At 40.7% G+C, this 72,089-nt stretch overlaps 1 non-coding gene across 1 annotated transcript; it reads right to left on the bottom strand.

Annotated features, from left to right (window-relative positions):
- Window positions 1-11,223: 11,223 nt before the first annotated feature.
- Window positions 11,224-11,353, bottom strand: LOC118757630 (U6atac minor spliceosomal RNA). Its single transcript, XR_004995300.1, has one exon. It is a non-coding gene; the product is annotated as a U6atac minor spliceosomal RNA (small nuclear RNA).
- Between the last annotated feature and the right edge of the window lie 60,736 nt (window positions 11,354-72,089).

Raw genomic sequence — 72,089 nt, forward strand, 5'->3', positions numbered from 1 at the left:
GCTTATTTAAGCAATAAAGTAATTTTGTATAAATTATGAGCTATGCTGGAGAGCTGGGATAGTTTATTTTTCCATCATATTTATGTTATGTTGCTGCTGTACAGTCTTATGGCCATGACAGTCAATAGCATCAGCTGCATTTGCCTGGGATAGGTGGTAAGAACAGCAAGACAAGGTGGGTACATGACATGGTAGGCTATGCAAAGTAACTTCCAACACTACTAACCAAGTCAGTATGTTGAATTCTTGGAAGACAAAGTTCACAAGCAAGTGATTATAATGCTAGGATTAAAAGTTCAGTAAGGTGTGGTGAGTGGAACTAGAAATATTTAACCTGGAAAGCAGAGGAGGATGTAAGATTATATTCAAATATTTGGAGAGCTAACAAGTAAAAGAGGAACTGTGGAGTTGTATGGTCTCACGGCCCTAAGTGGAAGCTGTAAGGAGTCTCCTTGTTCCAAAACAAGGAGGAAACCACAAAGGTGTTCAAAGATATATTGGGAAGTTTTACTCAAGATGGCAGAGAGGGAGACATTCATCTCTGTTCTGTTCCCAAAACCATAGAGATTTTGAAATAAAAGATAAAAGGCAATAAATGAAAACTGCTATCGTAAGAGGAAGGACATTAAGGAACTACAGATAAGGACACACATATTAAAAGTGGAAAACACTTAGAATTATATTCACAGATTAAATCACATTTGCAGGAGAAGACTGCAAGCGAGGGCCAGAACTATTTTTCCTGGCAGCAGACACAGAGAGAGGCTCAAAACTTGGAGTATGAAAGGAGAGTTGGAAAGATATCATAGTGGAGTAACTGTGAGTCATAGCCCCATTCTCCCTCCCTGGATCACATGCTCAGGCTGAAACCAGAGTGTCATCTATTTTTTTTTTTTTATTTCAGTTTTGCTTGAATTGTTTGTTTGAAAGGGAGAGAAAGAGGTCTCTCCTGTCAAAGGGGCCACTCTTCAAATGCTAGAACCAGCCAGGGATGCACCAAAATGAGGTGTCTGGAACCCCATCCAAGTTGCTCATATGGGTGGCAACTACTTGAGCCATTACTGCTGCCTCCCAGAGGACACACAGGCAAGAAGTTGGAATCAGGAGCAGAGCCAGCATTGTACCCAGGCGCTCTGAGATGGGATGTCGGTGCCCCAAGCAGTGTCCTAATGACTATTCCAGATGTCTACTCCAGGGCTGGTCTTTAAAATACTTGAAATAATGGAAGAGTCGTGGTGAGCAGGAGCCCTACAAGAGGCAATGTTACAACTGAGTATCATTTTCTTCAGTTTTGTTAGGAAAGAAAGAGGTAGGACTAAAGAGCAGGGCTACCTGCCCCAAGCCAGCTGACTGTGGCTGAAACTGTGGCATAGCAGTGAAAACCATCACTTGCATGTTGAAACACCGTGTCGAGCCTCTGCTGCTCTGCTTTTGATCTGGCTCTGCTACTGTGCCTGGGATGCAGTGGATGGATCATGGCTCGATTACTTAGACCCACGCCATCCACATGGAATATCCAAATGGCGTTCAGAGCCTCTGGAGAGAGATCCAGAGCCACTTGGGAAGTGACCCAGCAAACAGAAGATTCTCTTCATGTCTTTTTGTTAGTGTACCTTTCAAATAAAATAAATGAATGAATCTTTGAACAAGTTAATTTGTCTCAGATAGCCAAGAATCATTAAAATCTGCAGAAGAATAAAGAGCAGATTGCAAAGGAATTCACTGACTCCGGAGGAAATAGGTGATATCTTCAAAGCAATTCTATTTAGTATCCTTATAAAAGAGAAATACAAGCAGGAGAATTTTTAGAGCAAAATTAGGTTGCAAAGGAAAACAATCAAAATTCAAAAATGTCCTGAAAATAGATTTAAAAGTAATTGCCCAGGTTAATAGTTCCAGGGAAGGTTTCAAAGAAAAAAATGGAATACATTCCTCTGAAAATAATGCAAAAACTAAAATGATAGCGAATCTGGGCCATAATGAAGAGATTAGAGAATAGTCCCAAAGTCCTAATATCATAATGATTTAGAAATGAGAAGGTAAACAAAACAGAGAGAAATTTTATAGTGTGAAGATATAGTTTTAAATCATATGATGCCAGAAAATGCAAAATAAGATGAATGAACAAACATATTAGTCAATATATTAGTTCTCAAATGGCTGCAACTTCCAGAGCGGAAGCCAGGAGCCAGGAACTCCATCCACATCTCCCACATTGGTGGCAGGGGCCTTCATGGCACTGTGTGATTCTGTAGTGAATTGTCATTAAAATATTATTGTGAATACTGCTTTCCCATTTTCAGTTAAAATCAATTTGTATTCAATACATTAAGACTTTATTGTAATTACAGGCAAATGTGAAAAAATAGTTTAAAGTTTGGAGGGGGAAGACAGAAGAAGATGTGATGTTGAATTTTTTCATTAAACATAAAGTTAAGAGATGCTATATATATAATCAAAAGGTCAAATTAGAGTTTTAAGCATATTACTTTAATTTATTAATTATAAGATGGTACACTGAGCTAGGATGCACAGGTGTTGAGACCAAGGCTTCTGGAGCCAGTTACCTGGTTGTGAATACATTTTCCACACTTTACCTTGGGCAGATGGCTTATTTGTGCCTTGATTTTCTTATCAAAACAAGAGGAACAACAGTAGTTAATATCTAAGTTGAACTGACAATTAAAGAAATTGATATATACGAGTGTTCAGAATCATGTCTGTCACATTGAAAGCTCTATGGAGGTGCTTTTAATGATGATAAAATAAAGCAACAAAAAAACCCTAAATATTAAATTTCAGTGCGCAGAGATTGGAAAGTGGTGGTGGGAGTTTGAGGAAATGCCCTTTTTCACAATTACAAAAGTGAGGAGTAGCAGATACTGTTTGAAATGGGACAAATCAAGGAACATAGGCATAATCATATCCAGAGTTGTGAGACAATTGCCAGAAAAATTTTAAAAAGACATATGATTAAAAGCAGCCCTCAGTGAGCAGTGAACTCCTGGGGAAGTCAGGCAGAGCGTCCTTTCTGTCCTTGCTTGAGAATTTTTTTTAACTACATGTATTACTGTTATTTCTTTTTAAACAATTTAGTACAGGTATAATTGATCTACAATAAATGACATATATGTAAGGTGTACAGTTTGATAAACTCTGAAATAAGCACACACCTGCAACTGTCATGTAATTAAGATGCTGAAATTAATCGTCATGTCCCAAAGCTTCCTGTGCAGCCTGGTAATCTTCCTACTCCTGGCCAACTGATCAGTCAGCAGTTGCATGCAACCACTGTTTTGACCTTTTGGATCATAACTTAGTTTGAATTTTTAGAATTTTGTATGCATAGAGACATAAACAGGTACTTCTCTGTCTGACAGCTTTCATTTACCTTACTCATTTTGAGGTAAATCCATGTAATTGTATTGATACATTTTTCATATGAATAAACCACAATTAACAAATTTAACTTTTTTTTAACTCTATTCCCTTCCTTTTTGGAGCTGCAGTGAACATTCCTATGCAAGTCATTGTATGGACATGAAATTTCTCTTCTGTTGATCAAATTCTTTCAAATGGAATGATTGAATCATGTTAGACATATGGCCAAACTTGAAAGAAACTGCCCAACTGTTCTCTCCAAAGTGTTTCACATTCCCACCAGCCCCAAATTAAAATTCCTGGTCTCTGCATGTTTGTCTCAACATAGACAGTCTTATTTGGCACCTTCTAATAAGTGCATAGTAGTATTTCACTGTGTCTTAAATTTTATTTTCAATATTGTTTACATAGTTGAGAGGGATACATGCACGTGTGAGTCTCTGATTAGGGTGGGGAGGGTCCAGGCATAGAAGAAGGTGGATGGGACAAATGTTTCCATTTTTTCCCTGTATTCATACGGAAGGAATAGAGGGGGCCACTCCTTGCTGTGAAACCACATCAACACCCAGGAATGGAATACAGTCATCTGAAGAAGACTTAGAGATCCTGATGTTAGGAGGAATGCTGCAATGGTGTTGCTTGAGTGGCTTTGACAGCTCTGAGACATTGTCATTGGCCTCACTACGCAAGGATGGAGAAAATCTTTCCAAGGTCTATTGGCTGACCAAGTCCACCTTAGTGCATCACAGGCTCACGAACGTGTGGTAAGCTTGGCCAGGAGAGTGGTCCAGCCTGTTCTGCTTTCCGTCTTCTGATGAGGTAGTCAACATCCTGTGCTGGCCTAGATGAGCTAACTGTCATATTCCCTGTATGTATCTGGGCATGCCGTTCACAGCACAGACATTGGCAACTAATGAGGTTTAGTCCTCTTTTCATAATTTATCAAATTGTATACCTTAAATTTACATAGTTTCTGTAGTTATGTAGAGATATTCACTCCAAGATCAAACTACGCATATTATGATTTTTCCCTGTGGCTGGGATTTAAGTCCTGTGCTCTACTTGGGGTCTAGTTAAGTCTAGAGGTCTAGAAACCTTGTTTGGGGTGAACTCAGACTGGACTATTCTATGTGCCAGCCAGTACAGGGTCATGTTCAGTCTGTCACCTGCACCGGCCAATGAACATGCTGGTGACAAATGTTGTGGCCCAGGCTAATGGCCCACCCCTTGCTCCGACACTCAAAGGCAGGTACTGAGGCATAGCCCAGCCAGGCATTCCCCTAAGCCTCAGCTTTTGCATGTGCCAATATATGGAGGGTAATGCTATTTAGTCCAGCACAAGTCTCCCACATGTGCACGTTCCTTGGCCTGATCCAGATATGATATCTGGTTTCCATCTTCTTACCACCCCCAAACCACCTGGTCTCAGCTCCCTCAACTGCCTACAAGTGCAGTAACCTAGTCCATAAAAGGCTCCAGAAGTCAGATCTCCTCTGTCAAACATGTCTTCAGCTCCTCCCACCCTTCAGTGTTCCCCTATGCGCCCCCCGACACTGGAGGCCAGGATGGTGTGTCCTGGCCTGGCATTTCCTGCCTTTCTCACATATCTTAAAAACAAAAAGGTAACTATGATGGCATACTGGTATACTTAGCACATATTTGGCATTAACGAGGCCCAGAATATCTGCCAGCTATTGGCTGCTTTTCTTCCAACAGTGTAACATTTGCCAAGGTACAAGGCAATCTAAACAGTTGCCTATAGCTGGAGGGGGTGTATTTTTCCTTACAGATATACTTATTGATTATTGATTCATTTTAAAGGCAGAAGGGGAGAAAAAAATAAAATATATAGAGAGAAACAAGAATTTCCATCAGCTGCTTCACCTTCTTCAAATGGCCACAATAGCCAGGTTGTTGTGGATCAGGCCAAAAATTAGGTGCCAGAAATCAGGAATTCCATCCTGGTCTCCCATGTGAGAGTAGGGGCCTAAGTATTCAGGCCATCTTCTGCTGCCTTCCCAAGCACATAGAAAGGGAAATAAAATTAGAAGCTGAGAAGCTGGGATTTGCAACCCAATTTTGGATGTGGCACTCCATTATGGGACGCTACTAGTGTTGCAAACTACAGTTTAACTTGCACACACAGTGGCTTTAACGTGAATCACCCTGGTGGACTATTTATATTGAGTGTCTTCTGATGCTTTTGCTTGTGATCTATCTTAATGTAAAAATGTGTAAGAATTTTGACCATTTAAAAGATGGGTGATTGTTTCATTATTTTTGAGACTTAAGTGCTGTTTATATATTCAGAATATAGAGCCTTTATCAAATGTTTTCAAATATTTTTCCAAATCTGTGGCTTGCCATTTTTAGTCTTTTACAGGGCATGCTGAAGAACAGACATGAGTTTCGGTTATTTTAAATCTTTATCTTTTCTTCTTTTATAGAATATGCTTTGGTGTTGTTAACATAAAATCTTTGCATAGCATATGGTCACAGAGAGTTTTTCATATGCTTTTGGTTTTATATTTAGGTCCATGATCAATTTTAACTTCATCCTGAAATATGATCAGGTATATGGAATAAAACTAACTTTTTTGACATAGAGACATACAATTGTTCCCATTACCATTGGTTGAAAAATTATCCTATGTCCACTGAATTACCTTTGAATATTTGTTAAATACCAATGTTCCAAATATGTGTGAATCTATTTGTAGATTACCTACTATGGCCCACTGATCAATGTGTTTGTCTTGATTTTTAATACTACAGTCTTCGTAAGTCTTAAAAACAAGGTGGTGCTTGCCCATTTTTGTTCCTCTTTCTCAGTTGTTTCAGCTATTATAGGTCTTTGGCATTTCCACATGAATTTTAAAAGCAATTTGTCAATTCTACAAAATGCCTCATGAGATTTCAGTGCGGATTGCATTAGATGTGTGAATCGTACTCTTTCCAGTATATTGATCATCAACATCAATTTTCAGGGAGGTGATGGCAGTTCTTGCCCAAATTTTGAATGCCTAATTGGAAGTGATCAATGGTTATTGTTCTGAGAAACACCACTGTTGAAGTGGAGGTGTTTCTTTTCTTGTATTTCATTGATTCATCTCTCAACTGAGTTTTGGGAACAAATATATTTTGCTTTTATATTAGAACTGTTTTAAAGAAAATAAGAACAAAACTATACACAAGAACATTATCATTTAACATCAATACTCCATTTCTGACTGTCCATGGCCAGACACAAGAGCAACATCAGAACTTGGGAAGCATGTACTTTCCTGGACAGTGAGCTCCCCAGGTCGAGCCCACTGCCCCTTCCATCCAGCAAGACCAGGTGTCTGTGACAGCACCATGCGTCTGCCTGCTTCTCCAGATGGGTATGAAGAGCCCAACCTTGGTTCTTTGGAAGAAGAAATCCTGGAGCTCAGCTTGTGTTTTGTGTGTCAACTCCTTTCCAAATTTTGTTTTCCGAATTCCACAGACTGAGCCCTTCCGATTTTTTTTTCTCTTCTTGTTATTTGTACTGCCTGTTCCTACTTGATACTGTGTTGTACCCATATTTGAATTATTTCAATCAGTCTTGTAAGACTCTTTGAATTCCTCACTACCAGCTTTATTTTTTTGGTGGTGAAATTCTGCCTTTCTTTTCCACTGCTCTCAGGGTCTTACACGCCAACCCCCCTTTCTCCTTTTTGTGACTGGAGTCTATTATGATCAAATCTGCTAACATTATTGCCATATGATTTTGTCTTTTCCTTTGTTTTTAATGATATCTTAAGATTTTTTGACTTCTTATTTCCCATGCTTGCTGGCAGCAAGCAAAGTGGACTTTGAGATAAGACAACCTGGTCCTTCCTCTATCAAGGCAATTTTCTGCAGGGTTTCTCTTTCATTCCTAATTGCTTCATCCACTCTTTTTGCCCTTGTCACGTTCAGTTTACAATGTGTCTTTCGATTTTTATTACCCACATCTCAGAATTGCTGAGCTTGACAAGTGTTCCATGTTCAGTAAAAGTCTGTGGAATGACTGAATGGTTCCTTGCTTTCATTTTAGTCCTGGTGGCTTGATTGGCTGGTTCATCATTATGTATGCTAATATATGTTTAAATACTTTTTATCGTATAAGGACCACACATCTCTCACTTTTTACAGAGAGTGCTATTACGTTCAGTGCTTTTGTATCTAGTGTGATTTTACTTTTCTTATTTTTAAAAAATGTATTAATTACAACAGCAGACTAAATCAATGAACAACCTGTTGCTAAAATGACAGAACCAAATTACCACATATTTGTATTAACCCCAATGTAAAAGGCTTAAACTCATCAATCAAATGTCATAGATTAGTAAACTGGATTAAAAAACAAAACCCATTTATTTGTTGCCTACAGGAGACACATTTCACCAACAAAAATCAGTGGAAACTATATCTCACAGATTTTGATTTTTTTGTTAGTTTCATCCCTTCAAAACACTTTCTTTTGATCAAATTCTTCACTGACTCATAGATCATACAGAAGCCATCATTTTCTTCAAGAAGGTCTTGATTTTCTTTTTCATTTCTCCAGCAAAACATTAGTCATTCAGTAGCATGGTATTTAACTTCATGGCATTGCTAATTTCTTTTTTTCTTCCTGTTGTTGTTTTGTTTTGTGGCTTCATTTAAGGGGATGTATAGTAATTGTCTAATGCAGACTATAATATCCAGATGTTAGGATACAATGCAATATGCATCTCTACTTCCAGACAAAGATGGACTCCCAATGAAACTGTTTACTTTATCTTGACAATAGGATGCTGGACTCTCTGCCATTGTCCATGCCCGCAATGATGGACATATAACTGTGTCTGAAGAACCATATTATAGTAATGATATAGAGGAACTCAGTGATAAGGGGAATTGGGGAGGGCATAAGGGAAATCTCAGGGTCTATGGAACTGTATCATAAAATGATAATAATTTAAAAAGGAAAAAATGTATTTGAGAGACAGAGGGATAGAGAGGTAGACAATGGGAGATCATCCTTTTGACTCACTCCCCAAATGCTCACAGCAGGCAGGAATGGACAAGCACATGGAGATTGTAGCTCATTCTGGGTCTCTCTCCCATGTGGGTGGCAAAGACCCAGTCATTTGAGCTGCCCTGTCTTGCAGAAAAAGACGATTGGAATCAGCAATGGATCTGGAATTCAAAGTTAGTTACTCCAGGACAAAATGTGACATAAGTGATGTCTGAACTACTGCTGCAAACATCTGTCCTGAAATTTTTTCTCACTATGTGTGTTGTGTTTTTTAGTGTTTGGGAAATAGGATACTTAAATATCAAACAGTATAATTTTTTCTTAAGACTTTAAGGTTACTTTGTGATTTTGATTTTACTTACAACCTGTAACACACAATTTGAAACTTGTCTTTCACTATTTGATTATTTCAATTTTAGCACATCAAAGTTCTCTATACAATTGGCTATAGTAGTAAACCATCAGTTAAATTCTTTAACTGGTAAAAAACCTTACAATTCAGTATACCAAGCTACTTTGATGCCTAAAAGCCTGACTTAAATCTTAACAAGAATTTTATAATCTAAAAATTTGCACTTAATGCAGTGATTAATCAAAACACTCAAATACTTTCTGTTAACATCAAATATTTAAACCTTGAAGAGAATAAGACTATAACTTTAAAATTGGAATAATGAGGCTGGAATTATCAGATGCTCTAACATGTTATTTTTCTTAAATATTACTAAGATTTCAAACACACTAATTATGACTTCTGTTCCCAGTCTTGTTAAACAGCATTAATATTGAGTCCAATTTACTGTATGTTAAATTCTAAGCCTTTCTACAGTTGTGAAATCATTTCTCAATGGAGTAGAATAGTTCAACATAGATTACTAGCTTAAAAAACTGCAGACTAGATACTCAGTTTTAGAGTGCAGCAATTTAATGCACTATTTGTGGTGCTGGCATTCATATCAAAGTTCAAGTTCAAATCACAGACATTTGGCTTCTGATCCAGCTTCCTGCTGATGTTCCTTGGAGGGCACTAGAATATGGCCTAAGTGCCTGGTCCCTGGCTACCCATGTTTGACTAAGATGGAGCTTCTGGATCCCAGCTTCATCCTGGCCTTACCCTGGCTATTGGGAACATTGTGAAACGATCCAGCAGATGGAAGTACTCTGTCTCACCTTCTCTCTCTGTCACCATACTTCTCACATAAACAGGTAAGTGCAAAAATAAATCTTTAAAAGAAAAGATGGGGGGCTGTAGATAGTTACTTACCTGTTATTCAGAATTAGTGCATGAGTCAGAGAGCTACAAACTTCCATTATGATTCTCCTCAAGTCACACCTAGACACATAGAGTATTACTCCATTTGTTCCATCCCTACTTTATCCTGGGTTGCCTTGGCAGACCTTGTTTCCTGATCACCTAGCTCCATGTTACCCTTTACTCACATCTTACAATTAGTACCTGTTGGTAACATCTCCCAGTTATTGCCTGTTGGGGGTTAGGTTGTGCTACATAATCTGCTCAGATTGTTATAAATTGCTTTAACCGTTTGGTTTCTCTCTCTCTGTCTCTCTGCATATTCTTAACTAACACTTTTGATGGTGTATGAAAAGCTGGTTCAAATGAAAAGTACCGGATCTGATCAAGTAAGTCATTGAAAAGCTCATAGGCGTGGGCAAATTCAGAGGTTTATACATGGCTGAACTGAGGAACCGAAGGGAGTAAGCAAGGTTGATCTCCCTTTTTGTCTTTCTCCCTTCCTCCTTCCTTTCCTCTCTATTCTCCTTCTTCCCTCCTTTACTTCTTTTTTCTTTTCTTTCCCAGTTTCAGTTTAATCTGTAGTGTTCCAGGGCACATGGATGGCACCAAGAGCAAGACATTTCAAAAAAGAGAGGCTTACTTTTACAGTCTGTAACAATCGTTTCAGAGAATCCTTATTGGACATGTCTAGGTTATAGGTTTTCCTCTGGATAATCACTGTGGCCCAGGAAATGGGGTATTCAGATTGAACAAACTTGTTTGCAAATCAGCTCTTCTCATGGGTAAGCCAGGAATTCTGTTTGTGTCTCAAGAGAATTACATAGGATTGAGCAACAGCACATCTCTGAAGACAAAGCATATCTCCAGATGAACAAAAACTTGCTGATGATGACTACAGTACAGAATATATTTGTATAAATTTATGAAATTTATGTTTATCACATCTTCCACTGTTCCTGTTGCCAGCTCTAAACCTTGTTTGTCCCAAATGGAAAGGCACTTGGCAGCTAGTTAACTCCATCCCTTCGCCTTGGCAAAGCGTCTTTCATTTTTGTATTGCTCAGTTCCAAATCTGTCTTCTACTTTTCCTGGAACTGTTAATACATTACAGTCTTTATCCAAGTCTCACAAGGTCTCTTGTATTTGTTTTTAGATGTGGAATCCTCACCAAGCTTTCCCAGAATTTTATCCCCTTTCAAATTCTGTATTCTGTATATATTCTGTAGTTTAAATCCCACTTCCCAGCTGGGACCAATTCTATGGGAATTGAACTGCTAAGAGAATATCCTTTTAGCCTCGTCCCAATTCAGGCAAGAAATTGAGGTACAGCGCAATATTCACAGTTAGTTGCTTTTAAAATAGATCTTTCTTTCAAGTTTTCTCTTCATGAAGCCATTTTCAATTTCATCTTTGCTTGTCAGCAGGTGCAGAGCTGCTTTTAGTTTGCTGTCCTTCCAGCGTGCCAATAAGGATGAAAACAATGATGACACTGACGTGATTAGAATGATCACAGCGTAATGACTTACTAAGCAAATTGATGCTGATATTGTGATAGGGGATGATGTAATCCTGACAATGTGCTGTGAGTCAAATGTCAAAACCTTCTTTTTCCGTATGCGTGTTGTCAGGCCCGAGGGCCTCTTCCATCCTTGTTAAGGGGAGTGCTAACCTTCTCTTGTTTCATACAACACAAAACCTTCTTTTTCATGGAGGAAAAAATGTCAGATGCTGACTTACTCAAGGTCACACCCTGTGAGGGGAATCAGATTTGAATTCAGCTTGACTCAGCTTGTGGTGCCCTACTCTTTATCTCTGTGGTTAGAAACTGGACACTAACCCCTTTATTTCCCTTTTCTTAGTCCTCCTCCCCTACGCTGCCTTTCTTCTCAATCCCCTCCAATTCATCAACCTTTCCTCCCTTTATCCCCTTCACTGCCTTCCCCGGAATAGGTAAGCTGCTATTGACAAAATCATTACCTTCCCAGGTTATTGAACCATCTAAACTTGTGCCACCATAGTTGCTGTCATTTGATCCTTTCAACAATCCCTATGAGTGAAGGCTAGTGTCATTCCCATTTCACATAGAAGAAAACCATTTCTTATAAAATATTTATTTGTTTGACAGCAAAGTGGCCTACAAAGAGGGAGAGAAACAGAGATAAAAAGTTCTTCCATTTATTGGTCGGCTCCTCAAATGGCCAAGATAGTCAGGGCTGGGCCAGGCTACCGTCAGCAACTTGGAACCCCTTCAAGAGCTTCCATGTGGGTGGCAGTGGCCCAAGTACTTGGATCATGTTTTGTTGCCTTCCCAGCTGCATTACCAAAGAATTGGATTAGAGGTGCAGCAGTCAGGGCACAAAGTAACACTGTTACAAGATGCTAGCAACACAGGTGGCAGCTTAATGCAATGTGCCACATCATCAGCCCTCCCCAACCAAGAAAAATTATAAGGTTTTCAATTGTTTAAAACACACACACACACACACACACACACACACACACACACACACACACCACAGAGCAAATGAGCAAATGAGGGAGATAGAGACAGAGATCTTCTATCTGCCAGTTTATTGTACAAATGACTACAATAGCCAAGGCTGGGCTCCGCCAAAATGAGGAGCCCTAAACTTCAACCAGGTTTCCCATATGTGAGTCGCAGGGATGTTCTTGAGTCATGTTTTACTGCCTTCCAGGATGTGAATTATTACAAAGCTGGATCAGAAGTAAAGGAGCCAGGACTCAAGCCAGGCATACTGATATAGGATTTGGTGGCGTAACTAGCTATATCAAATGCCTTCCCTAGAAATTTCAGAAAATGAAACACACAAAAAGTGAAATAATCAAATGAAATAATCATCAGACATCTATGGGAAAGAGGTAAAGTCACTGACAGGTCATGCCCAGGGGGACTTTGAAAACTCAAGGAAGCAAGTCATTGTTCTGTCTCCAGTCACAGGCTGTCCCTCTGTTGTCTTCAGCAAGGACCTTGCCTTTGCTGTTGTATCTTTCCAGAAGATTTTCTTCCAGAAATGGAGGAAGCATCTTCCCCTGTCCTGCAGGCTCCCTTGGATGTCTCCTTGTCAGAGAGGCCTTCTTTGCTGTTGTATTGAAACTTGTATCCACTCTTTCACTGGGCGTCCCTTTTCCCCTTTCTCGTTTTATTTTTCTCCACAGAACTTTCCACTTGCTAAAGTAGTACCATTACTTTTACTGTTCTGTCTCCCTCCACTAGAATGTATGTGCCAGAAGAAGAGCAGAGTTGCTTGTGTTGTTACTAGTAAACAGTAAGCACTCAATAAATGTTCAGGGAATGAAGACTCATTCATTCAATTATTCAAGAGACATTGATCACCCGGAAGATGAGTCTTATGTCTGTCCTGTGTATGAACACCTCCATGGGGAAGGGCGAGAGAAACCCAAAGCCAGATATGAAGATGAGTGTCACAGCCATTGTGTAGAGCCTAATAAGTGGCATAAAATAAGTGTGCTGATCGCCACGTCACTGTGGGACCTGTTCCAGTTAAGGAAAGAGCTATAAGCCAGGTTAGTCAGAGAAAGAAAGGGAAGGAATTTCAAAAATGCAATCCTTCCCTCTGCTGCAGCCCCAAATGCTGCCTCCACCTCCTGAGAAAGCAGAGTAACCTACCACACAGTTAAGGATGCAACAACAGGCCATCTTTCAATTTACACACAACTGACTTGCATATCGTGGAATACTTTGTATTAGTATTCAAGCAGTGGTATTCAAACACAATGACTGAAACAACCGCTGGAGTTTTATATGGAGGCTGGCGGCTCCATGCTTGTAGAGGGTGGTAGTTTAGGGAATAACCCTGTTCCTCCTAATGCTCAATGATGTGCTGCTTCACATGCTTTTCAACCCACTTGTTCACTTGAAATTGGAAACAAGTCCTGACTGTGAAAATGTCTGTGCAACATCTTAGGAAAGCATCCAATAAAGGACCATTCACCATGAACATCAAATTGGAACTTAAGTAATTTTTTAATGACTTGAAAAAAATCATACTGATTCGCTAGAGGCCTGACACTTTGCTCTGACAACAGTATAGCCAGTGCAAAGTCCAACAGTGCTGCCAAGAATAAGGAGGAGCTACGCCTGGTCCGTATGTTGTGACTGTGTGTTAACTTAGGGGGCAAAGCTGCAAGATGAATGGCAATGTGCTCAAGGCTTTGTGGGTGTGTGTGGGCTTTCCAATACCCTATTTTAAATGAGCCTTTCAGTAATGGCAAAAATAATGAATTTTGGTTTTCAGTCTGCGGCTTGTGTCAGGTTTCTTCTGCCCAGCATTGGAAGGAGACTCACAGTTTGCTATTTAGCGGTGATCTGGGGTATGTCACTTCTCCTTTTGCAGGGGAGGGGAGTCGCTTGTCTCCAGATTCTTACATGGGAGGAGCAACTGCGATTGAATCTTGAAGAGGCCCTTGAGAGATCGGAAGAAACTGAACTAAGAGGATCTTAAACTGCTAAGCCTAAGTGGATTGTGTCACCACTGTCCTCTGCCTTGCTATGGAAACCGGTGCCAGAGGCCTGGGAGGGTGCAGGAAGGACATGTCAAACTTTTCTGTTACTCTTGAGAAGTCTGCTCTAGGAAGAAGCCTGCAGGTGAAGACGTGTGGGTTGCAGGGATTCCAATGACCCAGGGGCTACCCTGCTGTCTCCCCACCCCTCCTCACCCCAGCAGCTGGGAGTTGGCAGAAGGTAAAACCCTGCTGTGCATCTTGGAGCCCCTTGAGCATTAGTTAGAGCTTCTCTGAAGTCAAAGTGCCTGACTTGTTTTGTTTATTAAAAAATATTCCTGGTGTGGTAACTAGGGAAGAAATGCCAAGCCAGGGTTATGAACACTATGCTGTATTTTTAATGCTTATGTTTAAGCAAGTAGTAATTACCACATGCACTTAGGTAAGCACACTGTCACCACTTTGCTTCCCAAAGGTGTATATATTTACATGGGATGCACTGTGGGCTGTGGGACTTAAGAGTGAGGGACAGCTCCTCCCTGTCCTTCGAGGGAGTGTTATGCACAGATAATGTCATATGCAGATAATGTCAACTGTTTACATCTGAGGCCCTGTCTAAACTGGGAGAGTGGGCTACAAGGCTTTCCTGTCATTCCCCTTCTAGATCTCTCACACACACCCCAGTGCACATGCACACACACACACACACACACACACACTCAGACAGGACTGAGGAAGTAGGAGGGAACAACAAGTGTGGTGAGTTTAGGCGAGGCTCACCATGAACTTCTATTGTTTCTTTTTATTGAGAAGGCAGATCAGATTTTCAGAGAGAAGGAGAGAGAGAAAGAGAGAGATCTTCCATCAGCTCGTCTACTCTTCAAGTGGCTGCAATGGCCGGAGCTGAGCCAATCTGAAGGTAAGACCGAGCAGCTTCTTCCAGGTCTTCCACACGGGTGCAGGGTCTCAAGGCTGTGGGCCCTCTTCCACTGCTTTTCCAGGCCACAAGCAGGGATCTTGTACTTCTTCCATGAATATTTTTCAATTGCCCAAAGAAAGAAGCCCAAACTTGGTCGAACTCATAGTTTGGACTTGCTCATTACCGTTATCTACTGGAGTTCTAGAACTCTCCAAGCCTCAAGTTCTCCCCAGGTAGCTCATTCATGAGGATCCTCCTTAGCTGTTAGGAGGGCTGGAGGACTTAAATGTGTGAAGTTCCCAGAACAGTACTTTGCATGATGAATAACCAGTGCCAAGTCATCATCCCCAGGCAGCTTCAACTCCAGCTCCTTCATTGCCTTTCTGCCCTCTGTTTCCACCTGTCCAAGCTGGGCTACCTGAAGCAGTCTTGCAATCTCTGAAGATATTTGCTAAAACACGGTCAAATGTGACTTAACTAATAAGGACAAAACAGGCTGATGTACTAAGGGAATTCTCTTAAAAACTTACAAATCAACCATCTAATAAACAAGAACGTGAAAAATTTTAAACCCAAATGCATGTGAGAAGGATTTCTAAATTATTCATGGAAAATATTTAATGAAAAAACTTTGTACAGATTCCACATTTTTGCATCTAAGTCATCTTTCTTTCAGCTTTTTGAAGCTTCCTCCTGTGTGTTAGGTACTGAATACCAGATGTGCTGTGGCTTCTGCATTATAATTTTTAACTTGCATTTTCCCCATGACAAATGAAGTTAAATGCTTTCTCCTATGTTTATTCCCTGTTTGGATATCATCTCTCGTGGGATATCTGTTCTGACAGTTGTCCATTTTATTGTTGGGCTCCCTTCTTTTTCTTACTGCTTTCGAGGAGTGCTTTACATTTTCAACATGAGAGTCCTTTATCAGATACATGTGTGGAAAAGCTCCTTTTTCCCTAGGCAATGGTTTCCCTTTTTGCTCTTACTGGTTTTGAAGAACTGAAGTTTTTCATTTTGATGTAGTTGAACTCATCAGTATTTTCTCCCTTTATGGTTATTCCTTTTTGTGTATTTGGAAATCTTTGCCTGAGGCAATTCTTGGGGAAGCAGCTAGTGCCAGGCTGGGAAATCGTTAGGCTCTATGTTGCTGGAGTTAGCTAACATACAGTTAGGAAAGATGACATGGGAAACCAAAGGCAGGATGTCTACTTACTTATTCTCAGTGAAGAGGTGCTGAGAGAACATAAGAAATACCCAGAGACTCAAACAAACTCAAATTTCCAGGGAGTGCTCTGAGAGGTGGAATACACTGTGTAGAAAACAGAAATTCAAAGTTGATCAAATGTCACTTTACTCTATGACCAGGAAATGAAGAATTAAAGAGTAGCTTAGAGAGGCGAGAAGAAAGATGCGAACATCCCAAATATCTAGGTATTGGTTCTTCCTTTCTATTTCAACCTCTGCCTAATATCAATCCCCAAACCCAGGTATTTCCACTAGTAATGTGGTCAGAAAAGTTGGATGTCATGTTACATATAAAGAACCCCTAAGGTGGCCACATAAATATATTTTGTTCTAATCCTGAAAACTTCTGAATAGGCTGAGACGTCACCAACAGAAATTATTACATTCTTTTTGATGAAAGAATTGCTTTAAAGAGGAGACCACCTGATTCAATCATAAAGCTTTCTTCAAAGTAAGTAAAGATATTTTTCTTGTTTAAAGGCAGAGAGAGAGAGAGAGAGAGAGAGAGAGGAGAGAGAGAGAGAGAGAGAGAGAGAGAGAGAGAGAGAGGGAGAGAGATCCTCCGCCCACTGGTTCACTCCCCAAATACCTACAATCAGCTGGTTAGGTGAAAGCAGGGAGCCAAGAATCAGGAACTCAATCTGGGTTGGTGACAAGAACCCAGCTATCTGAGCCATCACCTGCTGCTCGCGGGGTGCACACTGGCAGGCAACTGGAATCCAGAGCTGAGACTTAACTCGAATCTAGCCATCCTGACATGGGATGTAGGCATCCCTTGCACAGCGTCTTCACCACCACACCAGATTCCCACTACCGTATGAAACCTTTTAAGCTGGTTGTGGAAATCACAGATATTTGAACAGCAAAGTGGATTTTATTTGAAGATATAGAAGGCTTTCTAAGGATTCCAGGCAACCGTAAGCAGCTGAGAAAGGTAGTCGGCTGACAGCCATCGAGGAAATGGGGCTCTCAGTCCAACAGCCTCCAGGAACTCAATGCTTGGTATTGTGATACTATGGGAGGTGGCACTTTTTGAAGGTGACTATAACTCTGAGGATGAGACTGAAGCTGTTGAGATTGCGTCTGTGCGTATTGTCTCTTCATGTGCACTGTGGATAGTCCTAGCTGTGGAAGAGGAGCATCAGATGGCACAGGAACTGTTCGGAGTGTTATTCATTAAATCTAGAAGCTTAGAACCAACCTATAGAGGTATTTGATGTCAGAAAAAAGGAACAAGCATTGTTTGAAGGAAGGTGCATACGCTTCTGGAGCTTAAGCACCAAGTTTCATCATTCTGTCATTTTTGTATAGTTGGAAAAGGAGTCTGGGTGGTCATCCTTATTCTTAGACAAAGGAGTGGAGGGGCTGTGCTTCCTGCTAGCTGTCCTCCAGCTTGGGGGAGTTGGGAATAGTGTAAGACAGTCCCTGCTGTTCTTAGAAAATCCGAGCAATCACTCCCTTGGGATAAAAAAAATGCATAAATACTTCATTGAACTTCCCTTTTTAAAATAATGTCAGAAGAAAATGAAAGCCGTCTAGATGCGAGTCAACACTGAGCGATAACCTCCTCTAACAGAGGATGTGATGGTTCAGACGATAAACAGAAAGAGTGTAGGAGAACTATAAGAAAAACAAATAGAAGGGTGTAGGAACACAGAATGGGGGGGGGGTGGGAAACCCCCTGGGAACAAGCCAGGGAAACAAATACTAGGGGGAAAAAAAGAGCTAGGAAAAAAATCTAACCACAAGGCATTGTGTGACCACTAGCCTGGAGCAGGTAACATAAGAATGAACTAGAAATCACTTTTTGCAAAGGTTTTGCCTTGTCTTACTTGTTGAATGAAAGGGACTATCCAAAGAGATTTCTTTCTGGAGGAAAGGTTCAGGAGCAATCAAACAGCGAAGAGGAGAGCCTCAGTCAGGAGTGGGAAAGCTCTCAGAGCAAGTCTCCTCCCTCTGTCTATCCTTGAGCTCTCATCCACATCCTTTAAAATCTTCTCAGCTGATTGCTTGCATGCAATTCTCTTTTTAAGGCAGATTTTCCAACATCTCACTTTGATAGTCTTCAGTTCTTATCTGGTTATAATCTACTGTCTTTGTTATAATTCATGCCATTCTATGCTCTGTATTTAATGTGTATCAACATCAGATTAACAGCTGAGACAAGGCATCTGCCATTACCAAGTTCCTTCTGTCTTCTATAGTATGATGAATTGGATCTTGAGTTTGAGTTCGTTGTTGCTTGAAGGTTCACAGTATTTTTAAAGGTGTTCTAACTCTTGAAGAATCTCATAATATCCATTCCCAAACCTGCCCGACTTTTTTTTTTTACCATTATTTTGATATACACACTTCCTATGTAATAACATGATGAAGTTGTGAAGCACTCTAGCCTAGTCATTTTATAGCCTAGAAATGTAAAATATAGAGAAGTTTCTTTGAGCCAGTGTCTTACAGAAAGTCACAAATAAAGCTGGAATTTGAGGGCAATGTCTTTCACATGACATTGAACTTCCTGTATGAGAAACATTATGCAGTCAGAAGAGAAAACTATAAACTAGAATTGAGGAAGTATTTGTCACATTTATGCATGTTTACTGATTAAAACTTAATATTTCCTAAGTAATGCCATGTCCAAGTAGTACTAATTAAGATCAGTGAGGATTTTGTTTAAAAGTCTGCTTCTTGATTATTCACAGCTAAAATTTATGACAAAAAATAATCCTTCATGAATTTAGTTTAAGAGTGGAGAAAATGGAATGAGCCTAGGAGACTAATCATGCTTTTTATGTTGTCCAAATGCAGAGTTAGGCCAGTGAGTTTCACATATAACTTTTAGGGAAGGGTGCGCCATCAGTTAGCTTGGCATTGGATAAAACTCTGATGAAGAAAGAATGACCCATTTTCTGATGGCTGCTCACTAATTCATGCTTGTTTTAAAGCAAAAGCCCTTTCAAGAGTTGAACATTCATTAGCCATTCAGTGAGTCTCTGAATATTTAAAAATATAAATATATATATATTTAAAATCAACTCAATGGAAGGAAGTGGAAAGATAACATCTTTATATGTTCCCAAGTGTCTTTAGTTGCTATTAAAGATAAACCATGTGTTTAATACTGTAAAAGATTTTGTGGGCAAACTTAGGAAATTCAGGTCCTTGGTGGTTACAACACTGTAAGAACAATCTTAGCAGGAGGATACTAGGCAGAGGGGAGCTCTACTTGTCCAATCCAGAAATGGACAGAGAATTGAATATGAAACTGTGTGCTGGGCAGGGATGCGCAGTGACAGGCATAACAGCCAGACTCACAAATGTGAAAACAGTTGGTTAGTGTAGTTGATCAATGTTATCTGTCACCCTTCACTAGCAAATGACTGGACTATAGACAGGAGGCCTGTTGGTAAACCGTAACTCTAGCACCTGGCTGTGTTGATTTTATGGAAAGAAGACGAATTGAGGTCGCATGACTTGCGTTTAGGTCTTTTCTGGTCTTCATTGCATCACCTGACTCCTTGGGCAGCAGATACATCCTACATGGGGGGGACAATGTTAAACTCACATAGAGTGATTGCTCCAGTTAAGTGAGATGCTGGATTTGGCAGAAATGCTTTGTAAACTAAGTACAAAAAATACTATTTACTCTCAAACGAATGGTTCTTGGTTCCCCTCAGCTTTTACATTTGTGCCTTCTGGCCCTACTAATGTTTTGTTTCCAGCCCATAACTTTGTAGAGAGCACTGCCAGAATCCAGGAGATACATCCAGGCCCGTGGGCCTGTATCGTGAACATTCTCAGGGAAAGCATTGTAGCTAGTTTAAGGCTCATTGTCATCTTGATATTCTTTATGAGCTTTGAAAAGAGTTTGCATTTTTTTTTCCATTGGAAAGGCATATTTACAGAGAGAAAGGGAGATATAGAAAGATCTTCCATCTGCTGGTTCACTCCCCAAATGCCTGAGCTGAGCTGATCTGAAACCAGGAGCCAGGAACCTCTTTTGGGTCTTTAGAACATCCTCCATTGCCCTCCTAGGCCAAAAGCAGTAAGCTGGATGAGGAGTGGAGCAGCGGGAACACAACGCAGTGCTTGTATGGGATGCTGCTACTTGCAGGCAGGGGCTTGTGTTTTCATTTTGCACTGGGCCATACAAGTTAGGTAACTGATACTACCTGCTGTTTCTTTCTAGCTTATAGTAAAATGCCTGATTTTACATTTTTCAAAATTTGCTTTCTTTAGTGAATAGTTACAAATTAACATTTCTGAGTTAAAACACATATTGCCTATTTATTACATAGACATAGCATGTGTGTGAATGTGCATTTTCTAGATAAAGTGGATTGCAAAACAGTGACACAAGGATTGGAAATACTATTTTTTTCTCTCTAGACTGTCCAGTTTCTGGGAAATATGTTTTATATCCTTAACATGAGTTCCTGGCACACCGTGGATAGTTAATAGAAGGCAGTGGAGTGTGTGGACTACATCACACACTGTATTCACCACAGGAGAAACGTTTTAAAAATATATTTATTTCCTTATTCTATGGTATAGTTCTATAGGCTCTGGGATTTCTCTTTTCTGCTCCCCAAATTCCCGCTCCCCCACTGATTTTCCCCATATCATCACAATAGCAAAGTCTTTCGCAATCAGTCGTAAGTCCATCGTTCTGCTATTTAAGTGTATCCTGACATTGGTGATATGGACAATGGCAGCAAGTCCAGAATTCTGTTGTCAAGATACATTAAACAGTTTTTTGGGGGGTCCATCTTTGATTTGGAAGTAGAGATGCATTCTATCTTCACATCTGCATGAGAACATGATATTTGTCCTTTTGGGATTGACTTGTTTCATTGAGCATAATGGTCTCTAATTGGGATCATTTGGTTGCAAATGGCAGAATTTCATCATTTTTCGTGACTGAGTAGTATTCCGTGGAATTGGTTCACCGGTTTCTTCATTCACTCCTCTTTTGACGGGCATCTAGATTGTTACCATGTCTTTGCCAGTGTAGATTGTGCTGTTGTAAATAAAGCATTACAGATCCCTTTCTCATATGCAGACTTCATTTCTTTCGGATGTATTCCTAGGAGCAGGATAGCTGGGTCATACAGCAGTTCAATTTTCAGTTCTCTAAGAATTCTCCATACTGACTTCCAAAGTGGTTGTACTAGCCTACACTCCCACCAACAGTGAAGGAGGGTACCTTTCTCCCCACATTCAGCCAACAGGTGTTGTTAGTGCAGTTCTGAGTTTAGGCCAGTCTCAGTGGAGTTAAGTGGTACCTCAATGTGGTTTTCATTTGTATTTCCCCCAACAGTTATGGAGCTTGAGCATTTTTTCATTTGTCTATTAGCCATTTTAAATTTTTTTTTGAGAAATGTTCATTTCCTTCACCATTTCTTCATAGCGATGTTTGTGTTGTTGTTGTTGAGTTTCTGAAGCTCTTTGTAAATGCTGGATATTAGTCCTTTATCAGTTGTGTAGTGTGCAAAAATTTTATCCCATTCTATTGGTTGCTTCTTCACTTTGTTGATCATTTCTTTCGTTGTTCAGAGCTTTTTAGTTTCATGTAGTCCCATTTTTTTTTAAAGTTTGGCTTTGACTGCCTGTGCTTTTGATGACTTTTTAAGAAGTCTTTCCCAGTTCCTATGTTGGAGAGTGCTTCCTATGTTTTCTTCGAATAGTTTGAGGGTTTCTGGGTGCAGATTTAGGTCCTTGAACCATTTAGAGCTGATTTGAGTTACTTTAATTTCTTTTTCTTGACTAATAGCTCTGGCAAGAGCTTCCAATACTATAGTGAATAGCAGCGGTGATAGTAGACATGCTTGTCTAGTTCCAGATCTTAGTGGAAAAGTGTTCAGTCTTTCCTTGTTTAGTATGATGCTGATGTTGGTTTTTTTCATGCATTGATTTGATTGTGTTATAGAACGTTCCTTCCATGCCTATCTTGTTTAAGGTTTTTAGCATGAAGCAGTGTTTGATTTCATCAAATGCCTTCTCTGTATCTATTGAAATGATCATATGGTTTTTATTGTTCCACTTGTTGATGTGACGTGTCACATTTATTGATTTTCAAATGTTGAACCATCCCTGCATACAAGGGATGAATCCTACCTGGTTCAGGTGAATGAGCTGCCTAATATACTGTTGAACCCCATTGGCTAGTATTTTGTTGAGAATCTTTGCATCTGTGTTCATCAAGGATATCAGGTTGTAGTTCTCTTTTTCTGCTGTTTCTCTGTCTGGTTTTGGCATTAAGATATTAGCTTCATAAAAAGAGTTTGGAAGGATTGTCTCTGTTTCTATTTTTTGGAATAACTTGTGGAAGATGGGGGTAAATTCTTGAAGCATTTGGTAAAATTCTGCATTGAAGCCTTGTGGTCCAGGGCTTTTCTTGATTGGGAGGGATTTAATTACTGATTCAGCCTCAGTCCTTGTTATGGGTCTATTTAGATTAGTAGTTGCCACTCTCCCCCAGCAAATTTCAGTTCCAGGCTTTTGTGCTAGGCTTCTATCATGGTCTCTGTAGCTCCAGCTTCTTCTGGCTTACCACTTTCTAGCCACTATGATCCTGAGCTGTGGCCACGCCCTTGCCTGCACAGCCTTTCTTCTACTCCCAGATCTAGCAATACCCAGTAGGTGATTAGGGAGACACCAGCTGTCCTACATTTCTAGGGGCTGACCTTACCAGATCCTGCTGGCCTTTAGGTATGAGGACCACCCGGATCTATTTTGGTTGGGACCCATAGGATGCCAAATTGATATGGATTTCCCTGTGGGACCAATTCAATGGGCTGAGCCAGAATTGATTTTTCTCCTGGCTTAGCAAATACATTCTCACTGTTTTTCTTTTGATCCTGCAGTCTTTGCCACAGTACACAATGTGGCACCTGATGTGGCACTGGTAAATCCACCTTGTTCCTGCACTGCCACTTAGGGTGTGCTATCCCATTTCTACTCATGGTCAGATAAAAAAGAAATCGGTAGGACAGGCAGTTCTTTACCCTGTTTCACCTTCTGATCTCCTGGTGAACTGCCCTCACCACCTTGTCATTGGTACAGCTTCAATCACCATTTTGTGACAAATAGTAGAATTTCACTCTCTTTCATTGCTGTGTAGTACTCCATAGGAGCTATACCACAGAGTATTTATCCATTCATCTTTTAATGGGTTTCTGAGTTGTTTCCATGTCTTCACTATTGTGGATTGTGCTGGTATAAATACAGGCTTTCATATTGTTCCATATGTGGATTTCACGTCCTTTGGCTATATTCCCAGAAGTGGGTAGCTAGATTATATGGTAAATCAATTTTCAGTTTTTTCAGCTACCTACATACTGAATTCCAAGTGACTGTACTTGTCTCCACTCTTACCATAGATTTTTTTTTAAAGATTTATTATTATTGGAAAGCCGGATATACAAAGAGGAGGAGAGACAGAGAGGAAGATCTTCCATCTGATGATTCACGCCCCAAGTGAGCCGCAACGGGCTGGTGCGCGCCAATCCGATGCCGGGACCAGGAATCTCTTCCGGGTCTCCCACGCGGGTGCAGGGTCCCAAAGCTTTGGGCCGTCCTCGACTGCTTTCCCAGGCCACAAGCAGGGAGCTGGATGGGAAGTGGAGCTGCTGGGATTAGAACCAGTGCCCATATGGGATCCTGGGGCTTTCAAGGCAAGGACTTTTAGCCGCTAGGCCACGCCGCCGGGTCCCCTTACCATAGATTTTTTAAAAAAATTGTTTTGATCCATCCCATTAAACCATAGGTCTTTAGAAAAATGCAAATGTCTATTATGTTTTATTTATAACTACAACAATAATAAAATCTGATGTTGTAGTTAAGAAAAGGTAGGTGATTGGACTCTATTGCGCATGTCACTTAATCATAAGATGATAGTCACATAATATTAAAGTCTGTGCCATTTGTCTTCAATTTTAGCTAAAGTTACTTTACATCAGAGGGCTGTCTGCTGTGCATTTGAGAAAGGTGGCCATCTCTGCAGGGCATGCTTATAGGCCCCTGGGAGAGGAGAGTTTCTGCTGGTTATCTATTGTTGCATTATTATGAGCAGTGAAGGATGCCAAATCCTTCTCTAGGCTTCTAAAGCACAGAAGTCTGGGAGCAGTTAAATGAATTACTCTGGATCAAGACTTCCCATAAATTTGCAGTCAGACTGTTAGGTGGGTTATTGGGATACCCAGCTGTCCACAAGACACAGCTACTGACTTCACCCAGAGTGTCAGATTCAACAAAGTACAAGACAGAAGACACCGTGACTTTCACGATCTAGCCTCTAGAGTGATGCATGATCATTCTACTTGCCTTCCATGGATTACACAGAGCATCCTTGAGCCTGTGTGGGTGAGAGACTTTGCAAGGTGTGGAAATTGGTAGGCAGGAATCATTAGATCTGTTTCACATGTTGATTACTACAGAGTTGGTGTGTGGCCCTTAGTCTGTGTCTTTGTTCTAGCTCCTAGATGCCTAGAACAAAGAAACTGGTTGATAAAAGCTATACTGCAAAAAAGAAACAATTCCCAAAGCTTGGCATCTTCAAAACCCTACCTTGAAATCTAAAAAAATCAAACAGCTGAATTTTCAAGTTCAATCAATATTTCTATATTAGACACTGAGTCGGAGATACAGTTCTGTGCATTCTTGACAGAACAGGTATCTACATAAATAAATAGGACCATGTGATATAACCATGTTATGTCATGGTTGATATGCCACGAGGCTGGAGTCACAGGTCGTCTTAGGGGAAGATAAATAAGAAACAACATGGTATAATCAAAGAGTGCAAAGTACAATTCAGACTAAATATTGGTGTAATGTGAATTTAAAGTTCTGTGCTTGTTTGTAAGAATATAAGACTTCTTGATGGTTTAGGAGGTAGGTTGGTGGAGAACTGAATCAGGATACGACATGGAGAAGTGAAAGGGCCAGAGGATAGGAAGACAGCACTGAGCACTGCACAAAAAGATTAAAGGTTGACCAGAAGCCTTCCTGGCGTGGGAGAGGCTGGATCCTACCCTTGGGGCAGGTCATGAAGGTCCCCTTTTCTCCTTTTGTATCAGGAAGTGGAAGTGAAAAGAGTTATCATTAGAGAAGTCAAAGGAATGGACACAGTATCAGACATCTAACATATACAATGCACTTTTCATGGTTTTTTTTTTATTTAAGCGTGTAGTATTCTTCTATTTATAGATGTAAGTTGTGAAGCCTGGAGTGTTTGGTTCTAAAAAAATGTAGCCTGCTTTTACAAAGCACTGCACCCTTGCTTTGGAGACGGCTCAACTGGAACCCGTGAGGACAGACAGAACTCCCTGGTGACTGAGATGAGAGGAGGAAGGACACTGTATAATCAGTGTGGAGCTCTTGGTAAACTTCCTTCTTTCTCAGTAGGAAGACTTTGAGCCTCCTAAAGATACAGCTGTGCACAATATCAACCCTCCTTCCATTCTTGAGACACAATCTGTGTCGACCAGCCCCTGGCATATGAATGCTCAGGAGTGATTTCCAGTGACAAGGGGAACACATGCTTACTTCATGTCCAACACAATATAGCAGCATTGTCCTGGGGTATCTTAAGGGTGGAAAGAAATGTCTCTTCGAGTTATGAAAATGGCAGTTTACAGAGACAACAATTATCTAGGAAGGCAGGTCAAAGGGTGGAAAAATAAATATGAAAAAATATTCAAGAGGTATCTGGTGCTTGGCAAGTGTATTGTAGAATAGTCTGCCTAGCCAAGTTCACGTTGTGGATCTACTCCAGATTTGTAACTTACAGAAACAGATGCAATTTCAAGATTTCAGCTGTAAAATGGGGGAAAGAGAATACTGACCATGATCCTAGAACTGCACTTAAAGTGGTAGTTTCAAATACTTGCTAAGGTAACTCGTAGTAAGTGCATATAGTTACTGTCAGTAAAGTGGATTTTTTTCACATCAACTATGTTCAGCCAAGCATTAAAAACAGAACTGTGCATTTATAGGTGAATTCCTGAAAAAAAATAAGGTGTTTGCCTATAAATGCAGACTGTGCATTCTAACTGGCAATGTATGGTGGTGGAGGTGAAGCAGCTTTGGACTCAGCAGGTGTTCTAAATATCCTTCAGAGTTGGAAAAAGTACACGGAGAGAACCAAGAACGGCTAAGTATACTGTTCTCAGCTTGGAGTGATGGCAACCTGGAGGGATGGGAATAATGGCATTGTGTGTGAATAGAGCTGACAAGGTAAGACTAGAGGGGAAGAGCGAGGATGTGATGGATCTGAAGGCCCTTTCTGAAGGCTCTGTGCCATTGTCTATCATCATCAGCCCACGGTGAGCGGCCAAAAGCACAGGATTCCTAGAACCCTGCCAGGGCTTTTTTCCTTGCTGTGTCAATTTAGGATTGTGGATGCCACATCTCTCTCCTGATGTTTCCTGGTTATTTAGAGTTTAGCTGGAGCATGTGCTGCTTGTCCAATGTCTGGTGGGAGAAAGGGAATTAATTATGTCTCTTTATGCTGTTACGCACCAGTTTCTCAGCAATTCTCAGTGTAAGGCCAACTCATCAAAGAGAAACCAAGACTTTGCTCCATGGAGAGCCTGCCTTGAGGGAAGCAAGAGAGAGGCTCGATGCTTAGGAGAAAAGCTGGCCAGAGTAGGGTTTTTTTTTTGGTTTTTTTTTTTGTTTTGTTTTTTGTTTTGTTTTTGTTAAAGACAAAGACAACTGAGCTTGAGAGCTTGCATCTGGAAAAGGACAGGTAAGATCTGAGAGAGAGAGAGAGAATGTGAGTGTGTGTGTGTGTGTGTGTGTGTGTGTGTGTGTTAGGGTATGCTTAGTCCTGGGTAGTTTGGTTTTGTTATGTAAGGAGACTTCAAAAATTCATGGAGATCAAAATCCATACATCAAGTTTACATAACACACACTTTCTATAAGCATTTGAAGACCTGTTTGTGCATGAATTTCATAATATTTTTACATCACAATGAACTTCATTCTCTTTTCTATAAATGTTTTAAGTATCTTGTATATGGGAAATGGAATGTTTTTTTTCTTTTATAAAGATAGACAAGTAGAGATGTAGGTAGGTAAGTAAGTTGAAAGAGAGGCAGACTTGATAAAGAAAACGAAATTTTCTGGAGAGAAGGGGTTAGAAATTAATCTCAAAACTATTTAAGCTTAAACTAAAGGTAGGAGGAAATAACAGTTTATGTTGTAACGTGAGTGTAGTTTTTATCAACAAATTTTACATACCATATTTCAGAAGGTAGGTTTTGATACTGTTAGTTTATTGAATCTGTGAACGTGTGAAGGTAAAGAAAAGTACTTCCAAATATGATTGAATTAAGCCACTTTAAACATCTGGCTTTTCTTTTGAGACACATACTCATGTCTGATTGTGTAGACCAGGTAAAGATAATTTCTTGGAATTTTTTTCCCAATTTAAAGCTTTTTTTTTTACATTACTCATTTTGTGAATACTTTAGAAGAAACCATTCAAAGAGAGAACTCAATACCAAGCAAGTACGGGACCATGTATTTAGTTCAGTGGTTTATATATCATTTGCATATTCTATTCACTGAGACTTTAGCCTGTGTTCAGGCAAAAATACAGGAATAACAGGCCAGGGAGTTAACAACTTTGCTTAGTCACCAGAAACCATCAGATAACTCCAACCACAAAACCATTATCTCTAGGTTAAGCTCATTTATCTGAATGTCTGAATCACCTTTTCACATCTTCATATAAAATGAATTTAATGGTGTCCAGATGTCTTGGGCGTTTCTGCATGTTTCGTTGTACACTATGTTAGCAGCAAGGATAATACCTGATTGTTTCTTTTTATTTATTAAGCCCAAAATTGATCATTTCATAATTATAAAATATTTCCAAATTATGTAGTGAAAAATGAAAGGATGTGACATTTAGGTCAAACAAGAGATCCCAGGAGAATTTCAGAAGCAATGTTGTGGTTGAAATGGAGGAAACCATATAGACTTAATAAGACTTATGTAGCTTACTACAAGAAACTTGAAGTATTTCAGCTTGAAACAAGAACACCTGCCTAATTCGCCCCTTCATGATTTATGAGATTAATGCAGAAGAGAGGTTGGACTATTGTCAGAGAACAACAAGGGGAAAGTATTAAGCAACAGTAATGTCAGGTGCAGATCTTTTCGGACAGTGGCCTTAGTAAACTGCAGTTCGGTGTAGAGTTGATTGATCTGGAGTTCAGAGAGTGCTCTTCCCTGACCAAACAGTTTTTTCTACAGAAGACAATGATTTCCAAAGATGGGACTCCTGCTTTCTGAGGACAGAAAACAAAATTTATCATCCTCTAAGAGACATTTTCTTGATCTTTCAGGGAAACTGGGGTCTCCCAGCCTCCTTGCGGTTGGGTGTCTTATGGCTAAATGTTGGTCAATGCGATGCGAGCAGAAACATTTGGCAGCCTCTTGTTCCCTTCTCTACGTAGGTGCTCTTGGGTCCTTTCATTTTTTAGGCATTATATTTGGACTGGAAAATGGAGTGCTGTGTGGAATGGAATAGAGGAAGCTACCAAGAAAATAATTTTGGAAACTAGAAGGGATCTCTAGCCAGATCCTGGAAGATGTTGCTAAGCTGCTGTCATAGTTCTGGGTTTGTTACACCTGCTGATTTCATTGAGGCAAGCCAGAAATACATTTCTTTTTCCAAACCCCTATTATCCTGAGCTTTCTATCTCTTGCAGCTAAACTAGGACAAGAGAAGGGTTTCACTTCTTTATTTTACTCGATCTTGCTTAACTTTTAAGCATAGCAATGACAACACGAAAATAAAAAAAACTGGTAACTGCTGGGACATGAACCAGCTCCCACATGGGATGCTGGCACTGCAGGTAGAGTCTTGCTATCCCACAGTGCCAGCCCCAGGGATAGGGGATAGTTGTTTTTTAGTTAAGTGGAGGAATGCGGAGAATTAAATATTCCAAACAAGTATTACAGGGGATCTTCAAAATGTTCTTGAAAATGCATATTATAAAATATATTGGATTTCTTCATATTTTTCACCAACATAATTTTTCCCATTTTTCTGTGAACTTAATGATGTGCTTCTGTAAACAAATATTGAGGGCTATGAAGATATTCTACAAAGGAGTCAGAGGATCTCGGGAAAAGTCCATGATTCTCTTGTGATCAAGGGATTATTATTCATATTTTATAGAGAGGACTGAAAGGGCAGACACCATATTAGATGTAATGAATTCAGCAAAACTTGTCATAACATGTTCCCAAACCCAAGCTCATTACAATTTTTTGTTTTTTATGCCCAAGAACTTCTTTTGTGCCAATGACAGTAGAAATGATTCTGTATTAGTCCTTGTGTCGCGGTGTGTACTAGTTATTGGAATTCTCAACCAGAATTGACATGATTATGCGTTATTACATTCAGCACAGTACTTAGGTAGATCCTAGACACAATCTTAATCTTCAGGGTAAAAACAGTATTTATATTTTTCAATGGTTCAAAAATAACAGAAGAAGATTTTGTTAACAAGGAAATTACATGTATGTAACATTTCAGTGCCTATATAGATTTATTGGAGCATAGCCATGCCTATTTGTGTATACCTTCACTCTACAACAGCAAAGTTAAACAGTTGTAACCTAATCCACGTGACCTGCAAAGCCTGCAGTGGTTATCATCTGGTCCTTTGCCAGGAAGACGTGTCACCAGATCCAGCATAACTGGACATCTTGGTTGTATAATTTAGAAGTAAGTGCTGAAATCTGAGAGGTGCCAGTTTCTTGTTAATATCTCTGATCCTTACCTGGTAGAAGTTGGCAGGATTACTTTTATATGATTGTATAACTCTTCTGTTCCTGGAGATATTTACTTAAAAGGGTGGGGGAGTATTGGGACAGCAGGGTAGCCTGGCAGCTAAAGTTCTCGCCTTGCACATGCCAGGATCCCATATGGGTGCCGGTTCTAATACCAGCGACACTGCTTCCCATTCAGCTCCCTGCTTGTGGCCTGGGAAGGCAATTGAGGAAGACCCAAAGCCTTGGAACCCTGCACCCATGTGGGAGACCCGGAAGAGTCTCCAGGCTCCTGGCTTTGGATCGGCTCAGCTCCGGCTGTTATAGTCACTTGAGGAGTGAAGAAGAAGACCTGCCTCTCTGTGTCTCCTCCTCTCTGTATGTCTGACTTTCCAACAAAAATAAAATAAATCTTAAAAAAGGGGGGATCCTCTGCTGTTCATTTATTTTTTCTCATCGCATACTTTGAGGTTGGTGGGGGTTTGTGTGCAATAGGTGCGTTAAAATGTTAAATTATGGAACACTTAGCACTTACACTACTACAGGATTAATGTGCTGCACAAGTAACATGAGACAGAAATCTTTACAGAGGAGAGTGTTGTGGTGTACAGGGCACATGTCAAATAAGTGAATTTTCCAAGGGCACGTAAACTGTAAGAGGCACAGCTGGGAATAGACTTCAGTTAGTCTGTCTCTGGGATTCAGATTTTCTGTTGTTCTATTATGAAATAAAAATTTGATAGCTGCCTTCTGTGTATCAATGTTTCAAAAACCTTTGGACGTGTACCAAATTTCTTAAACAAAGCAAAAGAAAGACAACCCTATGGTTTTTCCAAAAGTTCAAACCACATTAGGTTTTACATGACAAGCCAGGGAGTAGACTTCCCATTACCTCTACCAGACTGCTCTCATTTCTAGTTACTACAAGAACTGTAAGGGTTTGAAAATCACTTATTATAAAAGGAGATTGAAGAATCTAGGTCCGTTGGACCTGGAGAAGAGAACTCTTGTTAGGATACCAATTCTCCAAATTCATGGCATTCTTGAGATACAAAGGAAAAGAAAATTTTTACCTGGTGCCTGACTGTTGAAGATAATGATTTTTTTTTCTTAGCAGCTTCCAGGAAACTTTCTGGGTCAATCAATGTTCTCCCAGAAGCAGACATTAAAATGGGGACATAGGTGTTGGGCAAATCTATTAGGCAAAATGCCTATGCGAACAGAAATATGTAGGGAGTTGGCAAAAGTGGTAGAATAGTCACATCCTAATGTAAATTTCATATGGAGTGATGGACAGAGAAAGAAAAGCTGAGTGAAAGCATCATGTACTATGCACTATGTCGCTGCAGGGAAATTCTTAACTCAAAAATGTCAGAGGAAGTAGATTGACTCTCAGGAACCAGCCTGTTTTGATGTCTGCTCTGGGATGAATGGGAGGGTCCAAAATTCATATGTGATATTGTTTGGAGGTAGACTCCTTGGAAAGCCATTGAAGTCAGGTGAGGTCGTGTGGGGCGAGCCCCACAGTGGCATTTGCGGCTTAATAAGAAGAGAAAAGCATTCTTGCTTTTGAATTTTCCAACCTCCAAAATCGTGAGCTAAATACGCCTCTATTCTTTATAGGTTCTTCAGTCTGTGGTATTGCTATAACCACAGAAAACAACCAAGATGATACTCTGTTGGTTTTACACACTTGGAAATGAATTCCAAGGTGCCGCACCTGGGGACTCTAGATGAATTGTGCTGCTAAGCAAAGACTCACAGGTCTGTTCTCACCATGCTCTCTTTACATCCCCAGTTCATTCAGTCCATGTGTCAGGCAGTGAAATATGCTGAATGGCTAAAGCCTGCCTTCTTTAAACAATCACTTTTAGAAGGGGTGGGGTGAGATTTCCCATAGGCACATTAGTTCTATTATCCAGATCAGTTCCCTATAGCATATGGGTTGAGAGGAAGAAGAGCTGAGGCCTCAATAAACACATACATCTCTTTAGGAAGGAGAAAATGGGAAAAAGTCTGTGATGCTTTGCTTCTTTCTCTGCAATAGTGTATCTCTGAAAATACACAACAGCCATGGGTTTTTAAAGTCACGGTTTTAAAGGATGAAAGGATGGAGATCATACCTTATGCCACTGAAAAGTCATTCTGCCATCTATGACATTTGTTTACATTCTGTAAATGTTTAAAAGCTGGCTTGTTGCAGTACAAACACGACAATCACAATGGCTGATAATTATGAAGCAGTACGTATGTACCTGTTGCTGTCCTCTTTGTCAGATTTCACACCTAGTGTCCGTAGTACCTTGTGGGATAAGCAGTCTCACTATCTTTATGCAAGAGGATGCTCAAGTCTTTAGGGGGTTAAGAAACTCTGAGAACATAGCGATTAGCTAAGTGAGTCACTCTGTCTAATTGGAAGTCTTAGTGTCTTCCTTCACGTTTCTACTATGTATCAGTTCTCCAGCTTACCTCAACAAAGCTTCTAAAAGAGCATTTTATTTTCAGGAGCTGTTCTATTCTACATTAAGAATGGGAACACTGTGTATTCTCCAAAGAACTGTGTTAGTGGCACTCTAGCACTGCCGGCTTGAGATGGCCATTGAAGGCTCTTGAGGGTGGCTCAATGCCAAGTGGAAGGATGGAGTGCCCTTACTACAGTAGACAAATACAGTACAGTGCTTTGGAAATGCAGCATTTGGCCAACCTTTTAAAGAGAAATGTTTTGTTTATTCATTTTGGTTGCTTAGCTATGGGTTGACGCACTACAAGATCATGTGGAGCTGGCAGGTTATGGAATCAATCAAAAGGCAGATAAGGACCAAACTATGGAGGACTTTGGAAAGAATTTCAACCGTATTCTCATCTGTATTCTCAGGGACAACTGACTTGATTACAGTAATTTTTATTGTGGATGTGCTCTGCTTTAAGGAATACAAATTAAAAACAGCAATAAATGAAGGGCTGCTTATCCACATCAGGGTGAATTTACATATGGATTTACTATAAGAGTGCCTTAAACATCAATGGAATGCACTTTAAAAATCCAAATTATTGCATACAATATCAGCTAATATGCTTTTAGAAGTATATACTTCGTGGGCCCAACACAGTGGCCTAGTGGTTAAAGTCCTCACCTTGTACACACGAGGATCACACATGAGTACCAGTTCCTATCCAGCTCCCTGTTTGTGGCCTGGGAAAGCAGTCTAGGATAGCCCAAAGCCTTGGGACCCTGCACCCATGTGGGAGACCCGGAAGAAGTTTATGACTCCTGGCTTTGGACTGGCTCAGCTCCAGTCGTTGCGGTCACTTGGGCAGTGAATCGTCAGATGGAAAATCTTCCTGTCTCTCCTCCTCTCTGTATATCTGCCTTTGCAATAAAAATGAATAAATCTTTAACTACTACGCTATCGTGCCGGGCTGGGAAAATGAGTAAATCTAAAAAAAAAAAAAAGAAATACAAGCTTGGTTAAGGGTTATTCACATATGTGGTTTTAAGATTTAATTTTTATTTATTTGTAGGGTAGAGTTACAGAGACAGAGAATGAAAGAGAGAGAGGGAAAGAGAGAGAGAGAGAGAATCTTTCACCTGCTAGTTTAGTCCTTAATGGCAATGGCCACAGATGAGCCAGGCTTCATCTGGATCCTTTCAGTCTCCCATGTAGGTGCACTTGGGCCATCTTTCACTGATTTCTCAGGAGCATTAGCATGGAGCTGGATTGCAAGTGGTGCAACGGGGGTCTGAGTGGCCCTAAATGAGAGCCTAGCATTGCAGGCTGAAAGTTAATCCATGGTACCACAACAGTGGCTCTACAAACGTAAGTTTTAAGAAATAGAATTTAGATAGTTTTAACAGGATAAAATTTCAACATATTTTCATGTACTTGTGCATTCAAGAAATGTTCATGAGGTCTTATTTTCTATAAGATACTATATTACATTTAAAAAATTTGTTATGTATGTCTAAGTGCAAAAAAGACCATGAATTTCCTGCATATTCCATAAACACAAGAATAACTTGGAGCTGCTCTCCCTGGTTCTTGGAGAGATACCTTTCCCAATATTTTAAATATTAGCTCCTAAATGCCATCTAGTTTTGCTATTACCTGAGACACTGAGTTAATTTTTTAAGTTTTTTTTTATCTTTATCTCCATTTAGATGTGCTTTCATAAAGGGTAATACCTTTTGATCCATTCCCAGCAGATGGAAAATCTTTCTGTCTCTCCTTCTCTCTGTAAATCTACCTTTCAAATAAATAAATAAATAAATAAATAAAATACATCTTAAAAAACCAAAAACAAGTAAGTAAAAAACCTCTGATGACCCTTTCCATACAACACCAAGAGATTTTACATCTATGAATCCTCTCCTTGGAGTAGATATTATCCAATGTGAAGGACAGCTTATAATCTGTGCTCATGTTCACTCCCAGCTCTCTCATTTGAATTTCAGCCTGCTTCATATTTGTTGCAGCTCCAGTAATAACAGCACAATTCCTATATGCAGATGATGGAAATTCATGAAGATATAGTTGCAACAACTCTTCAGTCTCTGCAAAGACCTAAGGTCAAAGAATATACAATCTGTGTTTAGCATCAACAAGTTTTCCCCTTCCCTGGGAAAATTCAAAGTTTTTGCTTTCTACTCTTTTCTCTAATAGAAATTTTCAATAGTGTTTCTTCCCTGTTTCCACTTGGACCTCTACATCTTTACTGCTAAAAGAAAACACCATCAATGTCAGGGGGTAGACCAAGACACCTCTCAAGCTCTCTTCACAACTCCCAGAATTTGGCATTAATTTGAGAACTTGAAGTTTCACATTATTTTCTGTATCGTTGCTTGCAATTTTGAGTCCCAGCCAATTTGGCATTCTAGAATCCCTCCTGTAAACAGTCCTGAAAAACTGCGATCCAGCACAGCATCATCTTCTGAAAGTAAAGTCACTGTGTACTTCTATTTATCCCATTTTATGAAGAGATTAAGAGCCATACTTTTTGAAAAAAGAGAGAGAAAATGAAACATAAAGAGAGAATGATAGAAAATGGAAGAGGTCCTTGTTCACTCCTCAAATGCTTGTTATAACCGTGACCAGAACTGGGCCAAGCCCATACCAGAAGCCTGGAACTGTCTGAATTTCCCATGTGAATAATGGAAACCCAAGCCATTTGGCCATCATCTGCTGCCTCCTGCATATGTTAACAGGAAGCTGGAGCAGAAGCAGAGGCAGGACTCTATCCAAGATCACTTGATAGGATATCCAGACATTCCAAGTGGTTGGCTTATTCTCTTATAGCACAGTGCCTGCCACAGCAGAGTCATTCTTGGAGCTAGTGAGTTAGCAGCTTTCAGGAACAAACACCTAGGGCATGGCAGAACCAGCAGTGGCAGATACAAGAACCCCTGTGTTATATTGTTTGTTATGCTGGCTTAGCAGGGCTGAAGTTGAGCCCATATTCTGCATTTCTAACAAGGTCCAAGGCCATTGTTTGAATAGCAAGGATTTCTAGGGATCATGGCTTGAATGAAGAGAGATGAAGCATTGAGACAGATGGGCCAATATCACGGCAGGATGAGTGGGGAGAAAGCTGCTGCTGCTAGCTAATGGACGGGTCCCATGTCTGCTGCCAACACGCCACAGCCTGCCCTCAGTTCCTACTGCTGCCTGTCTCTGGGAGTGGTGGTCTTCACAACTGAGTGCATTGCTATGTGCAGTGATTGATTCAGTCTCTCAGACCGCAGGGAGAATCTCTTGCTGGCCAAGCCAGGCTGGCACAGCTGCACTCCAGTCCTGGATGAGTAGGAAAAGCTGTTCTCTGCATCCATGTGGAAGGACCCTGTTTCCCACTATTACTCAGCACAGAAGACATTTCCGAAACCTCTGAAGGAAGTTCAAATGCTGGGCAGCCAAAAAATGATAAATGTCCATGCCATGAGCTGTGAGAATCCACATGTTTAAAGAAGCCAAATCATGGCCAATACTCACCTCTGCACACTCCTGTGAACAGACTAGAGTCCCATCACTCAGGCAGCTCCTAACCAGGGGATTCTAACCTGGGGCTCAAACTGCAAGAAATGGCTCTGTTGGGTTACCTGCCTTGCTCAAAGGCCTCTTTCTTACTTAGAAGAAAAAATATTCCACATTCCAATATTCAATTGTTTCCCTTTATTTTCCTAATTGCGAGTGTTTCTAGTGCCTGGAAGTGTTTCCCTGGATTTAGTTTATGAGCTCAGTAAACCCTGAAAGTATTTAGTTTATTCTCAAGATGGAATTTACTGGGTAATTTATCCGATATTAAAAAATAAAAAGGTCACTACTATGGCGTAGTTAAGAGGAATGTGAAATGTCAGAGTGTACACTTGTCAGTTCCTGTTTTAGGATTTCTGTCCTCATCTAAACTGTAAGCTAGCTTTCATTAAAATGTGACTTTTTATTAAATTACTTTATGTATTTAAGGTGAACAAATTCTATATTTTTCACAGTACAGATTCAGGGGTGATGCCTCCCACCTTTCTCTCCCTCCTACCTACGCTGCTCATCTCCCTTCTCCTGGACTCCTTTTTTAAAAAAATTTTTCACTTTATTAATGACATGCTTATGGTTTGCTTCCTAATCATAGGCTTTAAAAATGCGACATTTTCCTCCCCAAGTAAATCTGTCTTCCAATGATAAGACTAGGAAAATGTTGCAATTTATTGTGAACAAAAAACCACAGCACAAAAAAAGAGACAAATGTTAACTTTGAATGCAAACCATTGCTTTAAAAGAATGTCTTTCTTAAGTACAAAATATTCTCATAGAGGCACAAAAGGTGTTGTGAAAAATACGATAAATCCTGACACTTTCTGAGATAATATTAGGCAAAACTGCTTATCCAAGTGCTAAATATTAATCTTCTTTTCTCTACAGGCTTCCAGTGACGGGCAGACAGCTTAAATAGGTGTTTATGACCTGGGTAGCAAAGACATGGAGACTTTTTTGGGACTTGAGTTCCCAGGAGAGTCACCTGATTGGATTTACCTGCATTTTCATTAGATGTTTAACCAGCCCCTGAACAAAATGATCTAACAAATGGGTGTGAGTCCAGGGGAGACTGGGCGCAGTGTTCCAGACCAGGCATAAGTCAGCCAAACAGAGAAGTGCTCTCCTCTCATCATCCCTGGCCATTAAAGAAAAAGTTAACTCATCTAATTTCAAAGCAAAATTAGGAATAACTCCAAAATGGATTTGATAAAGACAGCCAAATTTCATTCCTGACCCTGACACTTTTTCCTCATCTAAACGATGAGGGGTCAGAAGAAATTATCACAAAGGTTTTCCTTCTTTATGATTGTGTGACTCTCAAGACTGAAATTCCTTCTACCTAGTATATGGCCTGTTATATGGAGAAGGGCAGGATTAGGAGAGGACCTCATCTACAGAAAAGTGGGGAAGTAGAAGGGATAATGTAAGATGGAAATTCTAAAGGCCAGGGTTGTGGCACAATAGACTAAGCCACCATTTGCCACTTGCAGCCAGCATTCCACATCAGAGCAATGGTTCAAGTCCCAATTTTCTATACAACTCCCAGCTTATGTGCCTCCCAAAGCAGCAAAAGATGGATCAGGATGGCCCAAGTAAATCAGCCCTTGCCACCCATGTGGGAGACCAAGATGTAGCTTCTGTCTTCCAACTTTGCCATGGTCTAAACCTGGCCATTGTAGCCATCTGGGAAGTGAATCAGCAGCTAGCTGGAAGATCTCAATCTGTCACTTTGCCTTTTAAGCCAGTCAATTAATAAAAGCATGGAAACTCTAGAGAGGCCTTTATTGGGGAAGTCAGGATCAGAAGCATCTTGGTCAGAATGTCGGAATGCCCTGTGGGCCTTCTCTTGTTGCCTGGGTCTGTGGAATGAGAAGATGCCTCTGCACAATCAATAGCTGATTCTACAGCACAGAATGAATCGTTCGATGCAGCTGTGGTCTCTGTTTCTGGAGAAGCTCTACTCTAAAAGACAGAGATGAAATGATCTTCTGGTTAACAGTGGTAGGTGCCTGAATGCTATCACCCCGTGGCGGAATAAAATCAACTCTGATCATGCAGTTTCTCATCATTGATCCTGAAGCTCTTTCTCTAGAATAAAAAACCAGTAATCACTGTACAGTTGTCCCTCCTGGATTTTGCATCCTTAACTCCCCTGCACTGGCTTCTGCCAATCACGGAAAAGTTGTGTGGTTGTTGATGCATACAATGTAGCTAAGTTCATAATGGCTGGATCTCCACGGACATGTACATAGTTTTTTTTTTTAACCATCATTCCCTAAATTATACAACATAATAATCATTTCCATAGCATTAAGATTGTATTATGTATTATCAGTAACTTAGAGATGATTTAAAGGGAGGGTTGCATAATGTATGCATCAATCATCTATAAATGCTAAACCATTTTGTGTAAGGTACATGAGCATTTAGAGGTAGAGAAATACTCTGGAACTAGTTTTCTGCAGATACTTAGAAGTGACTGAAATGTATCTCAGAACCAGAAAGGAATAAATATAAGAATTGAGACACTAGGGTAAGTATTGTGGAACAGTAGACTAAGTTGTCTACAATGCCAGTCTTCCATGTTGATCTGAGCCCCAACTTCTCCACTTCTGATCTAGTTTTCTGCTAAGGTACCTATGAATGCACCACATGATGCCCCAAGGGCTTATGTTTGTACCACCCACGTGGAGACTGGGTTGGAGTTCCTAACTTGTGGCTTCAGCCTGGACCAGTCCTGATTGTTGTGGGCAGATGGAAGATATCTCTCTCCCTTTCACTGTCATTCAAGAAAAAATTACTAAATACTTAAAAAAGAAATATGGCTGCTAAAAAATCCAAGCATTAGCCACTGTCATAGAAGAATTTACATGAAGTTGTCTGACTTTTGTTTTTCTGTATATTATTATTCAATATATTGAAAACAGCAAAGAGGTAATTCAAGAAAGCAATTCTCTTAAGAAATTCAGGAATTTTAAGAAAGCAATAACTTTAAGATTCTCTGGCAATCAGAAGTTACACAGATCTAGATGGATTTACTCTGTATTTTTGTCAGGAGACTGGATTGCTTAAGGGAGCAAGAAGAAAAGAATTTTCTTTTTCTTTGACACAGGATTCAGTAGCTGCATGGAACACTTTTTCCAGGCCTACTGTGTGCTGCAGTCTTTCACACAAGTGGTGGAATTTTCACCAAAATTATATGAGATTGGTGCAGGAGCTCCTCATTTTGAGTGAGAATATTGCATAACAACACTCAGGTATATGAGGAATCCTCAGGGATATGTAAGCGTCAGATCCAGGTTTTCCTTCTGTAAAACCAGATGTTACTCAGCGTCTGGACTCTTCTACACAACAAGTTGGCAGTGAACTCACAATAGATCTGTCTCAACTGCAGGTCAAGACACTAATCAGCAAATGACTAAAAACACAGAGGATTGTCCAGCCCCAAGGCACCAGCATGCACTGGGGCCATGAATCACACAGTGCCTTGCCAGGGCAGGTGTTATGCAGTCGGTACCTGCTGATTGACTAAATGAGTGGACGATTGAATATGCATGCATCTCTCTACAAGAGTTGAGACTATGACCAACTACACAAATATTCATGAGATGCAATGGATCTTCCTGAACAAAAGAAGCTGAAATACTGATATTCTGAGTTGGTCTCTTGCCCATACTTTCTGAATATGGATTTCGATCTAACTAATCAGATTATTCATATGACTCAGATAAACATCTCCACCCATTCCAACTTTGATTTCAAGGACCATAATGTACTGGTGAATGACCAAGCACACCACGTCTTGAACTTACTGACTTGTGAGATTGTCTACTATTGTGTACTTTATCAGAATAGCAAAAGAAAGATTGGCACACAGACCAAAAATCTTTGCTACCAGATAAACCTTGAATTGCTTGCTAAATAAGGAAGTTAGTGGAAAAAAAAATTCTTCCTAGTGTAACAAAGATTTCAGTTCATGTGGAAATCTTCATATATTGTTAAGAAAGAACAGACTCTCTTTAAAAAAATATTTGTTTTTATCAGAGAGTCAGATATGCAGAGAGGAGAGACAGAGAAAGATCTGCCATCCACTGCTTCACTACTCAAGTGACCACAGCTGCCAACGCTGAGCCAATCCAAAGCCAGAAGCCAAGAACAGCTTCTGTGTCTCCGATGGGTGCAGAGTCCTAAGGCTTTGGGACATCCTCTGTTGCTTTCCAAGGCCACAAGCAAGAAGCAGAAAGGGAAGTGGAGCAGCCAGGATACAAACAGGTGCTGATATGGGATCCCAGGTGTGTAAGGAAAATACTTGAGCTACTAGGCTACTGCACCAGGTCCCAGTCTCCCTTTCCTATAAATTAAAGGCATCAATCAAACAATTTAGAATTTAACAGAATGAGAACTGTCAGAATTTGTTTTCTCAACTTTAAGATACGATTGATTGATCATACATAAAAGCCATGCTTATGATACTTGTAAAAGAAGTATCTGTAACTAGGTTCTAAAATGTAAGGGACTGGCTTTGGGACATAGCAGGTAAAGTCCACATAAGCAGTGCTTCTGGTACCAGTTGCTCCACTGTCTAACCAGTTCTCTGCTAATTGGCCTAGGAAAGCAGTGGAAGATGGCTCAAGGGCTTGGAACACCAGCACTCAGGTGGGAGACCCAGAAGAAGCTCTTGCCTCCAAGATTTGAATCAGTACAATTCTAGCCTTCATAGTATTTTGGGGACTGAACCAGCGGATGGAAGATCTCAGTCTGTAATACTGTCTTTCAAATAAATAAATAAATAAATTTTACAAAAAATTTAAAAGTTAGGAAGAAGAGAACCAACTCATTTTAATGGTGAACATTGAATGTAAGTATCAATCGTGAAGGGATAAGGTAAAAAATTCTAAGCACATAAGTATGGTGGATACTACATTATCACATATGATGTAGGTGCTTTCTAAATTTCCCAGCTATTCACATATCATTCTATGTATCTGCTACATCCTCATCTGGAAGACAAAAGACCCAGCTGTGTTTAATGGCATAGAAAGCATGCAAATATAGTGATGTCTGGAAAAGCCAGGTTCCTATGATATCAGGTAGCATTGCGTCTATGTGTATATATCTATAAAGAGATGTTATCAAGGACATTGAGAAATGTAAATGGTAGCTTTCACTAGAGGGCTGAAGCTCATGTAATTTCTATCTTCTTCTTCTTCTTCTTCTTCTTCTTATTATTATTCATAATTTGAGAAGCAGAGAAAAAGGGAAAGGGGGCAAAGAAAGATAACTCCCGTGCTGATTCACTCCCCAAATACCTGCAATAAGACTGAAGAAGATTCTGTGGGCCAATCCCAGGATCTGGGAATTCAACAAAATCTCCCAGGTGGGTGTCAGGGAATCCATTACTTGAGCTGCGCCATTGCCTTGAGGGTTTGTATTAGCAGAAAGCTGGGGGCCAGGAACTGGAGTTGTATATTGAACTCAAGGACTGCTCAACATAACCCCTGGTACAAACACCTACCTCCAAAGACTTTATTTACGAACCTCTGCATTATTTACTTTCTTTTTTTTCTGACAAGAATATACCACAAGAAATAAAACTAGAAAGTATTTTAAAAAACAGAATACTGAACATTATGAGTAGCACTCAACAGTTGATTAAAAACATGGAAACTTCTTTTCCTTAAAAAAAAATGTAGCAACTTTTGAACCTCAGTATGGTGGTCTGGTGTTGAGTCATTTTTTTCTTCAGCTTGCATGGTAAGTATAAATCCAGGCTTCTAATGGAATCCACCGACATTAATATTTAAAGAGAAAATTAAAGATGCTATTTTGACTAAATATCTGAAGCTTTTAGTTAAATAATACCAAATGTTGAACTGTTTTGTATCATGTACAAAAAGTATGTAAAGGGTGAAGTTTTCATTTGTCATGCAGACTTTGTTAGACTTCTCCAGATGCAGTCTTGAGAGAAGAGGATCAGGCAAGGGCATTTGGCTTCACACCTGTCTTTCCAGGGACATTTGTATGCAAGAGAAATAACAATGTCAGTAACATCTCAAACACAAACAGTACTTAAATGCACACCAGATGTATGTTTCAGATGCGGAGGCAAAATTCAAACAGCATAGTTAGAAGATTAGCCTATGTTCAAATACTAGTTTAAATTCAAATATACAAGAGGTATGGAATATAGGAAAAAACCAAACTCTTTTTGTCTTAGTACTTGGCTCTCACAGGCACTCACCATTTCTGACACCAGGTGTGTGTACCTTTTTCACTCAAATCAACCAAAGCAACTCTTCAGCAGATTCTGCAGTAGACAGCAGGTGCCCTTCTATTCAATTGCATTAGGATACTAAGTGCCTAGAGACAGGGTCAGATCCCACAGGTTGAGGGCTCTGTCCCACAAGACAGCCCTCGCTCCCACCTTTGAGAGAGTAATCTCAAGCAAAAGCTGTGCCCTGTGCTTCTGGCCACCATGCTAAATTATCTTCCATTGCATTCCTACAGAAGCTCACAGAACTCACTAATACAAGGCAAAATATTGGAAATAGATGAATGGTCAGGTGGAACCAGCACAATGTCATGAAGCATGGGAGAAGGGGGGCGGGTGCTAGAAATTCTTGTCCACTCCAAGGCTTCCCCCTAGGAACCCATGAGGCTCGGCTGTCTTGAAGCTCTCCAAATCCAGATCTTTGACTGCTTACCTTACTGGCCACTGGTGATCAACTCAACCCACAGCTGTTCTTCCCTGGAGGCTGGGGTTGAGGCCACAGGAAGTCCTAAATGTCCAATCCTGCCAAGGTCTTTCCTGAGGCCAGTCTAGGAAATTTCCTAGAGATCGCCAGCTACCTGTAATCTCATTATTCTATACACTACATCAGAATATCAAAAGAAGTTTAATGTTTGAATGATGACTGTTAGCTGTGTATAGTATTGAGGAATTTGCAATGTGAAAAGGTTAGTGTTAAAATACCAGAAGACAACTAGCATGAAGTAGATTTTGGTTTCAGCAGGAATTATTCTTCTTGCACAAAATGAGTATTGGCATGAGAAATCTAAGCCACATCACCCACACAGTATATTAATATTCAGTAAACAGTCTCACTTGAAGCCACCAAGTGCGGATCTTCTGCAGCGTGCTCCCAGCCTCCTATAACACACTGCAGCTGTGGCATTGATGGCTGGGAATCCAGGGTAATACCAAGGAACAAAAATTGTTGAGTTTGATTAGTGCTAGTAGATGTCATCTTCAAAATGTGACTAATGTGATAATACCAGAGCATTTCTGAGGGAAGAAAGAAAATAAGGATACTGTTATGTAAATAGACACACTATTATTTGCATCTCTTTTGACATAAACCATTCTAGAAGCAAAATCCCAACAAGGAAGTGAGCCATGAATGAAACAGCCTGTTCTGTGTATAGATAATTGCATGGTGGGTTGGCAGCTCTGGGCCAGAGACTCAGAAATGGGTTTAGTGCAGACTGGCACCTCTCTGTTCACTCACATTCACTCTGTTTAGAAGGCCCTGGGTCTTCTGCTAGCTGTTCTGCATGGACTGTATCACTTCATCTTTCACTGCTACCCTGTAGTGCCTTACTATCACTGTATAGAGACCTGAAAATTGAACCTGGGATGGGAACATTTAGGAAAAGGTTCAAGGACACACAGAAAGGAACACAGAGTTGACCTTTGAACTTAGGTCTGTGGTTCCCTAAACCTTAACCACTCTATGGATTCTGAAACCCTGCTAGATCAGAAGAGCCATGGTAAACATAATTTGGCAGAGCTTCGCCCTTCAGTTACAAATCGGCCTTCATTTGGGGAAAGGGAAATAACAACTGTTCAGAAAATTTTATGCCTTGAAATTATCTTCTAGCAAGACAACAACAGCAACAAAAGAGAAAGAGAGCGAGAGAGAGAGACCATTTTTATACTGTAGTCTTTAGAATGCCTTCCTGTTACGGCAAGTTTGGTCCCTGTCCTTGATACCAAAGCAAAGTAACCAGGACAAGTATGAACCTAAAGGAAAGAAAACTTTTCATCTGTGAACAGAGGAGGACAACAGTACATAGTCAGTCTCCAGTGATGCTGCCTTCCCAGGGTGGACAATCTGAGGCTTATTTGAAGCTGTAAAGCAGGGGGCTAGTTTTATAGAAAATGCAAAGAGAAACAAATAGGGTAGCTGTGACACACCCAGGCTCCCAATATTTTCCAACAGCTCCCCTCCATTCTTGAGAAGGCCTGCAGATGGAGATATTAACTCTATCTCAACTAAGTTACTCTGGCTTCCTGTAAAAGCAGTTGTGATAAAGATTAAAGATCAATAAATTACCAAGGCAGGAAGAAAGAGTAAGCCAATGATTTGACCTTGGAATATGACATAGCATGCTGTTTTACAAAATGGCCAGAAAAGCAGCATGTTGCTGGAATTTGTGAGGGGAAAACTGTACACCATGGTGATTTGTGTCTTACATTGGGTTGCGGCAAAACAAAAACAAAAACAAAACTTGCAATTTTATATCAGCCTGTTATACTAACTCCCTCAGTTAAACTACTCTTCACAAATCCCTCAACTGTTTAGTTTTTAAAGATTTATTTATTTGGAATTCAGAGTGACAGAGAGAGGGAGAAATCGAGAAAGATCTTCCATTCACTGATTCATTCCTCCAAATATCTATGACATCAAATAACTGGGACAAAGTAAAAAAGACACCAAGAACTTCACTTAGGACTCCCATGTGGGTGATGGGGTCAAGTACTTGGGCCACCCCATGTTGTCTTCCTAGGCACATTGGCAGAGATCTGGATCAGAAGCCAAGTAGCCAATGCTCAAACTGGCACTCTAGTATGGGATGGGGGGAATCCCACAGCTGGATCCTACAGCTGTGTCACAATTTTCCTTAGCCCTCTCCAGTTCCAATGTCCCTTTCTACTTCCAGCTGTGCTGCTCTCTCTTCTAGTTAATAAATCTGGTCTACAGAATAATTAAATATATATCTAATTAGAAAGCAAGAGGGAAAAGATGACCTTGGAAATACTTGCAACTCGAGTTTGGGGTTTGAATTTCTTGGCAGTAAGTGCTCCTGTTTTACTCTTAGTGACTTAAATGGAGCCAGTGGGCATTCTGTGTTCCTGATAATTTCAGGCACTATCAGAGCCCAACTGCTCCTTGCTTCAAATGTCAAAGCATTCTCAAGGTAGTAAATACATGATAATGCATTTTCAATGCGCGAGTCAGGCTCCATTAACCCAGAAGAAGGTTATGGACAGAGTGTGCATCCAATTTCCTTGTTCTCATTAATGGAAAATAAAGCGATTTCATTTAAATATATTTGCCTTCAGCATTTTCTATTTTATGATGAAATATTTAATCATTTACTTTCATACTTAGGAAGGTGAGTTAGCCTTGAAAACACAGTACTGAGCACTTACTCTGAATATGCGCATCAAACACTGCAATGCATTTTTCATCCACGGCAGCCAGAATAATGTCAGATGTCCTCAAGATGTCTTGAAAGTGGTCATGATTCTCTTAATAAATAAGCCATCAAAATTCATGCTAGATCACTGAGATTTTAGATAAGAACGTATTCTTAAAAGTTCTAGTACTGTGCAAAGCACAGCAATTTTCAACGATAATACAAATTTAATGATGTCATATTGGACGATGAAATCCTTAAAACATTTATATATGACAGATAAGTTATACCTGGAATATGCTGATAAATCCACCGTTGGAATGGGTAAGTACAAATGAGATTTACATTGTTGACATAAAAAAGTGAATGAAGTACTTTTTAAACATTTTTATTAAGATTTTTTTTTATTGGAAAGGCATATATACAGCAAGAAGGAGAGACAAAGATCCCTCTTCTGGTTCAATCCCCAAGTGGCCACAAAGGCCAGCGCTGAGCCTATCTGAAGCCAGGAGCCAGGAACTTCTTCAGAGTCTTCCATGGGGGTGCAGGGTCCCAAGGCTTTGGGATCCCAGGCATGAAAGACCTGTGCCAGGCCCCACTTTTTTTTTTTTTAATAAGAGGTTTCCTTTTCCCTGACTCAGCTTCCACAATGAACCTTATATTACTTGTTTAGTTTTTGTATATTACCCAGATTCTAACTCAAAGTCAACTCATGTATTGGCAGTGCTTTTCACTTTTTAATTAGATTAGAAATCTGACCATTTGAATAGGTAAAGATGAGTCACCAATGTGTCTGCATGAAGGATTCCTGGGAGAGTTCAAGCAAGGAGACATTTCTATTAGAACCAAGGAACAATTGAACCAGTGAACTAGTTTAAAGATTGCCTACTTCTTCTGGCTTGTAAGACTCACTCAACTAAGCAAATGATATTTACTGATCACAAAATATTCTGCCCAAGGTGATATATTAGATATGTTGCAATATGCACCATATGGTTACATGTACTCTAATTTCAAGAATTAAGACCTCTAGATCAGACATACAAACATCAAAATGTGTGAACATCTGTTAGAGCTGAAGGAATCTAGAGAGAGAATTTATTTCTGGTAGGAGTAAACAAAGGATCCAGTCTGCTCTTGGAAGGATGCTGTGGCGACCATCAGTTGGTGCATCAGCATCTGTTCATGCTTCCACATCACACATGTGCCTCAAGGAAAGTAAACTTGTGGAAAGCTCCTATGCATGCTGGTTGATGTCTGTAGGTGTGGTTGACCAGCAGTTTTCATGAGAGAAGCTGGAGGACTGGAAGAAGGGTAGGTTGGTTAGGGTCAGGTTTTGGAAGAGGGTGAAATGTCAAGCTGAACACAACTGATTCTCTACAACTGTGGGTGCTGCAACCATAGATTGAAATACTCATTTAGAAAAGAAATGCATATATTCTCATAGATTAAATGAATAATAGAGAGTTGCCTATTGGGAAATAAAGACATGTTGCAGTATGCATCTCTACTCCTGAATGGAAGGAGGACTCCCAATGAAGCTGTTAAATACACCTTGACAATATGATATTAGATTTTCGACCATTGCCAATGTGCACAATGCTATGACATACTTATGACTGTTGTGGAGGGACTATATTATTATAATATGGGGGAAGATGGTGGTGGGGGGAGAGTGGAAAGGGAAGAAAGAGGATGAATAGGGGAATTCCTGTGCCTATAAAAATACATCATGGGAAATAACAACAATAAAATATACAAAAGGCAAAAACAAACAAAAAAACATTTGTATTGAACATGTACAAATATTTTTCCCTCATCACTACCTTCTAATCAACATTGTATAGTAGCTATTTACATGGCATTTGCATTGTATTTTATATTGTTTATATGTGATAAAAGTCTGCAGCAGAATGTGTGTAGATTATAGGCAAGTACTTTGCCATTTTAAAATAAGAAACTTGGGGTGTGGATTTTGGTGTGCATGTGGTGTCCTGAAACCAATGTCTAATGGGTACTAAGAGACAAGATCATTTATGAAAAATGAATTTGAATTCATTGGTATGATATTTTAGGTCAACAATGAAATATAGGATAAATGGTGGGGGCAGATTAGAGAAAGAAAAAAATAATAGGGTGGGGGAAGAGAAGGCAGATTAAAAGTCATTGTCTTCATGTTTCCCTATTTAGTCTACAGTGAAATCTGACTCCTGGCCTGAGATTTACTCCATGCCCACTCCTGTGAACTTCAAATCCCCTTCCCAAACCTGGCCTTCCTATTCTATAATATAACACATTTGGTCTGTATTAGGTGTTCATTTCATTCGTTTTTTAAACTTTAAATAACTTATTTGTGAGAATGAGTCCTAGCCAAAGGGGAAGAGAGAGTCACTCCCATCCACCAATCAGTTTCCCAGATAGGTCCCCTTGAGGTGGTAGGGACCTGACAATTGAACTGTCACTAGCTGTCTCTAAGGGTTTGCTTAGAAGCTCTTAACAGAACTGGAGCTGGGATTCAAACTCAGGTGCTCTAAACACCAGAAACAGTATTTTAACAATTAAGCCAAGTGTGTGCTCCTGCCTTAGGTGCTTTGTTCTTCCTGATATCCCTGTCTATCTCATCATTCAACTCTCAGTTCAACTGTCATCGTTCTGAAGAGGACTTCCCTGATCAGTCAATAGAACTGAAAGATTCACCTACTTCTTTCTACCATATCAAATTATTCTTTTTTTATATCACACATTATTTTAATTCTCATTAGCATTAATATCATTTGCTATATCTCTATTTCTAAGATTTATTTGTTTTTTTTCAAAATGCAGATTTTACAGAGAGGGAAGTAGAGATTGAGAGAGAAGGTTTTCTATCCACTGGTTCAGTCCCCAAGTGGCTGTAATGGCCAAAGATGAGTTTATCTGAAGCTGGGAGCCAGGACCTTTTTCCAGGTCCCCACTTGGGTGCAGGACTCCAAGAAATTGAGTCATCTTATGTTGCTTTCCCAAGCCAAAAGTAGAGAGCTAGATCAGATGTGGAGCAGAATATGAAGCAAAGCCCATTCACTTATTTATATATAAATACAGCTTTCATAATCTCTTCCTTCCTCAATTATGAAATACCCTTGATAAAAAGCTTATTGGCCTTTTTATTGTTGTCTCCCTAGTATCTTGATAGGAGTTTAATAATTAATGTGTTGTATAAGTAGCTAATAAATAAAATTGTCTAATGTAGCTTTAAAATTGCTGACATATTGAATCAACCATTGAATAATAAATACTCCACCAATTTGTCTTTGACAAATATGCTAAAAAAATCCCCTAGAGAAAAGACCATCTATTCAATAAATGGTGTTGGGAAAATTGGATTGCCATATGTAGAAGCTTGAAACAAAAGCACTATCTTATACTTATTGTGAAAATCACATAAAATAAACAAAAAGACAAAGGATATAGATAAATGTAAGCCTTAAACTATATAACTACTAGAGGAAAATGGTCAAAGATATTGGTGTAGGCTGTTTGGATACAATCTTCTTATGGTCCAGTAATCATGCTTTTTGGCATATATCCACAAGAAATAAAGTTAACATATAAAAGAGTTTATTGCAACCCAATTCACAATAGCAAAAATGTGGAATTAACCAAATGACCATCAACTGATGACTAAAGTAAATGATGGAAAATTACTCAGTAATAAAAAAGAATGAAACCTCTTCTATTTACAAATACAAAATATGGAACCGTAAATCACTGTGCTAAATTAAATAAACCAGATAGAGACAAACTCCACTTTTTCCTTCATTTGGGACACATACATAAACACACACACACATTTATGGTGTATAAAGTTTGAATGCCATATTGTTTACAAATACTTTCAATTATTCCTTATAATATATTTTTCTTTCTTTTATGTTAAATCTCATGTATCCCATGCTGTATGATATCCTGCTTTCAAGAAAACTAGAATGTATGTGCAGGATCTATACATATGAAGTGAATATCACAAAATATTAAAAACTGTTAAATCTAGGTCCAGTATTGGACAGCAAGTTAATCCACTGCTTGCCATCTTAGCATCTCATTTAAGAGTGCCAGTTTGAGTCCCATCAGCTCTGCTTCTGATCCAGTTTCCTGCTAATGCCCTTGAGAAAGCATTAGGAGGTGGCAAAAGGACTTGGGCTTTTGCCATCCACAGGGGAGACTCCTGAATTTGGCCTGATCTTGATGTGGATGTTGTGGTCATTTGGAGAGTCAACTAATGGATGGAAGCTACCTCTGACTCTGTATCTCTAATACATAAATGAATAGGCCTTTTAAAAAAGTTTCATCTGTGAATGGCCATGGAACTTTTTCTAACACTTTCAATGTCATTTGACATATTGCAACATAAATAACATAAAAGGCAACAAGAATAATAAATATCTCAAAAGGTTACTAAAATTAACTGGAGCTATTTGGCAACTTAGATATGTTTCATTTATTTATCTTGAAATTCAGAATTAGAGAGGGAGGCAGAGGAAAGGATCTTGCATCTGCTGTTCACTCCCCAGATGACCTCAACAGCCAGCCCTGGGCCAGGCTGAAGCAAGAAGCAGGGAGTTTTATTGACATCTCCCAGCTGGGTGGTAGAGACCCAAACAGTTGAGCTATCTTGTGTTGTTTTTCTGAGTCCACCAGCAGAGAACTGAATTGGAAGTGAGACAATTCAGTTGTCAATCAGAACAACAACCGGCACCCATACAAGTTACTTGCACAGCAGCGGTAACTTTACCAGCCTGCTATACCACAGTGCCAGTGTGCAATCAAGCATTTTAAGAATAGTATCCCCACCAAAAGCAGACAGGAGTAGAAAAACTAAAATGAGTGAATATTTTTTTCAGTGTTCTCAAAAGACCAGGCTAACTTCCAAAACAATACCCGTGGCTCGTGGCTGCTTTCACTGGAATTGCCTTGGGCATAAAGAAGAGCCCTGGGGAACATAGAGGATATATAATTAAGCTTTTCTTTTTCCATTTTCCCTAGTGGCACTTTCATTCAGAGATCAACATCCTATAACTAGCTGTAGGTTTCTAGGGCAATTTATATCTGTGCAGTGAGTTACAGCGAGAGGCATGCTCCATTCCCGTGAAGCTAGGAATGGAGTACTCGCCCCAGCCCAATTTGTTCTCTTGTAAATAGAAACCCCTGTGATTCACTTCTGCAAATAACGCAAATAAGTGGTTTGGACTTCAGAATGAAGCTGTCCTACGAAGCACACTGGTCTTTTCCTTAAAATATTCCACAGTGCATTTACCAGTCCATAATGAACATTCTTTTTTTCCCCTTCCTATGAATAAAGACCAAAAAAAAAGCTTTGGCAAGTAAATGGTGAACTTATTCCAGGATGCAAAGGAATATCCAAGTCTACCTGTCTCTAATGGTTCTTGGAGTTCTGTTATTTCTAATATGCCATTGTGAATCCTTTGGAGATTTAGAAATATACTTGTGTTTATTACTGACTTACCACGTTTTTTAAAAAAATTATCTATATTTATTGGAAAGGCTGATATACAGAAAGCAGGAGAGACAGAGAGGAAGATCCTCCATCCAATGGTTCACTCCCCAATTGACTGCAATGGCTGGAGCTGAGCCAATCCAAAGAAGCCAGGAGCCAGAAGCTTCCTCTGAGTCTCCCACATGGGTGCAGGGTCCCAAAGCTTTGGGCCATTCTCGACTGCATTCCCAGGCCACAGGCAGGGAGCTGGATGGGAAGTGGAGGGTGCCTGGACTAGAACCGGAGCCCATATGGGATCCCGGTGCATTCAAGGCAAGGACTTAAACCGCTACGCCATTGCGCCGGGCACCAGACTTACCACTTTTGAGTGAACTAGCTGTTAACTTGTTTGAATTTGCCTATTGAGGTCATGCAAGAAAACATCAATCTTTAGGGGGAAGAATTGGCTGGTGAATTGAGCGAATTGACTACTAAATTCCCTCTTTTTTTAATTAATTAATTTATTATTTTTAATTCATTAATTACATTGTATTATGTGACACAGTTTCATAGGTACTTGGATCTCCCCACCCCTCCCCAAACCCTCACACCATGGTGGATTCCTCCACCTTGTTGCATAACCACAGTTCAAGTTCATTTGAGATTCCCCCATTGCAAGCATATACCAAACATAGAGTCCAGCATCTTATTGTCCAGTCAACTTCAATGGCTTCTTAGGTATACCCTCTCTGGTCTGAAGACAGAGCCAGCAGAGTATCATCCCAGTCAATTAAAAGCTCCAACACACCATCAGCAAAAATTTACCCTCTTTAATGACCAATCCACTCCTCCCATAATAGGCCTTAAGCCATCCACCAGATAGAACCTCTCACTTAATGGCCTCCTAAAGTTCCCACTGGTCAACCCTGCTGCATTGGAGTTCAAGTGTACAATACATGAATGCATTGGTAAACACATCATCCCACAGTAAATGCTACTTGAAATGACTGCACTAACGACTGGAATTTAGAAATCTTCCTCTCATATAGAAATATTGGCTTTCTACTTCCTTTTCACTCTCCTTTCCTTCTTCCTCTCTTCCATTTTATGTGTTCTCCCCTTTTATCTCAATCGTTTATGATTTTATAATGACATACAACCAGATATTATTTGAATAAACACCCTTTTAATTCTCCAAGAGAATTATTGGATTTATGGAATAGTAAACTAACATTGCAACTACAGTTTAAAATGTCTAGTCAGCAACATGCATTTTCAAATCATACATTTTTCTCCTGGAGAATATATAGTTCTCTAAGAAATAATTTGTAAATCTTGTAATGAGGCATTTTTAGCTAGCCGAGTTGTTTATTGGAAAAGTTAATGAATAAGACTAAATTTGTGTAGGTTTAATATAAAATGTGCCTGAATTTCAGAAATCTTAGCAAGATTTCTTCATGTAATTAAGCAATTTCATTTGTGAATCTATTCATTTGTTTTAGCAAGGGTGCCTTTTCCAAAATATTTTTGGATTGTCATTTTGAAATTGGGTTAAGACTCCATAGCACATTCATTTGAATACTGTTAGTGGTAGCTTTTTCTTCCATTGAAGACTGATTTGATTTTTGAAAGTAGTCAAAAGAGATTTATTTTTTTTGTGTGTGTGTGTCTTTAAAAAACATTTATTTAGTTATTTGAAGCTACATAAATAATTATGAATTCACATTTCCTCTGATTATTTCAGACTTCTGGCATGCTTAAAGAGTTTCACAGGTGATTCTTAATTCTTTCTTTTTTTTTTTATTATTTAACTTCATTAATTACATTGTATTATGTGACACAGTTACAAAGATACTTGGGTTCTCCCATCCCTCCCCAAACCCTCACACCATGGCGGATTCCTCCACCTTGTTGCATAACCACAGCTCAAGTTCAGTTGAGATTCCCCCATTGCAAGCATATACCAAACATAGAGTCCAGCATCTTATTGTCCAGTCAAGTTCAACGGCTTCTTAGGTATACCCTCTCTGGTCTGAAGACAGAGCTAGCAGAGATTTATTTTTAAATAGGCTTCATGAAATAATCAATTTGGGTTGGAATCTTTGGGATTCTAACACCAAGCAACGCAAAAGATGGGATTCTAAAGCAATTTGATTAATTTTCTCCTGTGGTTACAAAATAGTACTGTTTGCAGTGTGATTACTGTTAGTCTTCCAATTGTTAGAGGAAATGTTTGAAATCCCTCTTGCTCCTATGGCTCTGTAGTACCAGGAGAGGAGGTTGCAGGGGCCGGAACCTATCTGAAACTCCTTTAGCCTCCCATTTCTGCCTAACTCAGACTGATGCCTCAGCAAGCCAGACAAAGAATACAAAAATGAAACAGGAACCTAACTGTAGAACTCCTAGTTCCTGAGATAAAAGCTTTTACATGTGTATCTCTGAGTGTTCTAGCACAGATACAATTACAGCAGGCCAGGACTCCTCATAAGAGAAACAAGGAAATAAAGGAAAATGTATGGATTGAAGACTATGCTTGAAGGAGAATAGTGACCTTGGTTTTATCAGTTGTTCAACAAATATGAATTAGGTATGTCCTAAGTGCCAGCCATTATTCCTGGAGAGGTGTGGGTGCATTGACCATTGGATGCAATGTCCCCTGCTCTCACATTGTACCAGCTAGGACATACATATGTATAGTGAAAGCCATAGATAGGTGGGGAAAGTGGATTTCATTGCAGTCATGTACCATGTAACAAATTTCAGTCAAAAAAATGGATTTCATATAGGATGGTGTTTTCTTAAGATGAGCTTGTACCTTATACTCTATCTTCTAAGTTTATGCAAAAACACATGATCGTGTTACAGTTGCCAATAGTTATCATTATAGCAAGACACTGTACAGGCTTGTACCTAGGAGCACTAGGCCATCGCAGGTAGCCTAGGCGTGTAGGAGGCCACATAGTTTGCATTTAACAAATACATCATATGCTGTTTGCACAATGATGAAACCTAATGACACATTCTGAGGACATATCTCAGTCCCAGCAATCATGTCCCAGTGATCGTGGCTGAGTTGTAATTGCCATGAGTAAAAGCCCACTAGAGCAGGAGTCAGAGAGTGTTGAAAACAACCTTTTGGGGAGGACACTCAGAGAACGCCTCTGTGAGAAGGGATTCGAGGAAAAACCTGTACAACATGGGCGGGGGATGGGGGACTAGTCTTCCAGGCAGAATCAGAAACAAAAAGAGGCTCAAAGTGGGGAGGAGGCAAGCCTGGAGTGCTTGTGGATGAGCGAGACCAGTGTGAATGGAGTTGGTGAAGCAGGGGAGTTGGTAGAAGGGCTGAGATTCAGAGGGCTCAGAACTTAGGAGTTTGTAGGGCTCACAAAGACTTGGCAATTTCTTGGAGTTCAAAGGGTGGCCATTGGAGAGATTCCAGTTGGGATATTTCTTAGGAATCCTCAGCCTGCTATTCGTGTTTGCTGACATTTATGGCTTGCCCTATGCCAGACACTATGCCAGGTCCTTTTACATGGATACTGAGAATAAAATCCAAAGTCCTTTTCATAGATGAGACTGTGGTCTCACACAACAATCTGCTGAAATCTGAGTTTTCCGTAGTCGGACTGTGACCCACTTCGGAGATAAGGTCTTTACATAGTCGATCACATGAAACCCAGATCATTACAGTACGCCCTAATCCAATGTGACTAGTGTCTTACAAGGGGGATGACACGATGGCACATGGAACACTACATAAAAAGATACAGGGAGGTGCCACATGACGGTAGAGGATTACGGTGAGTGGCTGTAGGAAGGCCTGGGAAGGAATTCTCCCTTGCAGCTTTCAGCAGTAACCAACTCTATAACAGCTCAGTTTCAGACTTTGAGCCTCTGAATCTTTGAGTCACATTTTTATTACTTGAAGCCATGTGATCTGTGGTAGTTTGCTATGGCAACATCCTGGGAAAGCAATACAACCTCTCCGTCCCCATCCCTCTCACTGGTCTTGCTCTTCCTGTGCATGGATTCTGTGCTTCCTGTTGCTCAAGTTGCAGTGAATGCCCAGGCTTGCACATAGCTGCCTCTTTCCTGTTCTTCAGCCCCCAGGGAGAGCAGCACCTCTTCTCTGAGACCCTCTCTGACCTCTCACTACTCTCTACCCCATCCTGTTCTAAAGGACTCACCCATACCAATTTATTTATTTGTTTGGTAATATTCCACACTGCCTGGATCAATGCTGCTCATTTCTTCATCTGTGTCCTCCCAAAGACAAAATAGAAGACCCAGAAATGCTATAACCAAAGAGCCTGTAAAATACCCTGCTCAGAGTAGGCATTCAATAAGCATTGATCGATTGGGTGAACCAAGCAGATACTAGTTACTCTGAGAGGCCATCAGAATGAGTTAGCACCTCCACTCTAAATCTTGGAGAAATTCTGAGATTTCTCCTTCGGTTTCTAGGAATTTCTAGAGGTTCACATTCTATGACTTACATTTGCCTTCAGGTTTCAAACTGATTCTCCCTGTCATCCACACTTTATCTTCTGTAGCTGACACCTTTTCTCTGCTTTTTCTAACAGAGCTGGGTGCACATGGCCCTTCCTGAAGCCTTCATGTGTCTTGCGCATGAGGCTTTGCTGGAGGTTTGTGACAAAAGAGTGGAACAGAGGTTTGGACATGGTTTGTCCCCTAAAGGTTCATACAAAACTGAAAGGTTGATCCCCAGGGTAGTGATGTTACAGTGGTTGAAATTTTAGGAGGTGGGGCTTCCAGCAAGGTAGTTGGGTCACGGGCCACTGTCCATAGCAAGGAGTACTGAGAGTCAGTCTGGCTGGTGGGGACAGGGGAGGGAGTTGGTTCACTTGATGGTGGGCTGTCATATAAAGTGTGTCATTATGTGTGCTTGGCAGCTTCTTTTGCTGCTTCCCCACCATGTCAGGGACTCTCAACAGGATGCTAGTGTCACAGCATGTGAACTCTCCAGCCTCTTGTATTACAAGCCAGGTAAAATTTCTCATTTATAAAGCACTCAACTTTAGATCTTTTATAACAACACAAAATGGACTAACGCAGAGCGTTGCTATTACAGAGAAACAGAAAACTCCATATTCATGCATCCTGTGTCTGATAACCTTTGTCAAATTCTTAACTGTGGAAATTGCTCCTTAACTGTGGAAATTGCTTCTCCTGGTATATTTTTTTCTGATGCTACCAGGTTTTCTTTTCCACTCTTTTTCTCCACTCCTTTCCTCCTTCTCCTTTCTCTGCTTTTCTCAAAGCCCTGCTTATTTCTTGTGCAGAGGAAGTTATCGTGCCATGTCCATTATTTCCTCATATTATTCCAGTCTTTCTCCCATCCCCACCCCAAGCAGCTCAGTCTATTATTTTCATATGCCAGCACAGTTCTGTCTCTCAGTCTAACTCTGGTGCCAGCTGGTAAATTATTTTTAATTTTATCACACTTCAGAGAATTATCTCATTTAATTGCCACAGTAACAGCTCAATGAATAAATCCCTTATTATTTCCAGTACATCTTAACAAAATGAGACTCAATAGAAATCGTAGGCAATTTCCCCAAGGACAAACATCAGACAACAACATTAAAATCTGAACTAAATTCCTGAGCTGATAACATGAGTAATGAGTGTTACGTCCATATATATAAATATATACAAGCTGTGTGTTCCTTGTTTTCATGCTTGCTTGGGGATTTGGGATTTTTTTTCAAGACTTGGAGATATTTGCATTTATATGATGAGATATCTTGGCAATGGGGTCTAAATTTTAATGCAAAATGAATCATTATATAAATATATAGCTAGATAGATATGTGTGTGTGCGCTATATACACACATATACTTTATCCACATGGCCCTGAGGCATTTTCATGCAGTACTTTTATTTATTTATTTTCGTTTTCTCTTATATTTTTGACAATCTTTACATAGTTAATTACGGTAAAAAAGGTTCAAGGGCTATAGGAAAATGGGTAAGACTATTATTTCCATATTGTTTCCTTCACGTATCTGAGGTAAAGGGGGATATTGAGGGAGGAGCCCCACCCAGTTTCCCACCCATCCCAGGTCCCGGATGTGGGGCATGCTCTGAGATACTTGCTCAAGTGGTTTTGATAGTTCACCAGTTATGAACCACTGCCAATCTTGCCACTTCAAGCACGATGAAGTCGTTGAAGAATTCACTGATTGACATAGTCCACCATAGAGTCTCCATTTGCCCAGTATTTCGCTGCCAACATATAGCTGAGGTGGTTGATTGACTTGTTCTGTCTTCTGGCTTTTCCTTGTTAGGGTTCTGAGCCTGGCATTTCAATTGGGGAGATCCCCAAAGAAATTTTGTCTGAGCTGTTCCCAGACCAGATTTTTGTATGTACTAGCAAGTACAGGGCCCGGCACAGTCCATCGCCCCAATCAGCTGGTGGTTGCAATTGCTGGGTTGGCTCTGCCTCCAGCCCTGACCTCCACTGGAACCAATGGGTGTTGCAGTCCAGCCTGGTTCTGCCCAGCACAAACTCGGCCCTCACATAAACCAGTGGGAGCTGCAGCCTAGTCAGAGCAACCCACAATAACCCCCACCAGGCTCGCACCCTACCCTGGTTTGCCAGTATGTATAGCAGGCTAGTCCAGTCTGTTCCACATCCCATTCGGCTCTCATACATGTCAAAGGGTAATTAAAGCCTAGTTCCATCTCGCCAGCTCAACTATCCAGCCCTCACAGATGTTGTTGAGTGCCTCTCTGTCTAGCCACCCCAGCCCCTGTCCTGGTTTTCGTGCCTTCCAGTGGAGGTGGTAAACCAAGAGGGAAGAGCCCACTATTTCCCTCCCAGGTTTCTCTCACTCCCGGATTATGCACTCTCCAGGTGGTTCTGTGGTTTGACTTGACAGAATTAGCCCCCAGTGCCAGCTTCTGCCAGCTGATGCTGCGGCTAAGCCCAAACAATCCTCACCCACTCTAGTTTTTGTTTGCACCAGTGGGAACAATCAGCCCAGCCTGGCTTTTTCCTGATCTAGTCCACATGAGGCGCACAGGTGTTGTAGCTCTGCTTAGTCTGGTCTGCCCCATCCCAGCTCATGCTCTCCAGTGGGAGTAGCTGTCCAGCAAGGGAACCCCTCCCCTTATTCCCCCTGCCGGCTCTGCCCCATCCCTTCCTGGTTCTCACGTGTGTTGGTTGGGTGCTGCAGTCACATCCAGTGCAGGCAACCTCACCTTGGCATTCCGTGTTGCGCACTGGATTTTGTCACGACTGAACCTGGCTCGACCTACACTCTGCTCTGGTGCTCAGATTTGCCAGGGGATGACGTGAACTGATTCAGCCTGGTCTGTCCCCATTCATGCAGTACTTTTTAGAGTACCTACATTTTGGCTGCAACTATTGTCTGTTTAAGTATACTTATACATTTTATTAAACAGGAAACACACACACACAATTCATCTCCAAATATGAGTATAAGATTCTTGCATTTCCTGTTAAAACAACCACTTTGGGTACTTTGAAGGAACCTGGGAGACTCTAATGAGATATTCAGTCATCATCCAAGTGTCATGAGTGAATGGTACAGATAATCTTGAAGAATGTAGGTTCTTGGGCCTAAATGCACAGCAGGTTTTGCTTAGATATGGGAACTTGGGCCAGCCTCAGATTCTGCAGTCATAAGAGGATATCATAGTTGAACCTGTCTTGTGTTGTGGAGATGATTAAATGGGAACTGGGATACACAACATTAACTAGAAAATGTGAAAAAGAAAACATAAGAAATCCTGTGTAGTGTTGATAGTAATATATCTTCAAGGGAAACAAATCAAAATCAAGTTTAGAAAATTTATTTTGGAGACATGAGCCAAAAAAAGAAAAAAAAAGAAAGAAAGAAAAAAGAACATAGTAACTGGTCTCTCCCCAAGTTGTAAATTTTTAATGTGAGATTCCAGTGTTGCTTTACAATGGCTGTCCATCTCCTGATCCATCTCCCAGGCAAAGCCATCACAGGTGACACTCAAGGATAGAAATCTCATTCACAAAGTAATAAGTTTTCGTGTGTTGGGATGGAGGTAACTCTCAGAGGTTTTCCTGCCACAAGGCCTCCAAAACCACAGAAGAGGTGAGGCAATGACGGTGTTCTTCAGCAGCAAGAAATTACTGGAGACAGTCTGGCTGAGCGTGTCCGTTTATTGTAATGCAAGCACAAACTAACATAGACTAACAAAGGGAAGGCAGGAGGGTATCTCCAGACAATCCTCCCACCCAACAATGGCACTGCAATTGACTAGAAGGCACATCTATCTCTCTAGACCCTCCAATCATGTCATAGGTCATATACAGCACTCATGACTGGCAGGTAACTTGGGTCACACCTGCTTATTAAGGAAGTCCCAGCACAGTTCATTCAAGGACAGAGAAGAGAGACAATCCACAGCTCTTGCCTGTATGACCAATGAACAGGCCAGGTTGAGGTCTCTGTTAGTTGAGTTTTCCCGGGGCCATGGTGTGTTGTGTGTCTATGACCTCACACGTAGGCTAAGCAGACAGAGATCCAGGGGTGATTTCCCACAGGCCACAAGATACTGAAGGATGCTTTGGCAGCAAATCCTTACTTATTGTTTGCGTTTTCAGAGGCATACTTCAATAATACTTCACAGAATTCACAGTATATATTGAAGGGATGGGTGAAAAATCCTCATGCATTTTATCCTTCTTGCATTAAAAACTTTCTGTAAATATGGTCATCATTGGATTATTCTACACTTAACTTCTTATTATGATACTTTAAATTAGAAAAAGATATTTTAAATGTTTTTATTTTTTCTGAAATTTAAGAAATATTTGAAAAGTGATTTGAGAGATAGAAAATTATTTTAAAAATTCAGATTTTTCAGGATATAATTGATGTTAAACTCCATTACCAAAGATCTTGCAGGTTTTTTTTTTTTTTTTTTTTTAGATTTAGATTTATTGGAAAGGCAGATATACAGAAATGCCGAGACAGAGAAAAAGAGCCCCTGTCTGATGGTCCGCTCCCTAAGCAGTCCAACGGCTGGAGCCAAGCCAATCTGAAGCCAGGAGCCAGGAGCCTTCTCCGGGTTCCACACAGGTGCAGGGTCCCAAGACCCTGGCTCATCCTCTACTGTTTTCCAAGGCCTCAAGCAGGGAACTGGATGGGAAGCAGAGTAGCTGGGATTAGATCTGGCACACATACGCGATCCTGGTGAATCCAAAGCAAGGACTCCAGCCACTAGGCTACTGCACTGGCCCAATCTTGCAGTTTTTTATGTTTAGCAAGTAAGAAGGTAAATCTCTAGATTATCAACAAACTTAAAATCAACCATTAGTTAAAAATCAGGATTTTGAAAAATAAGTGAGAAATGTCTCTTCCTGTTTTTCCTGTCCCAACATAGAGTAAGTGCCCCGTAATTGCAAAGGGAATTAAGTGAAGGCGCTGAAGATTCAATCAACAGCATGCATCAGAGATTAACCAAAGTTAACTTAAAACTGGAGGTTCTGTTTTTAACATGATTATAAATTGGAAATAATTAGCTGTTATTGGTACTATTTGTATCATATTATCTTGAGTGTACCTTAATTTCTAGGTAGATTAAAAAGAAACTGGCTTAGGGGGCCCGGCAGCGTGGCCTAGCGGCTAAGGTCCTCGCCTTGGAAGCCCCAGGATCCCAGATGGGCGCCGGTTCTAATCCCGGTCGCTCCACTTCCCATCCAGCTCCCTGCTTGTGGCCTGGGAAAGCAGTTGAGGACGGCCCAAGGCTTTGGGACCCTGCACCCGCGTGGGAGACATGGAAGAGGTTCCTGGTCCCGGCATCGGATTGGCGCGTACCGGCCCGTTGCGGCTCACTTGGGGAGTGAAACATCGGATGGAGGATCTTCCTCTCTGTCTCTCCTCCTCTCTGTAAATCCAGCTTTCCAATAATAATAAAAACAAAATCTTAAAAAAAAAAAAGAAACTGGCTTAGTATGTGTGCTTTTGCCCTAGTGGTTAAATGGCCAGTTGTAATGAAAGTATCCCAGGTGGCGTGCCTGAGTTTTACTTCCAGCTCCACTCCTAGTTCCAGCTTCCTGCTAATATACACCCAGGTTAAGGATTAAGAACTTGGATTCCTGACTCGCACAGAAAAGGCTTGGACTGTGTTCTTAATTCCCAGCTTCAAGTTCAGCAAGGGGTTGTTTGGGGCATGTATGGACTGAAACAATGTTGGGATATTTGCCCATTGTCTGTCTTAGTCTCTCAATTAAGAGTAAAAAAAAGAAAAGAAAGAAAAAAGAAACTTTAGTGAGCATAAAGTAGGCAAAATCTGAGCAGATAATTTGTGTTAAAAATATGAAAGCATAAGTCCCGGTGTGGTAGCCTAGTGGCTAAAGTCCTCACCTTAAACACACTGGGATCCCATACAGGTGCCAGTTCTAATCCCAGTAGCCCAGCTTCCCATCCAGCTCCTTGAGTGTGGTCTGGGAAAATAGTCAAGGACAGCCCTAAGCCTTGGGACCCTGCACCCCAGAAGAGGCTCCAGGATCCTGGATTCAGTTTTGCTCAGCTCTGGCCATTGCCTCTGCTTGGGGAGTGAATCATCAGACAGAAGATCCTCCTCTCTGTCTGTCTTCCTCTCTGTATATCTGACTTTGCATAAAAATTAAATACATCTTTTTAAAAATATGAAAGCATAAGCAGTATATGAAAATGCTAGCTTCAAAATCAATCTTGAAATTCAAAATTTGAGCTGTCCTGGTATGACTTAGCTATAGGCCCTGCAGAAAGAGGATGTCAGTGTTGTAGGGTGTGATGACTGTTGAGCTCAAATTCATCAACTCATTCAGAGTCAGGGTATTTGCCTAGAATGCTAAAATACTAAGAGAAAATGAACACCATTTTACATGTTGTACCAAAAAAATATATAAGCAGTTCTGTTTGAAAGGCTTTTTCAGAACTGGAGTCATGAAACTAATGATGCTTTAGAGAACTTCTGCAGGAGCCAGATGCCTTCTTTGTGTCGAATGAGTTGATGAAAACCTGCAGACATTGGAAAATCCAGGAGTCACATCACGTACATGCATCTCAGTGCATTGTAGGCAGGAATTTCACGGCAGCTCTCAGGATGGCATGTTTTGTTATTGCACTGATTCAAGGAACACATAATTTCCTCACAAAGTTTGTGACAAATAAACACAAAATATGTGCATTTTTTCAAACTTTCTGAAGACCCTTCATACATATTTGGGAATGAGGCAACGGAAAGGAGTTGAGCCCTTTCTTCAAGAACTTGAAGTCTAGACAAGGTCTCTCAGCCTCACATCATGGGCAGCTCTTTGTTGTGGAGCACCGTTTTGTGCATTGCGAGATGTTTCACAATGTCCTTGACCTCTATGCACTAAAAAACGGGGGTAGTCTCCATCTCTTAAAGATCAGGAGTTCAGGAGGTGAGGCGAGGACAAATTGTCTCTGTTTGAGAATCACAGGTCTAGTACAAGTGGAAAAATATGTACATACATAGCACAAAGATAGTTCAATGATTGGCAAGAAAGCAACACAGATAAGTACTATGGAAATTCACAGAAAAGATTACTTTCAGCAGAAGGCTTCCTGAAGAGGGGAGTATTTACATTAGGTCGTGAGGGAATCTGAGGATTCAGAAACGCAATGGCAAACGAAAAGGGCATTCGAGGCATAAGGAATAGAAGCGTAGATGGAGTTATTGGTTTTGTAAGAAATGATGACAGACTGGCAAGCAGATTTTGGAGGATCAGTTTCTCTCACTAGAAGAGTTTATTTGTAGTGATGGGAGCGCAGAGCTGCATGTCAGTTCTCAATGGGACAATCCCCTATAAATAAAGTGCAAGTAAGATTCATTAGAAACGGGAGAGGATTTTGAAAGCTGGATAGGAAGACTGGTTTGGAAAACGGGGTTGTCAAGAGAATTTAGGAGAGGGGGATATGAAAATATGAGCTCTAGAAAATTTTCAAAGAAAAAATCAACCAGAACAGAAGTTAAAAAGAAATAGAATATATGACCTAGATGGAAGCGTTATTAATAGACATTCAAGTGTCAGAGAACAGTGGACTTAACATGAGAGAGAAAGGAAGGTCTGTGGCTCAACGAGCTAACGATCTCTCTTTTGGAATGCCTGCATCCCCTACTGGAGTGCCTGAGTGCAAGTTCCACCTTCCTGGTTTACTTCGGATTCAGTCTCTTGCTAAGGTTGCATCCTGGGAAGCAGCAGGTATTAGGGAGCCCACATGAGAGACTTGGGTGATGGTGTGGGCTCTTGGCCCTGCCCTTGCTGTTTGTGGATATTTGGGGAGGGAACCAATGGTTGGAAGATCTGTGTGTGTGTGTGTGTGTGTGTGTGTGTGTGTGTGTGTGTGTAACTGAAAATAACAAAAGAAACTTTTTAAAAGAAAAAAAGTGAGTTGATGTAGAAGGACTAAATCAATGCCAAATGTAGGAGATGAAACTTAAGACTTGAGACCTTCTTTCTTTAAGGGAAGTTGGAGACAAGTTGAAGATGTGTTGGTGAGGGGAAGGAAAGCAGATGGTACTAACAAGCTTCAGTATTCTCCAGAACACACAAATATTTCAGTTTCGGAGGCATCTCTGGTGCTGAACCTGCCCCTTCTTATGTAGCTTCTGATTTTCCTCTTTTTTATCCCCCTTCATCTTTCTTTGCAAAAGTGACCATTTTATCCATGTACAGTAAATTTTTGAAGTAATCACAGATCATTAAAATCATAGTAGTATGGTGCTGGTGCAATGGTGTGGCACGCTAATCCTCTGCCTGTAGCAGAGCTCCTCTGCATTCCATTTGGGCTGGTTCATGTCCTGGCTGCTGCACTTCTGATCAAGATCTCTGATTATGGCTTTAGAAAGCAGCAGAGGATGGATCAAGGCCTTGGTGCCTTCATCTAAGTGGGAGACCCTCAAGGAGCTCCTGGCTCCCAGCTTTGGATGAGCTCAGTTCTGGTAATAGCGGCCATTTGGGGAGTGAACCAGCAGATGGAAGATCTTCTTTTGCTGTTTCTCCTTCTTTCTGTAAAATTTGCCTTCCCAACATAAATAAATCTTTAATAAAAATTATATTGGTGTAATATTCCTAATCATTGGCTTGATAAACGTATAAAGAAAAGATGTATAAAACTATATTTGCAGTAATGCTAATATACACAGGCATTTCTTTGGCTAGTCAGTCTTGGAAGTCCAGGGACACACAAATGCTGTGGTTGCAGTTCCAAGCATATGCATAGAAGTGAAGGTGACAGACAGATGGTGACTAGAGTTAGAAGCAAATATTTTCATTTTCAAAACAGCAGACACAGCAGCAGGCCTCTGATGACAGCGCATCACATTACAGTGCTTGAAACCGGAGCTCCACGGTAGGCATTGGCTTCAGCGAGGGAGCACGCCAGCTGGTCCACAAAGCAGCATTTGGGCGGGCAGCTCTCTCCACCCTCCTGCCCTGGGCCCTGAGCACAGATGTGTGGTGCTGGCTAAGACACTTTTGGCTGGCACCCAGGTCTGGGAGGCAAAACAGCATCCAAATTCCAGGCTCTGGCAGTGGCCACCAATTATAGCCACAAAATGGCACCTGACAGACGTTGAAAAGAAGGTACTCTCTTCTCAACCCCAGAAATATATAGGATGACAGGTTCTGCCTGTGTATGAGAAACAGAGAAGCAGGAAGCTGGATAAGAGTTTTGACTGAATTACTAGCGAGGGAAGGGGGAGGGATTTTGCTTACTTGGACACAGCGATGAAAACTCACTTGGGTGTAACTGCCTGCAGAGGGGCTGGAACCTGGAACCCAGCACTGCTCAGGGGCATTGCAGCTGTGTTCTTTGACAGGAACACAAGAGCTGAATATAATTAGCTGAGTTGTGTACATTCATGTGTGCCCTTGTGAGGGGGCACACAGTCCTGGAGAAGGGGCAGTGAAGACAATACAGCCTCCCAGGAAGGAAAATAGCAAGACCATTTCCAGGACTTCTTAGAGAGCTGTGGGGGCAAGAATGCTTCTCTGCCCCAGCTGCCTGGAACCTCTGTACCCAGCACCTGCGTTTTCTGGTCCAGGGTCCTTGGTTTAAAGATGTTGCTGCTCCTCTTGCTCACTTGTGATGCTGAGCAGGCTCTCTTCTGCTCATGTGGGTCCAAGGTTAAGCTTCTAAGACTCATACCCTTCGGCAACAATGGCAGGGATGAGCCACCAGGAGAGAGCAAGAGGATTAAAGGGATGAGCTTCTGAGGTTGAGTGAGTCCTGGGCTTTTGTGAGGTAAGCTTCATTGACATTGCAGCTTTGCTGCAATCAGTTCCTACTGACGTATTCGGGCTGTTGTCCCCCACTTGCACTGGTCTCTTCATGTGTCATGATGCTATGTCAGAGAGATAATTAACCCCACGGTGACATTTCCCTCTTTTGGAGTTTCGGATAGACCTGAAATTTGCCTTTTAAAAATGCAGCTCATTCCTTGGGAAAAGAAAAAGACAACCCCCTCCTCCTTTTGCATTTTAGTGGGTTCACTTTTCCCTCTCACTTGAGAGAGAGGAACTGCCCACCTTGTTTTGATTTATTAATGCACATATTTATTATTTGCTTGTGTTAGGTAAACAAGTTGTTAGGTTATGACTTACTAGAAAAATTAAAAACTCAATCTTTGACCTCAGAGAATTTACAATCTTTTTAGGATTGTAAAACAGGGAATAATTGACTTGATTTAGGCAAAGTCAAATTGCAAATGAATGGACTAAGCAGTGACATGAATTTCAGCGTCTATTTGTTGTTGTTATGGTCTTTGGAATGAAACAGCAGGAATCTGATCCTGTGTACATCAGCATTGTCTGTGTGACTTTGCAGAAGTCCCTCACCCTTGCTAAGCCTTATTTATTCACAGGAGACAATGAGGGAATACAGTAAGTCCGTGGGGCTAAAAATGAATATTTGTGGTGTCTAATAATCTGACTCTCCAAAAATAAATGTTCGATAAGTCACTAACACTGATAAATATCTGAAATGTTTACTTGTTCCTTACTGCTACGAACACATGTTAAGACCAAAAGATCACAGCATACTTGTTGGCCAGAATAAGGCTACTTTCAAAAATGTACAGAAAACAAAATGAAAAGATGAGTTTGTTTGGAAATCCATGCATAGCTTATAACTTGTATTTGCTACGCATATTTCAAAGATCCCCTGGACACTTCTTTTTCAGGTCCTTCAGTGATATCTCCAACAATGAGTATTTTTTGCTGTCTACTCAAGCCATTCTTTAATCACTAAAATAATTGTGAGGCTAACGATGAGCTTGAGAGTGGCTTTTCTGGAAAAATTACGCAGACCTTTATCATTTGTTGATCAGGATGGAGTGGTAGGGGAGTGGTGACGTTTTCAACCAAGAATATATTCTAAAAACCAATACCAAACCCTGTTTAAATGGAGGGGCATGAAGAGAATGAATACGCAGGGATTTCTAAGTGTTATTTATAATCTATGCTGTGTTCTATTCCTTTTCCTTAATTTAGTAGAAAGTTATATATGTATATGTATATGTGTATGTATATGTGTATGTATATGCATTTCATTTTATGAGCCAAGGAGAGAGAGAAAGCTCATATATTTGTTTGCTCACATGAATGGCAGGGACCAAAATATCTGACTCATCAACTGCTGCCTCATGGTGCGCATTAGCAGGAAGCTGGATTGCAAGCAGAGCTGAAATTTGAACCAGCCCTTCAGATATGGAATGAGAACACTCAACCAGTGCCTTAACTGCCATGTTAAGAATCCGCCTGTAGCATGAGACCTTTTAACCTTATACTAGTGCTGATGTGGCAGGAGTGGAGCCTGGGAGGACACAGATGGCAAATGTAGTTATGCACATAAATGAAACTTCCATTCTTGTGTTAGTAAAACTCAACGCCAATCTCTTGCCGAGAGCTGAGCTGGCTGATACATGGCTCCTCAGGAAGACTTCACTTTGCCTTTACGAAAGTGTTCTTCAAGTAGGTTCAGGAGCTAGCTCACTTCCTCTCTCACAGGCCAGAGATTTCTTCTGGTTTCCACAGGAAGCCCACAAAAGTAGCAGGAGGGAAAGCAGTGCACTCGTGAAAGCTCGTTCTGCTGTAGCTTTTAAAAAGATACTATGGACCACAAAACCTGTATTGGAGGCTCTCACAGCCATGCAGTTGATTTGAAAAGTGCCCCAGCCTCTGACATTCTTTCCAGGATGCACGGTTTCTCCCAGCATTTCCCAGACTGTGATACCCAAATCCAGGCTGGCGAAGAACAGAACTCAGGCAGTGGTGCAGCCCATCTCTGTGAATGTGTTTTCTCTGCTTGGACAGGGCAGTTTACTCAGGACATGTGCAAATCTTCAGGGATGATTCATCATCATGCATTTCCTGGACTCTCACCTGGAGACCAGAGGGGAACTTTTTATCTTCTGTTTAGATGTTTGATGTGATTTCCAAATGAACCATTATCCAAACATGTGGATACCCAAAGAAAGGACTGAAAGATGTTTATTCATCATTAAGCTGGCAAACCAGTAACAAACTATACCACTCACTGGGTTTGTGTGGGCACAGAGAATTTGTGCTATTTGAATAGCACAGTTATAGTACATGGTATTTTGGGGGAAATTCAAGGTATTAAATTGTTAAACAATGAAGTATAAGGCATCACAACTTTGTAATCCAATTTAGCACTTAAAATATCTAATATACTGCTATTTCAAAAACTGAGCATGATCTAAAGCCTCATTTTATGTATGAGAGGCCTGGATATGTACCAAAAATTACAACATTACAGCAAGTTTTAATTATATAGACTATAAATCAAATAGACAGAGTACCCAATATGGCAAGTTGAGGGTGTTTATGGTCAAAAGAGGGAAAATTAATAGAAATTGGAACTGTCTCAGAAAATCTAGAAAGAATGTCATAGTAAGTATAGATGTTTGTCCAGAAGTATGGATTTCTGGACAGTACAGCTCACCCATGACACTCAAGAAGCGTCTGCATCTTCCTTGTCCTCAGCATTGGCAGACACACGACTGCCTTGACAAGCACACTAATTTGCAGCCATCCGTCTTAGCAGAACCTGCAATGTACCAGACACCATGCATGTTACTTCTATTCACTACTAATGGTTGTTATTGAAAGCATGATGCTGGACTATATCCTGTGGCATAGTCGTCCGATAGAGTCCTCCATGCACAGCTGAAAATTTCAGACCAGACCTCTTCAGAGCCGGAAATCTGTGAACTGTTGATCTTATGGAAACTTAGGTAAAACCTTTACAGGGAGGGCTGTTTAAAAATCTCCCTGAATTGGGAACTGCAGTGTTTGCCCCATAAACGTGTGCGGCCCAGCACTTGGCTCCGGGAGGTGTTTCGGAAATATTTGAATTGGCCCGAATTCCCACGTGTGAGGCAGGCAGCCCTGTGCACCCTCCGTGTGGATTGTTTGTTGTGGCTGCAGTTGCCAACACTGCTTCTCTGCTTTTGAAAGACCTGTGAGTGTGTGCTGTTCTCCGTTTCTGTGTGTGCTCAGCACAGAAGAGACCAAAAGCCAGTGTTTTTGCCTGGAGTCAGGAGGAGGGCGAGGACTGTGCCTGACTACTCCCATAGAGTTTGCTCCTTGCTTTCCTGAGAGGAGATAAAATCCCACCCCTCCTAAGAAAACAATAGTTTTACAGTGAAAATGCCTTTCACCATACAAGGAACTTCTCATACTCGGCCTTTGGTAGGAGGAGATACCACTTAGAATGTTCTATTCCAATGTCAGAATGCCCAGTTCCAAGCCCCAGCTCCCATCCCGACACCAGCTTCCTGCTGACACGCATCCTGGGAGGTAGCAGCAAGGACTCACACCCTTCAGTCACTGCCACCCACGTAGGAGCCAGTGATTAGGTTCCTGGCTCTTGACTTTGGCCTGCCCCATCTACGGCTATTGTGAGCATTTGGGAATGAGCTATTGGTTGGAAGATCTTTCTGTCTGTTTATCTGCCATTCTAATAAAATTGGAAAGAAATCAATACAAAATTTTCAAAAGGACTTTCTCTGTTTTAGAGGCAATGTTTGTTTTCGCAAGGTCCTGATTCCGCTGCGACTTGAATCTGATCCTAGTTAGGAGATCCTGATGAGTCTTTTGAAGTATGCAGAGTTCTGAAAGTCAAACATTGAGGAAAATTAGAGAGCTAAGAGTTGGTCCTAATAAGTGAACTGTAAAATTACACATTCAGGTATGAAAGTACTTTAAAATACTCTTGAAAAATGCAACTAAAGGATGTTTATTTTGATACAAAAAATCGTTGAAATCAATGCATGGGTTTATCATACTACATGTTTTCCCTGAACTTTCGAAGATCTTTAAAAAAACAAAAATTTTTAAATTCCAGTTTCCACGGTGTTTTTGCAATGTTCTTATACATTAAATCTGCGCATAAAAAATTTTGATTGCAAAACTGAGAAACGAAAGGGAGAAGAAAAGGGACCAGGCGATTGATTCCATCAGATTGATGCTTCTCATCTGCACCTTTTGCTCTTTTCGTCTGCCGTGCCATTCATGAGGCTGCTCACCACAGCACAGATATAACAACAGTCACTGTGTATCTCATGAAAATCAGAACTAAAGAAATTCGAAGCCTTCTCTCAGAGACCACCTTTCTGCAAGGCTTCTCAGGAAAGAGCAGAGCTACAGCTTTGGGAACCTGTCTGTGTCCAGGCCATCGCCACACTCCCATTCTGTGCCCCTGAGTTTCTACAGCAGTGGTCAGGGAGTATCAGTGGTAATGATAACTGAAGAAACCACAAACAAATGATAATGGCTTGGAGCTCCGGAAGACAGAGTCCTACAAGTCTTAAAATCCCCAGCATGTCAGCTTTGCTTCTTGTGAAATGTGATCTGGGAGCAGAATGTTTTGAGAACTTCATGTGTTATACAATTACTAATTATGTAACTTGAGAATTAGACCCTAGGATATGTTTCCAGTCTCTATTACCATCTTACCAGGAAACAGAACACAGAATTCTGTACTAACTGTATCATTTAGAGTGCTACATCAGCTCTTCAAACAAAAGCATAATTTCTAGGGCTGAGGAAGCAGCGGGGAAAATGACAGTTTACATGGAACCATTTGATCCCTGTCTAGGTTAAAATGGGTCAGTCTCTTGGTTTTGTTGCTGCTGCTGTTATTTTTCTTTCTTTGCTATGGTGATGGCTTCCTGCCCCTGTAGTGTGTGTGTGTGTGTGTGTGTGTGTGTGTGTGTGTGTGTGTGTATACATGTGCATGTGTGTGTTAACCTCTCACTGTAACAGTATGTTATATGCTGGCTTTCTCAGATGTCCGTGGGACCAGGGAGGTCATGTGTAGATTCACAGAGAGCACTGTATACAATAGCACTAAACAGGCATGTATTCCTGTGTAAAAAGCAGTATTCCAGTCGAGCTTAATGTGGCCCCAAACATTTGAATAAGCTTCAAAAAGCTGACATTATCACTGTACATTTTTAATTTTTCTTTTGGAGAGACACACGGATAGAGCTCCCATCTGCTAATGCAATTCCCAAGTGCTCCTAATGGTCCATTATGGAGCGAAAGGCAGGAGCCAATAATTCCATGCATGTCTTACGTATGAGTGGCAGGGACCCAGGGCCTTGAGCCATCACCTGCCACCTTCCAGAGCCTGCATGAGCAGGAAGCTGAGTGAGGAGCCCGAGCTGTTGAGCCCAAGGACTCTGCTGCCAGATATGGAAGTCTTGAGCCTCTAGGCCAGGTATCCATTCTCATATTCTTTTCTGATTCCACTTTTCACAAACTTTTTGAATCCCATTGTAGGAGAAAGAAAAACTGACTTTACTTTTATGAATGGGGTAGCAGGCTGCTACAGTGAGAGGGAGAAAGTTCTTAGATAAGAAGCAAAGAGTTTGATAGAGGGAAGAGTGCATTTTCATCATTGGAGGTCTCGGGGGGAATCGTTCTAAGAAATCAAAGGTAGATGCTTCTTTGCCCTAAAGGCAGTTTCCACATCCCAGGTGTGGTGGTATGCAGCACTGGGGCCCGAGCAGTGAAAGTGGCCCTCTCTGTGCTGAGTCACCCCAGTTCTTAACCTTGATGTTTGCACCATGTCATCCCACCACTCACAGAGACTATGATCTGACAATCAATAAACCTTACCCTCTACATTAGCCCGTGTTTTCTACACTGAAACTTTCCCCAGATTTTTAATATTGAATCATGCATCCTCACACATTCTACTAGAACTTTCCAGTGGAACCCAAGATTTTATGGCATGCTATTGATATTCTTAAGAAGCTTTGGGGGCTGCATTACGACATAGCTGATAAAGCATAGCCTGTGATGCCAGCATCCCATATACGTGCTGATTCTTGTCCTGGTTGGTCCACTTCTGAACAAAGCCCCTGCAGATGGCCTGGAGAAAACAACAGGAGATGACCCATATACCTGGAATCTTGCCACTTACGTGGAATACCTGGAAGAAATCCCTAGCTTCTAGTTTTGGTCTAGAGCCATACAGGGAGTAAACCCACATTCTCAGTCAATATTTAAATCATCAGTACATGTTTTTAAAAAGCAATCTTTTGGGCCCGGCGGCGTGGCCTAGCGGCTAAAGTCCTCGCCCTGAACGCCCCGGGATCCCATATGGGCGCCGGTTCTTATCCCGGCAGCTCCGCTTCCCATCCAGCTCCCTGCTTGTGGCTGGGAAAGCAGTCGAGGACGGCCCAATACATTGGGACACTGCACCCGCGTGGGAGACCCGGAAGAGGTTCCAGGTTCCCGGCTTTGGATCGGCGCGCATCGGCCCATTGCGGCTCACTTTGGGAGTGAATCATCGGATGGAAGATCTTCCTCTCTGTCTCTCCTCCGCTGTGTATATCTGGCTGTAATAAAATGAATAAAATCTTTAAAAAAAAAAAAGCAATCTTTTGATCCATTGCCCCTGTAATTTACTAGGGGTAAGAAAGACCGGGATGGAGTGGGCAAGTAAGCTCAGGTTTGAATCCAGGCTGCTGGCCTTGGGCTCTCTATTCTCCC

Source organism: Ochotona princeps, chromosome 15 (genome assembly GCF_030435755.1).
Source record: "Ochotona princeps isolate mOchPri1 chromosome 15, mOchPri1.hap1, whole genome shotgun sequence".
Classification (NCBI taxonomy): domain Eukaryota; kingdom Metazoa; phylum Chordata; class Mammalia; order Lagomorpha; family Ochotonidae; genus Ochotona; species Ochotona princeps.